The sequence below is a fragment of the Amblyomma maculatum genome, chromosome 2, assembly GCF_055883805.1.
Source record: "Amblyomma maculatum isolate TAMU_Amacu chromosome 2, ASM5588380v1, whole genome shotgun sequence".
NCBI classification, from domain to species: Eukaryota; Metazoa; Arthropoda; class Arachnida; order Ixodida; family Ixodidae; genus Amblyomma; species Amblyomma maculatum.
The window spans coordinates 50,901,343-50,963,573 of NC_139345.1; the positions used below are offsets into that span (position 1 = coordinate 50,901,343).

The window sequence follows — 62,231 nt, forward strand, 5'->3', positions numbered from 1 at the left end:
TAGATCGGGAAGCTAAGTCGTCCTGCTTCTGAGGTGTTGGCCTTGTTACAGTAGATAGACTTGAGTACCTCTTTTTGTAACCATTTCTTTATGCCATTACAACTGCATTCGAGCTTAGCATCGCCTAAACATATTCCTTTTATTTTTTAAGCGTTAAATGCTAGGCATAGGCGGGTAGTTTGCATCCGCATTGTCAGTTCCATCAACGATGCTCCGGTAGCAACATGAGCTGAGGCTGTTGTGGCCGTGGTTCCGACCGAGGTATGCGCAGACTCCATCGGCTTAAAATGGAGGCGTACCTAGCGGACGCCGGCGAGCGACCGCCGCCAAAAGCAGCGAGGCGGTGGCGACGGCGGCGGAGTGACCTTTGTTTCCGGCTGCAGCGACCTACCCTTCCCGCCTCACCTCCTTCGGGATAGAGACGAGTTGCCTTTCGGGCCTTAATCCCCTTGGCGCCACGGCGGCGACAACAGGGAATCTATCCTTGTGCTAAATGGGCAAGGGGCGCGTCGCCGAGCAGCATTGACCCCGCTCGCCGAATTCTCGAGGCAAGCGGGTGACCTCCTTGGAATTACGCGGGGGAAATGACCGCCGCGAGCGGGCGACTTCGCGGGATGTTTCGGCTTGGTGCAGAATCTCCACCACCAGCACAAGATCGTCATCGACATCGGAGAAGTTTGTCCTCGCCACCGAAAGATGCGAGAGGAGGTTCGAGCACTACCCTCGCAGTGGGCGACACTTCCAGTGATCTCTTGTGGCCCAGTGATTGGACTTCACCGACTGAACATTGTTTCCCCAGCTAGGGAAGTCGGGTATTTAAGCGGTGGAAATTGTCTCCACAGAGAGCTCCATTTTCCTCTCTTGACCTGTAAATATCCCATCATGTAAAAAGTTATATAAAACGCTCTTCTTCGCCTCTCCTCCCTGGCTGCTTCTGCTCCTTCATCCCGGCTCCTCATGGTTCGACTGCGGTGAAGCCTAGGCCCCAGACCCCAACCACATCAAGGCTTTATTTAGCCCTTCTAGATACGCTGGTTTACCGCTTGAGAATGTTAGTTGGAGATTAATTTGAACCTCCGAGGTGCGCGTCGTCTACTTGGGACTGAAGCTACAGACGTCAAGAGCTACTTAATTGTTTCAAGCCCATATGTACGTGGTAGAAGCCCCAAATATTATGGTGACGTCTTCAGAAGAGAACTTGAATAACACATTGCGGGCTAGTTGGTTTATCATCACAAGGTAAAACAGCGCAAAACCACACACAGGACGCAGAAAGGTGAGACGAACACAGGCACCCGTGTTCGTCTCACCTTTCTGCGTCCTGTGTGGTTTTGCGCTGTTTAACCTTGTGATCTCCGGAAGAGGCAGTTTGCGGAGTCATTTACATACTTTACAACAGATTACAAGTAATTCTGGGAACCCTGGCCCTGCGCATACGATTGGTGGGCAATTTTAAAGCGCAGTTCCTATCAGTGAAAACAGACCATTCGTGAAGTTGATGGCATGCTCACGTCCGTAGATAAATGGGAATTTAAATAAGCTAGTGTTGTGGAAAAGGGCTAATTATTAATTTGTCTGCCGCAGTTCTCCCGTAGATCTACGTCTGCGTTCTTGCTTTGAGGAGTGCTGCATATATAGACGCTAGCAGACAGCAGTGTGCACGACGTGTGTAGGCAGAAAGTTTTTGTTGCCAAAACTATGCACACAATAATTAAGGCTAGCATCAATATAATAGCTGGAAATCGCGAGGCAAATAAAGGATGGAAGGATAGATATCCGATATGTATTCGCTAAATAGTTACAAACTACACGTTGGTTTTCAGATTGGTTAATGATGGTTAAACGTTAGTACTTAGATTGGCACGGCATTATATAAAAGGTTGTTAATTTGATTAAGTTCTGAATCAACAGTGACTTCAGTAACGAATTGGCCTCAGTAGAGTGCAATTTTACAGCCATTGTTGGAATAAGCTGTAGACAGCCAATAAATGTTGGGCCAGCGAGGGTCAAATTTGCGCCTCAAACACCTGAACATTCCGACGAATCTTAGTGCATAGTTGTGTTGGCTACACGTAAGCCTCACGTTTTAATCCTATGTACAATTGCACCCCGAATGGAAAGTTTGTTTGAACAGCTTGATACGTCACCTTGTGGAAGAACCGTATATACACCAAATGAATGTCGGGTGGTGATGTGTCCAACTAGTCACGTGTAATATGTGTCAGTAATAAGGGAGTAGTTACTCATTGACATCCACCCAAGCACAGCCATACAGCTACAAAGGAAATCTATACAGCTTTCTTAGAAACTTAGTAGTCAAAGAAAAATTCGTCCTGGTCCGGGGACCAATGTCAATGAGTAATTACTCCCTTATATAAATCTACTCCCCCTTGGGGGATTCCCCTAAATATTTGACCAATATGTATCAGTTCTTCGATCAAATATGATCCCTGCCTACGAAACGACGCAAATACAAGGTGAGCAACATTTCGATGTCGATCCATCTCCGGGTCAGATTAGTGCGAGTACATGAGGAAAGACCACCGGAAATTCTTCGCACTTTTCATGTACGCCTTCTCAAAGGAACAAGCCCCTACCTAGCTATATAGCGACCGATATACTGCCACCGCTGCCTTTGTGTCAACCCGTTTCCAGGGGACGCATTATTAACGAGAGCTGCGGGCAACAACAAAGGCACCCGCACATTCTTCTCGGTTCACAAGCGGGTAATAACAACAATTTTCTATGGAGGACGCGGAAAACAGGAACACCGCGTAGCTTTGCGACTGAAGAGAATTATTCTGCGCTCAAAATCGCGCTCCCGGCTACCTGCGGGGCGCTACAGTGCTGCAGAAAGCGTATTACCTGGCGATCTTCTCGAGAGATTGCCACTGGGGCAAGGCAGGGCGCGCGACCCACCGCTCCCTTTGTGCGCCATCGTATCGGCGCGTCGAGGGGAGATATGGGCCACTGGGAAAACGGAACAACACCGCACTGAACACATAACGAAGAAAACACAAGTGCCTGGGGCACATATCGCTGGCCGGAAGATACGGGACGACGCATCGTGTCCCGTACAGTATACCTCTTCGAGTCGGTATAGAGAACTAGACGCACGCTGCACGCAACTTCGCGGTGAGGAGCTTCGACAAACAACACTCGGGGCGTTGTCGTCCCCCGTCGCCACCAACAGAGTCTCGTGAAAATCGAAGGATACGCGGAAACGCCCAATAGCCTCCTCTATTTTCTATCTGTCGCATTTTCGACGATGACGTAGGCAGCCGAATCTTCCCGTAAACGTCTGTCCCGCTTGGATGCTCGCTTCGTTTATGTAATTATTTTTTAAGAGGGAAAAGTCTCGAGCCGAGAGGTGACGGAAAGCAATTCGAGTATCGTGACAATCAGACCGTGCACTCTCTCAGCGGGGGGCGGGCGACCTGTAAAGACAAACAGATGTGGCAGTGTGAATAGCACGTACGCGAAAGGAAGACCCTCAGACGAGAGGAAGTGCTCGCCTCTATCGGAGGTCGGGGCATACCACACGAAAGTATGTGCACAGGGCTTCGCCGTGCGTGCATGCATCGGGTGAAACTATCCGTTCGTGCTCTAATTTTCGACGCACAAGGCAAAAAAAAAAAAAAAAAAAAAACCATATATACAAAACAAGAACAAGGTGAGGAGGAGTACGAACAAATGCGAACGAGAAAATGAGATGAAGTGAAAAGCCGCACGCCGCCGCTGCCCTAGCTTTTCACGCCGTTTCGGCGCGAATGGGTCGCAGGCGCGCTGCAGCGAGACGACCGACCGACGCCCACACGACACACGTACCACGGTGGCGGGGGATGACGGCGAGGACGACGTGCAACGGCGGCGCAGGAGGAGGAAGAGCGCGAAATCTAGGCCGATATCAAACGCGTGAAGCCCGCGAGAGGAAGCCATCCGCTGTCGGTGCTCGGTAGTGCTCCTCCTACCTTCTTCCCCAGCCCCGACGTTCTCACCCCTCGTTGTCGGTATATGTTCATCGGCGGTGCAGCACAGGCAGGTGATCCACAGGTGGGGGAAAGTCGGGCACCGATATGGTACCCACGCGTCTGTTCGTGCGTACGTGTATGTGAGTCTCGTACGCGTGACGGCTCATGTACCGTACACTTACGACGTCAGCCCCGTCAGCCGGCGCGCTGGATGCCGGGGCGGTGCCAACGGTGCGCGCGTGTGTCTGCTGTCTTTCGTACTTCCTTTTGTTCTTGTGTTTGCCTTCTCTTTTTTTCATTCGCTTCTACAACGCGTGTGTGCGTTCGTCTGTTCCTGCTCGTACAGCAGCCCCATCATTATTGGCATACGCTAGCGGCGACACGCTCCGAGCGGACAACAAAACGCTTCCCGATTGTTGTCCTGACAGCGCGGGCTTCGACGTGCCATCTGCGTACAAGGCATATGGCAGCGCTGCAGGCTGCTGAGCGGTGAATGTGGGTCGAGCCCGCGCGTAAAGAGAGGCAGAGGGGTTTTTAACCGTATATACGTATACTGTATTGTATTACGCGGCAGTTGAGGTCGTGGATCGACGGAGATACGATTATGGGATTACTGGCGCCGGCGGTACCAGTCTGCACGCCTTTTGTGGGGAAAGATGCAAGCGCTCACACTTAATAACCTTTCAGGACGTGCACTAGTTTTTATGTCCCGTTGCTTCGTTTGCGTTGTGCAGATAACATCGTCTTTCCTGGAGGGAGTCTGAGGCTTCTACGGTTAAGAGGTACATAAAAAAGGAAAGATTGCGCTGCATTTTCGTTCTTTCTTTCTTCAACAACAGAATCCGATCGCTAAAACAGATTGAAGTCATAGACAAGCAAAGGGCAACTTTCCAAAGACAAGGCAAACATTCAGTTTTACCAAGCCGGACATAGTGTAGGTTACGAAGATGAGGACTCAAGAGAAAGCAAGCAACATTTCCATACATTTTTTTTTTCAGTCGAAGGAATATTCGTTCTGACCCGGAGGTCGAACCCGGAACCACCGCTTGCTCTGGACACTCACTCTACTAATTAAGCTGACAAGCGCGTCTAGCAGTTGCCATTGTCAGAATTAGCAGTCCCTGGTTAGCTTAGTTAACGGAGCAAACACCCCGGACAGGCGATGGTTTCGAATTCGATCTCTGTACCAGGACCAATTTTAATGTAGGAATGCATATAATGACTACAATCTTACCTTCCTCTGTCCGGCCGTCTGCCCGTTCAAAATGACGTCAGTTGTACCGTATATATTAGGAGCAGGTAAAACACATTCGGATTGACGCCAAATTTTCTTAGCAAGGTTCTGCAATCAAAGGAAAGTAATTGAGCTGAAAAGAAAAGTGGGTTATATTCACTGGGGTGGAAATCGAGCTCAGGACCCGTTCGATAGCGGGACGGGCACATACTCATAAGCTTCGAAGGCGTTTTGTTGTTCATTGTTCATGGGCCACAAAGGCTCGTCGGTTCAAGCTTAATAAAAATTCTAGGAGGCCCTTTCGACCACTAATGTGCGATGAGGCGAAAGTCTTTAAAGCGCGGTGGTCTGTAGCCCTCCACTACGGCACCTCTTTCCCACTTTCTTCTTTCTTTTTATTGAATATTGTTTATTTCACACAGAACACGTGTGAACACAGAACAGAGCCCTTAGCCTCTATGGCTAGTGATGAATCCATTAAAAACATTATTATTCAACTTCAGGAGCAATGCTACAAACAATATGTATTTAGTTTAGTACGTGAACTTCGTTGCTAAGGTAGTACATTTTTAGTGAGGACTCAAATTCAGAGGTTTGTTTCAGGTTTGTTTCGAGATTTCCAACCTTCTTTTGCTCACGGTTCTGTTCAGGTGTCCGCGGAGAATTGCGACAGATACTGCGCCTTTTCTTTCCTGCAAACCAGTTTGAAACACCGCTGATGCCTGCTGTACTGCGTCTGCTTCTGTATGCTGTGTGGCGCGGCGCTAGAGAAAGCACCAAATGAACACGGGCGCCCAGATCGGACGCCCGGCGGGGTCAGCTTCGCATATGTAAATCGCCTAGTGATGTCATCGGTCATGACCAGACGTGACAGCACGACGGGACGTGACGTCATGATGACGTCCCAGTCTCGTGATATCCCGCAGAACCTCGCGAACGCACGCACGGACAGGCCCGCTGGTTAGTCATGAGCCATTAAAGGCTTTCGCCTTAAAAGTGGACTCAACGAATGCGCGATGCCAATGGGACCCGATAACGCAATCACGTTCGTACTCTTAAATGCGAGCTTCAAGCGGTCGTCAAGTCTCTATTCAATCTTTTCTTTCGCAACTAATTATTTCAACACCCTTCTTTGTGCACTCGCTAGCATCCTCTTTCCTGCGATCCACCTCGCCTACCTCACTTGGAACGTGTGCACGCAGCAACTCCTCATTCCCCTTCCCCAGTGCAGGGTAGCAAACCGGAAGCTTTCCTGGTTAACCTCTCTGCCTTCTCTCTCTCTCTCTCTCTCTCTCTCTCTCTCTCTCTCTCTCTCTCTCTCTCTCTCAGCACGAATGGAAATTAAATGCGGTCAAACATAAATACGTGAGCCGAAGCGCCGAGAAATTTTAAGTAGACATGTATACACGCTACATCATCTCTGCTGACACGAGGGTCCTTACAGGTTATGTAACGAAACGGGAGCACTAAGGTTTCTTGAGAATCTTCCTCTTGTTTTTTTTTTCTTTTTTCTTATATATGTTTACGGTAAAAACACTGAACAGCATGCAAATTCCCACAGTGAGGTAATGTAGGCGTGTAACACGGATTAGGCCACCTTTTTTTTTTTTTTAACAGCAAATTTTCTGTCAGAGCTCTGCAGCTTTATGATCGCACTGAGGGGGACGTTCATGAATAATTAAGTGCTCCCTAAATTGCAGGAGTCGCAAGCTTTCCAGATGTATTCAGTATACCTTGCTTACTCGGTCTGACAAGAAATTTTGAATTTCCTTCTACTTCTAAGAATTTTAGTATGTCCTTGAGAAAATGCGCCATAACACACCCCTGCGATATGATTTAATCTTGTTCGTCTTCTGTCACGAGCCGTATGCTACATGTCCTCCGCACAGCCGCCCTTGTGTCCTTGGCGTTCTTTATGAAACGCAAAAGCCACCTGGAAAACACGTTTTTGTGCAGCGTCCTTCCTGAAAGCAAACATTTGGATGGTTTCTATCGCGCAATGAGCGACTGCGCGTGCAGATAACAGGAAGTCGGCGGGCGGAAAGGGATGCTACAAGTCCTATGCGGGAGGCCTCGCACTCTGCGACTTCCAGGGTCAGTGCGACGCGCGCATCTTTTGTCCCTTCTATGCAGCTACATATTAAGGTGAGGCTAACGACGCTCCGGACGTTGTTTGAGTAACACCAACGCTGATCCCCGTACACGTGTACTACCCTCGCAGAGGCTGCGCGTAGCAGATGAGAATGAGGAAAAGCCTTTACTCCAGGCGCTCAAAGTGGTTTGTGGAAGAAGGTGTATATAGAGAAAACAAATTAAACGACAAAGCAAGATCGGCCCGAAGGAATGATCGATATGTCACTGACTTAAAGCATGGGCCGTTACATATATGCAACGAGCAACAGCAACGGGTGGCTTATGCTTTATGTAAGAACAATCCATAGTTCTCATTCTTGGAGACCTTGCAAGTTTTAAACTTGTGTTCAGTCTTCGAGGTCAGAATCCTCGGAGTGGAAACGCTTCCGTATGTCCGGGAAAGAAGAGGTCGCATATACAGAATTAAGACAGCATGGCATACCGAATTTCAACTTGAGTGAATCTAGACAATAATGATTTTTATCGCTCGTTATCGTTCGGCACATGCGAGGCGCGAGAAAATGTGTGCTCAAGGATAAGAAACGTGTAGTTTGCTTTCAGATTTTCGATTCGGCCACTTCCTGCTTTTTATTCATTTTCAGCGTGGAGTAAGAATCGCATCAAATGAGGTATCGTAAGATCGACATATGTCCGATCGCTCTTGACCTTTACAGCATGAGAGTTTATACAGGCCACTTATAGAAGCAGACGGAAGGCCGCTCAACGGGTCCCAAAAACGGTTCCCTTCAGACTCGCCAATTGTTCAGGTAACATTATGTTGAGGTCAACGACAGACAAACATATGGACGGACAAGCACGCATCGGCAGAAGGGTATGCATGCATGCATTTATACATGACCACATGACTGCCTGCATCGTCTAGTGAAAACATTGCCTGGTGTTGAAACCTCAACTTACGGATATGCGATCAATAGGCGCATCGCCACGATTGAAGGGCGCATCGAGCTGAAGCGAACGATTTGGAAGGCTTGTTAGCAAGAAAGGGCGCGCATGCGCAAGCATATAGGTCTTAACGCCATGCAAGTTTTCCACTATATGGCGCTAATCCGCCTTTTTCAACCGAAACCGCGTGGTTCATTTTAAGGCGAAAGCCTTTAAGGCTCAGGCTGTTGTGGACAAAATGTGTCCCGCTTTTGAGGCGGCTCTGATTGGCCGAGGCGGGATGACGTCCTAGAGGTCTCGACCAATCACAGAACACCACCACAGTATGCGCGAATGCGTGCCTTATATAGTCATATGTCAATCAGTGATCAGTCACTAATTAATTACTAATTGACGACTGTGATTCATTGATTAACTATCAACTATGGCAATCAATGATCAGTCACTAATTAATTAATTACTAATCGACGACTATGCGATTCGCTGATTAATTAATTAATTGTTAATTGACGACTATGTTATTCATTGATTAACAAATTAACGATTAATCGATTAATTAAAAAATTAGTTACCTACCTAATGACTAAATAATAATAACTAATGCCTATTTAATAAATTACTGATCAGTGCCAGTTGCGTAGCAGAATGCAGCACTCAGGCTTTCGCCTTTCACTACTTTAGCCGCTAAAGTCCCTCGTAATTTTTTATTCTGCCCGCGACTCACATACATACATACATACATACATACATACATACATACATACATACATACATACATACATACATACATACATACATACATACATACATACATACATACATACATACATACATACATACATACATACATGCAGAGAAACGAGCAAATGGCAGTGTGGGATGGCGGACGGACGGACATACAGACATTTGTTACATGCCGTAACCAAGGGCTACCTCGGCGAGACATAACATTTTCTATTCCAGGCACATCTTTCTCGTAGCAGCTTGATAACTCCGCGAATTTAAAAATAAAAAAGAATTTTGTGGTAAAATTGTCTTTTCTCCAAATTTTATCTTCCAAGCATGCGTACTGGGCACGCGTGCGTGAGAAGGCACCCAACATCCTGCTGCACGCCACGAAGTCTTTCATCCTGCAGGTGTGCGTGGCGTCACTAACGCCACGCTGTCGACATAGTGGCGCGCAAAAGCCCTGCTTGCACGCCACATCGGGGTTACGCAGCAGTTAGTAACTTCTGGAGGATGTTTTGGGCCACTTGGTCGAAGGCATCTGGGAATTTTCCGCTTCTCGTAAGTCAGCGCTGAGACACATGCCATTTGCGCTGTGCCACAGACGCAGTCGACGATGCCTTTTTCGCATCGGGGCTGCACTTCAGCTGTTGTTCAAGCAGCTCCACATTTCAGAAATTATTGTGGGACGAAAACGATGCGCTGAGTGCTGCGTGCACATGGAAGGGCACCGCTCATATAAGAGCCAATAACCCCAACTTGCCAATCGATAATTTAAAAACAATGAGTCAGAAAAGCGCATTTGTGTCTCACGTATGTATAACTTTTCTCCGGTGGTACGTTCCACGGGGAACTACCGGAAGGTTACAGCAGCATGCGACACAACGGTGCGACCATGCACGTCGAAGACGCGTCTTTCCGTTCAACTCCACCAAGAACATTTATCATACGAAGGATTCGGTATTACGCAGGGATACCTTCCCGCCGGTCATCGTACCCATGCGGACAGTCAATTCATTACTTTTATAATGAGTTCCCGCTATTTTATATATATATATGTATATTTTGTAAAAGGGCCGTAGCACAACTTGGGGCGCATGGGATCCCTCTGCAGCGGGTTCCTAAGACTGAGCGGAAAAGCACAGGGTCACGAAATTACATTATGATTTGGAAGCTGTTGACGCCTTTACACCCGAGTGCCCTATAGCTGTCTTAAAAATAAAAGTTAAATTGGTTCACAGGAAGGGAAAGGCGCAGTAACTGTCACACTTGCTCTGTGGACACCCGAACCGCGCCGTAAGGGAAGGGAGGAAGGTGGGAATGAAAGTGGAAAGAGAGAAAGAGGAGCCGTAGTGGAGGGCTACGGAGTAATTTCGACCACCTGGGAATCTTTAACGTGCGCTGACATCGCACAGCACACGGACGCCACTTCGTTTCGCCTCCATCGAAACGCAGCCGCCGAGGCCGGGATTCGATCCCGGGAACTCCGGCACAGTAGTCGGGCGTCTTACCACTGCACCACCCCGGCGGGGCCTATAGCTGTCTTCATGGCTGCGTTTTCGGACCCCCTGCATGTACGTCTGCACACAGTAAAAAATGTCTATGTCTTCGAGCCATCTAGCTGGCGTTTAGATGGTTACCCCGAAGGTGTATATCTATAGGTGGCGATACGGGCGCAATGAATGAAGATACGTCGAAACGCATTTGCGGTCTGGGGACGTCGCTGCCCTCCGGCTATTCGGAACACTTCCGCTCTTGTGAGGTCATTTTCCGCCAGCCAATCAGCGAATTTCTTTACAGACACCGCCGGACGTCGTATTTTTATTTTATTATTCTAATGCGAATTACTACGCACTTGCATCAAAACGCCTCTTTTGAGAAAGCTGCACCGCGTCAAAATCCGTGTCTGACCAAGGGCCCCGGTGGGGTTGATCCTCATATCAAAAGAGCTCCCCAAGTTGGCATCTCCTGCCTATCGGCAATGACATGTGGCCTCGTGACGTTACACAACTCGACCAATCAGTGCCCTCGGTCTGACAGACCGACCGACGGACAGACAGCTAGCTGTGCAGGCATCGGCAAAATCGATGACTGGGGCTCCGGTGCTACCGCACTAAAAGAGAGCGCAGCATTGGCACGAGAGCATAAGTTAAATACGTAATAAAAAGTAAAAGGAAACTTGTTGAGCAGCATATATCTTTACCCGCAGTAAAATGAGAGCAAAATGCACCCTGTCACCATCCCTAAATGACGTCTAGGTTCAGCCTGCTTCACCGTCCTTCCCTCATCATTATTCTCACATATCCTCACAGTCCCGTTAACCTCTTCACTCCATCCTGTTCACCTTGAATCATCACATCCTGTTCTTTCCGTCACAATACGCATCCTCATTCACAGGACAAGTACAAGAAGATTCACAACCTGCGTGTATGCTCACCACGCGCGGCAGTCGCCGACGCGTCCCAACGCATCCCACCCGCGCCACAATAGAGATGTGTCGCCGCTCCGCTCGACGCTGCTCTCGCTCTGGCCTGCGCTGCGCCCACTTCGGAACGTCCCGCAAACGAATGCGAATTTCTCTCGGAGTGAACGCAGAGAGAGAAGGGGGACTTCCCACTACCTCTGGAAGCAAAAGGCAAGGCGAAGAGAGAGAGACCGCACGGGCGGATTCCGCTGTTATCGCCGGCGCCTCGAAAGAAGGCGGCTAGGGCCCCCTTCCAACCGCCCTCTTCTTGTCTGCAAAGTCTTTTCCAGCTCTCTTCGCCGTACAGCGCAAGAGCGTGTTCGTAGAACGCCAGGGGAGCCGAGCGCATGCTGTTGCCGCTCGGTGTCCGTGGGAGGCGCCCAACGCTGAGACAACGCGAGGATGCGTTCGACCTGCAAGCAGGGGTATCACGCACGACCCCGTCTCCTGCTGCATGCATCATCGCCGGGGCGGTTGTCTTGGTGCTGCCCGCCTGCCTCCTGGCCTTCGCTGTGGTAAAGTGCGCACCCAATCAGACTAGCGGATCGTTTTCTGGATAGATGCACGGCTAAATCAGGTCAACTCCTGGATCCAGGGCCTCAAGGAATATCGTTCACTTAGTAGCGTCGTGCGTATGTCGATGCCATCAGCCCGCGGCTAAAATGGCAGGTGGCGGATGAGCGGGTATGGAGGCTTCGTGTAAACTTGCGGAGTCACCGAGGGCATTAGAAGGGTGACGTCATGGCTTCTCCGGAAAACAGTCTGTGAAATGGAATGAAGCCATTAACAAATCCGAGGCACTCCTAATTCATCTGAGGAGCTGAATAACCGGTTGCAAGCGCGAGCGGCCACAGACAATTAACTACGCATAAAGGAAATAAAAAAAAATGTTTTGTAATGGGAAACTACTGCTATAGTTCCATTAGGAGAAAAGCTAGAGACGTGTATGAAGGATGTACAAAAAAAAAAAAAAAAACACGATCATGCCTCTGGCATGTGGTATTTGGTCGGTGACATGGCAAGGCTCTGATTGGTCGGCAGTTTCTGTGACGTCACGAGACCGCGTGTCCTGTGCGAATTAGCAGGATCTGCTAATTTGGGCACCAAATTTGAGATGGGAATTGAACCCACCGGAACACTTAATTTGAAACGAGTAGAACACGCTACTGCTTTCAACTTGGGTAGCATACATCGTGGTCCTTCACAAGCATGAATCTGGCAGGTGACATGAGCTGGCACTGACTGGCGGCTTCCAAGTTCCATGACACGAAACTCGGATGAGGTCACCCCGCCAGTGCACGAGGCCACAACGTTTGTAAGAGGACATGTAGATACATCAAAGATGAAACGTGACGTACTATATAGTCATTGCACATGAAGCGCACACACTGTGCAGTAGCATTACTCTGCACTTTACTAGTAACATGTAAGGTGTATAGTATGTATACGGGCATTACACATGGTCATGACTCATATCATTATAAGGTTTTCGCATTCGCGCTCATAAGTAATCTGAAGTGTCCCTACCGCTTTTTGTTTTTATATTTGAAAAATATATGACACAAGCCAGACCAAATATCTAAATTTGAATCTAAACAGAAATGCACTCGCGTTCTATTTAAAATGTCCATGTTAGGTTCCCAGCGTGAGCAGAGGCAGTTCCTACACTGTGACACGCTGATGGCGTCATACCATATAGTTGTGAACGGCACCTGGCATATTTTCCTATTGAATATAACTGAAGATATACATGCAAAGTCGTAGCGGAAAAATTGATGCTCGAGGCGAAAGGCTCACGGACGCTGAAAGTATACATATTATAAGTTTCAGATGAGTGTTTGTAGGTTCTAGGGATGCTTTCTTCCTGTCCTTTTCGCCTATGATGTGCAATGTCAACGCATGTTAAATAATTCAAGGTGGTCTAAACTGCTTTGGACCATCTCATATATGGAGCCCCTTGTATGAGTAAAGTCTCTGTCTTTTCGAAGCGTTAAAACAAGCAATTTTCAGTTTACAGCGTCGCATTACGCAGGAATCTGAGGAGCGACCACTGACTCGCCGGCTCAGTTCGAACGCGGTCTGGGAACGAGTTAACTTCCAATTGCTACCTCGTAAAAATGGTGCTGATAGGCTTTAAAGCTCGCGCCCACTTTCGTTGTGCGCCTTCTCCTCCAGAGAAGCGATAAAAGGCCGTCTAGGCGGCGTGAGTGCCGTGCACGAAATGACTGTAAATGATCGCGTCACGAAGCTTGTTTCGCCAGCTTCGCGGACGGACGCATACTCACATCCATCCGCTGGAAAGTGTATTCTTCCAGCGCTTTGTTATACGCACCGAGTGCGAACAAAAGTGCTTAAGTACATTCCAAAAACCTCGCTGAAGTCCTCCGAGAGAGGAAAAAAAAAAAAAGAAAGCTTTGAAGAACGGACCGACTCTCAAACCTTATACTTTCTCTTTCTCAATATCATACAGTGCATTCTTCCGCAACGTGTGTTTTGCGTTTATCGTGGCCTACGAGGCTGTCGGGCATTGTATGACGTAGTCATTTAAATAAACAAGAATGAATGCAGGAGAACTACATAACGTTTCGCCTATATACTTCGCGCAGAGTCACAGGGTCGAATCCCAAGTGCCCGCTGCCGCTGTATTGATACAAGTGCGAGGAAGAGAAAAGAAAGAAGCACATTCGGCCAAGAACTCTTTGTCGCAGACAGAAGCGCAACAAAAAAAGAGTCCCCGCTGTTATCGGATAGTGTGCTTACTTACGTGATGTCTGTATACTTAAAGTTTTATTTGAAGAGTGAGGCTAATGATTACGTGGGTGCTGATTTAACCGAGTGTAGACCAACCTGACGGAAAACAAAGATTTAAACGGTCTCCACATCGAGAAACTGTGAAAAGCAAATTTTAAGCATGACAAGTAAACCCTGCCTTTTGTGGGTCAGCGCACTTCATACGTTCCCGTTGTGTCTTCTGTAAAGAAATGCTGCATTTACTGGTCCAATCATTCGTGGAAGACTGCGACACGTTGTCGGCGCCAGGCACAGGAATAGACATCGTAGCTCCGCTTGACCCCAAACAGTCCGCGCAATATGTGCGGCAAGATAAGATTTTTTTTCTCTCAACGTTTGCTGCGTCGGCCACTTTGCGTCTTCCCCCCCCCCCCCGATGTGTCAATCAAGGCTTCCTTTACATACATACGTACCGTCTTTGCTAAAAGTAACCAGGCTGCATGCTTCGCTTCTGTTTTATTCTAAAGCCAACATATTGATTTAAAGCCAACATTGATTCCCAAAGGATCACAACTTGTTAAGAAGTTCGTCTTTACTTGCACATCTTTACAGCTTCAGAAGTGGTACGAATTCTCTACTATCCGTCTGAGACGCGGAACACGCAGCCCGGTTTTACTTTCGGTAGTACGACATAATGCATATACTTAAGGTACCTACGTACGCAATCACACACACACACACACACACACACACACACACACACACACACACACACACACACACACACACACACACACACACACACACACACACACACACACACACACACACACACACACACACACACACACACACACACACACACACACACACACACACACACACACACACACACACACACCCATGTTCCCTGCGCAAAAGTGGAGAGAGACCACGCGAACCGCGGCAATTATTATAATTCTGTATAAAAAGATGCACCTGAATAATTTGCTTGGGCAAGATGGTAAGCATATATTAGTGAGGCTAACTTATGCCGTAAAAAGCATTAAAGGACTCTGCTTATGCATAGCTTACAAATAACCACTTCGCTAGAAAAAGCTGGCGTGCACTTTTGCGAAAACGCGTGGTTTCTCCACTTTTGCGCAAGGTTGTACGTATGTGGTAAACATAGGGGCACATAGAGTGGCGCTTAACAGGCTTTACCGATGTTTCTTGTGACCACTCTTCACGAGAGTGGTACGTGACGGTTCTAGACCGGTATTTATAGGGGTTGGAAACAGGCTGATTCTATATATCGGGCTGGAAAAAAAAAAAAAAGGAAAAAGTGGTGCAGCACGAAGCGTCGCATCTATCTCACATATGCACGAGAGAGCACACAGCTGCACAATCGTAGTCTCCGGTACAGTTCATTGTCCGTAACACACAGTGCCTTGATCGAAAAATGTTTCTTCCGTTGACAGAATATTCACTTGATTGAAAAAAGGACCTCCCACGCAGCACAAACAATCGGTGCGTGGGCAATGTAGCACTAATCCAATGTAGGGCATGCGCCCATGGTTCATACTGCTTGGGCTATTGGCAATATTTGCTGGATGTGAAAGCATCTTTCAAATCAAGAAATGTTTTTCTATGTCAAAATACCGGATCGGGAACTACCGAAAACTATAGAATCGATGTGCACGTGCCCACTCTCCCGTGCTTATGTGCGTTCTGAAGTTTTGTGGTGTTCCCCGAGTGCAACCACTTGGCATATCTTCTGGACTGTAACCGCGCGGCTCGAGCGCATGCGGGCCTGTGTGTGCCAATTTTACACCGGCATTTTTTCCTCTCTTTGGTTTTATCTCAAGTGCATTGTAGCAGTCTTTTCCAATCAAGTGCAGCAGCCAAAAGTAGCAGCCAAGCTTTACAAGAGTTAGTCTTGCACAATTCCTTGCTGCACCGATGAATACTGTTCACCAGTCAACACGCCAGCAAAACATTATTATTCTTTTTAAGATTTTGTACACTTACTTTTTAGTATACATCTTTTGGTTCGTGCACATTGCCCAGCATTCTAAACTACTACGTTAATAATGTACGTAACACATATCTCACTTTTTCCCTCCAGCCATTATTCTGACTGGACGGAGCTATACTACTCCGCGGTCTCATATATAGCGAAAAAAAAAAAAGAATATAGACTAACATTAATAGAGGCCAAAGAATGCCCGATATGAGTCAAAATTAGCCAGCCGCCTACGCGTCACTTTCTCCAACGATAAAAGGCCAGTCTACTTCAGGTACTTTTGCAGACTGCATGGAAATGTCAACTTTGTAATGGGTCTGCCCAAACTGATGGGCACAATAATTATTCCTTTGAAAACAAAACAAACCAGAGCATCATTTGGTTTGCTCGCGTTCAGCCTGTAAATCATTTTTCGCTTTTAGAAGCGAATAGTGCTGTCGCGTGACTCACAGGTGGCACGTCATAGGCAGTTGGTAAAGGCGCTGCGCGCGTGTTGTGACCGGCTCCGAAGCTCGAGCTCATTTAACATCTGCTCATTTCTTTATTTATTATTATTATTTTTCTTTTGCGCAAGCCGCGTTCCTCCCTTTCGTGTACACCTTTACGCCTGAAATAAAGCGTACCGTTAGCCGAGCGTCTGTGTCAGCATATTTTCATAGCTTGTCCGTTTGATACTCGGTGCCGGTCTGCGTCATTTATCAGCGGCTGATACATGATAGCGCAAAGAGCAGTACAAAACCCGTTGAACATAACAGCAACGTAACCGCAGTACAGATATGTAGCTAACGTTAGCTAACGTCACACAGCATAATGGCGCGTCATCAACCCTTGCATCTAAACTTAACCGCTCGATGCACCACGTACGGCAGAAAAACACGACCTTAAGTGCCTACCACGCTAGCGTGCATGCAGAACAGAGAAAGTCTAAACTATAGAAAGTTAACTCACTGTGTCTAATCGGCTAATCGCTGCCCGCTGTGGCCCGCACCTCTGAAGCTGCGCTGTGAACAACAAATTGGCGGCCTCTACGCCAAGTGACTTCTGCAGAGAAAGCAAGAGTTGCGACGTCACCACAACAGAGCTAAGGGTGCAAACACATAAGAACCGTTCGTCTGTAGCTCAGCGGCGACACAGTACACAGTAGGGTCGCCGATCGACAAGGAAGGAGTGACGGCAGCAGCGATGATCCGCTCCGGTGAACGCAGCTCCAAGGTGAAATGTAAACACACAGGCGGCCGCCTCCGTGTGTGTACAAAAGTGAGCGCTTCGTGTACGTGTACTCGCAAGCGTGTTCGCGCGCATATGTGTGCGTGTGCCAAACTCGGCGTCGATAACCGCCAACACAAGCATGTTTACGGGAAGACGATACACAGGAAAGCGTGCGCATTCTAGCTCGTTGACTGTTGAACCTGGAACATATTACGCATTTCATTTTGAAAATTTTATTTCGACACAGCCACACCTGCTGATTGCTGAAAAGTATATTGGAACATGCATGCTTCGTCAGATGGTAACATTACCACATGCCCGCATAAGTGGCGAGGCAGCTGCTAGTCTTTCTTTTTTTATGCTTTGGACTGCATATTTTTACCTGTTGGCTATTGGTTCTAAAGGGTAACGCCTCTGGATTACTGCAGAAGTCTGCGCTGCCGACCAACTCTCTTCGGTGACCCCCCGACGTCCTCAGTCAGTTTAACAACAACAAAACACCAACAGCACCAAACAAAAACAACAAAAAGAATGCTCACTATTGAGAGCAGCAATCATCCCATATTCTCCGGGCCGTAGTGCAGAGATTAAAGGAGTAAGGAATAGGTATTCACATGCAACCAAAACAGCATATATGTTCCCTACTTTTCTTCCAACCCCGGCGTCGTCCAACAGAGGCAATTTGCATGACAATATCCTCGCCCGAGGAAGACCCCTTAACGCCGTGACCTAGCTCTGCCTGCAAAGAAGACGGCAAGAACAAAAGAAACAAGGGAAGGCGATAATGAAGCGCCACCGTCGACCCCTGTCTGCACCTTGGAATGTGGACTCCGCTGCTACGGGAAATCGAAAAGAAGAGTTTCGCATGCTCATTATGAACAATGACGATCCTGCACCTGTGTACACACGCACACACGCTCGAAAAACGACTGTGAGAGGGTACAGCAACAGATGAAAAGAAATAAATACGAAACTAAAGGCTGTAGCGTAAATAAAACGGTAGCGGCCAGTTCCCACGAACAACCGAAGAAAGAAGAGAGACCAATGCAGAGAGAGAACGGGTGCTCAAACAGTGCTCTGCTCAATAGAGACTCTTTTGTGCCCTCTCCCCTTTCGCACACGAACTATACAGAGAGAGCTGCAGGGAAAATTATGTTGCGCAGGCGGAGCAGCAGGAGCCCGTCTTCGGACAACCACAACAATAGCAACGAGTAGAACTTCTGGGCGACCGCCGAAAGAAGCGGGGAAAGGGGGACGTACAGGCGGGGTAGGTCGGCTTCGGGGAAGGTGAGGAGGGGGGGCGACCTGCAGCGGGACAATAACAACACGTCGTGGTGTTGAGGAAGATGCGCGGAGGAGGAGGACGTCCGTTCAACGACGATCCTTTGCGAGTCGGTCCCGGCGTAACACAGAGCGCGTTTAAAGATTTCACACACGGTCCAGCCGCTGGATGCGGGCTTGTAGAAGCGTTTGAAAGTGCTCTCCTCGCACGGGACGTCCGATGATGCCACGCTCGCGTGCACAAGACGACGCCTAGCACCGTTATCGACGCACGCGGAGGCGGTTACTTCCGCGCTGGCCACTCTCCGCTAGACAATAGGCCGCAATGGGACGAGGAGAAAGAAAGAAAGAAAGAAAGAAAGAAAGAAAGAAAGAAAGAAAGAAAGAAAGAAAGAAAGAAAGAAAGAACATTTTGACGCATTCAGACGCCGCGTTGCAGGTGCCTTGGAGGAGGAGGAGGGAAGAAGGAGGCTAATACACAGCGGGCGTGGGTAAACGCGCTGTTTCTCCAGATAAGATTTCCCCCTACCTGTGTGGTGTCCTCGATAGCCGGCCGTTTGTTTGTGCTCGAGGTGCTCGAGGGTGTTCGGAAATCGCGGCCGCCAACGAGGAACAAGCGGGGACGTTCTCGACGACGTCCCGAGACGGCATGTAAAGATGCAGCAGCAGCAGCTCGAATGACGTGCGCGACCGGGCCAACGGGCCTGAGTAAGCATAAACCTAAGGGGTGGAGAGCCGTTTCTTTTATTGCTACGGTACACGTAGCAAGGTCGTTGCGGTTTGCGCAAACACACGAACGCATGCATGTTGCTGAGTTTGCGTGCTGGGCATCCGTTTGCGCCGCCTGCTCTATTTCTGCACCACCGCTATCATATTTCCTTTGTTCTCATTCAGCACTTTCGCGGCGGCGGGTATCAGCCAGTGACTAAGTGATCGTAACGACCCGGCCTCGTCTTTAACGTGGTTGCAATATAGCTCTTGAAACGTCCGGTCCTATGGAAACGTCTGTGAAAAACCGGCATCAGCTAAGCATTCTTGCAGACCCCCAGAACCGATTACGGGAAGAAATGTAGTGCGGCTCATTGATGCAGCTTGGTTCTCAGCCTGCAAGCAGCTCCTTGGACTAAATTATAATGCTCGAGGGAATACATTACCTTAAATCTAGACTTAACAAGAAATAAAGAAAGCACCACGCGTCAAGTCACCTTTTCCAAAGAGAGAAATGGCGAAAATACTGAAATTGCAAATACGCAACAAAGTGCGGCATTACGACAAGCAAAGCAATATGCGTTAGTTATGTAGCTTGACGTTGCACCTAACGGGCTATTTTGTCGCGTTTCTATTCTATTAGCCGGGTCTGTCTATTGCATGTCGACCTGTACGAGAGCCTTTTATGGCACTTCGGAATACGCGTAGTTGGATGCATGACCTCTTCGTGTACCGTATCGCTGTTGGCCGCTTCACTAAGTATATTTTGCAGCTCCTTTGTTATGGAGCGCGTGGCCGTCTACGAATGGTGGTCCCCTGCGATGATTCATCAGTGTACTTTACTCTAAATGGATTTGATTCTTGAAGGCGCCAGGCGCGCTGATTGAGTTGACACCCCACTGCGGATGTCGAGACAACCTTGAGATGGTACCTCGGCTCCTCGGCTTCGGGCGCGCTGGATAGTCTCGATAAATTTGTGCCAACATATTTTGCGCTAATCGTTTCGATCGGGCGGGTAGACAGGCAGGCAGCGACTTGCGTGCGCTGTTTGGAATCAGGAAGGTTGAGTGGTGAATTACATAAGACGGATGGATGTCATGAAGCACAAGCTTGTTGCGAGCAAAAGGGCTGTATACACAGACTCCTGCCATTAAAGTTTTCAACTGTGTTCCATGCGATATAAGACTCGAGACACGTAAATAATTATTCTAAACACTTCCACCCATTAAAATTTAATCAACCATTATAATCGTTTTATATGATACTATCTCCAGTTTTTCGCACTTTGACGCCCCACCAGGACGGGTGAGAAAGCGAGTTAGGATAGGTTAGTTAGGTTTTTCTTGCAGAGTCTGAAACAACTAAAATTAAGGAAAGCAAATTAGCCTGTATATGTAACAAGCGAGTTAGGATAGGTTAGTTACGTTTTTCTTCCAGAGTCTGAAACAACTAAAGTTAAGGAAAGCAAATTAGCCTGTATATGTGACAAATTATGGAGCTATTTTACCCCGATATTTATTACACGATTTCCGCAGACGTCTCCTCAAGAACGACTTTGACGCTATCGCCCACAAAATGTAACACATGCAGGTCACCAAGAAAAAAAAAAAGAAAGGAAACGGCACAACAGAGATTGCACTTATCAGCCCAGACAAATGCGTGTGAGGAAACGATCTTGTCTACCTGAGGGGCAAAATGTGAGGGCGCACAAGAAGGCGATAACGGGCCTTTGCGACAGACATGGAGATATTCGCGCTCCCAGAAGTGAACTGGTCCGCAAGCGTTAGAGCAGAGTACAAATAAAGCGAGTGAACTTATTTCTACCCACACCACTGCGCCACTCAATTTGAACTACATAATTTTAATTATGGTTAAAATCTTCTGAACCCAATTTAATATCAATGGTAGCACAGTTTGGACAACTTACCAGTGACTTGACTAGAACTGTAGGTGTAGATTATGGATACGCAAAGTCAACGAACACCGAAAAAGGGTTGAGGAGCCTCAGTCCGCTAGCCAACATCTCGACACTTGGACTTGCCTTCGCCTGGGAAGCATGGTCACCACTGGTTGTGTTTATATAGGCTTTGCAACCGGTATGCAAGCCCTGCCAGTGATGACCGCGCTGCCCAGATGACGGCAAGTCAGTGTCGAAACGGTGGCTAGCAGACTGAGGTTCCCTGCAACCCTTGTTCGGTTTCCTTCGACTTACTATGCACGGACTTGTCGCTTTATGTCTCGCTATTTTCACATGCTGGCGCAAGCAACATTACGAGCTTAGATATAGTCAGGAATCTCCGGGATAATTTCGATGACCTACACGGTCGAAACCCGAGTTAGTGCCATGGGTTTGCACCGATGCCTTAAATCGATGTTTATCTTTATTTGACCTGCATTCAAAGATAGCAGCCGCAGCCTGGCTCGAATGACTTCGGAGGCAAGAGAGAGCAAAGTGGTCACGAAGAAGTGCACATGAGACGGTTGTTTTGCCTCCACCACGGCGGCTGCGTTTCGATGGAGGCGAAACGAAGTGGCGTCCATGTGCTGTGCGATGTCGTTGTTGTTGTGGCTGTAGGAAGAAGGAAAAGAAAATCCACGGGCCTGCTACTGGCTCTGTAGCTGAGCCACCTCCGCTGCCTCGTGCAGACAGAAGAGAAAATAGAGAAGAAAGAAAAGGAAGCGGGAAAGAAAGACGCGCGCCGCAACAACAGCCTTCGTCCATCACCGAAGCGGTGGCGGGTGCAATGACGGCCTACAACAGATAAAAATTCGGTGGCAGACTAGCCCTCACCGCAAACAGCGGTGACCTACCTGCCCCAGGCCCATCAGGGGAGTGCGATGTCAGAGCACGTTAAAGATCCCCAGGTGGTCGAAATTACTCCGTAGCCCTCCACAACGGCTCCACTTTCTCCCTTTCCACTTTCACTCCCACCTTCCTCCCTTCCCTTAGTTCAGGCGTCCACAGAGCAAGTGTGACAGATACTGCGCCTTTCCCTTTCTATGAACCAACTATTTTATTAACTATACATATCTTGTAAGAGTAAGTGTAATAAAGCCTTCTCGTCTGCTAACTTCGAGCAGATGAGTTTTCTTCTGGTAAATTTTGCTTAATTTCACCCTTGTTTGCTTAGTTCGATTTGTCGGAAGATATTTGCGAAACGCATCACAAACGCAAGCTGCAGCTTATCATGTACGTACAGTGTACGACATGGCATGCAGCGTCATGTCACGATTTGTACCGGATGATATTTGTCTAATGATGCATAGAGCATTGTTCATTTTAGCGCCGTGCAAGACACAACAAAAGTACCTTCCTTTCAAGCCAAGACCGCTAGACGACATCCCTTGCCGCCTTTGTTTCGCGATGCACCTAAGAGCTTGCATCTTGACACGGATCGCTGCATCATGGGGCATCAGCTGTAAGATGGGAGAACAAGTGGAGGACGCAGACCGCACAAAATTCAAATGCAAACCGCGAGGGCAGTGAGAAGGGCATATAATAAACGTCTCGTTGCAGAGAGACGCGGTGTCCAGCGGCAGCGCGCCCGCCGCCCGCCTGACCATCGCGCGAACGGAAAGCAAACGTAGAGAAAAAGGAACGCTAACTCCATCAAATTCCGGTTTGCGCGGGCCCACGGCGCATGCGCCGCTTTTCCGTTGCCGCCGCCGAAAGCACGCGAAAAGCAAGCGAGCAAAGCTTGCAGCGACGCGGGGACGCAGGCAGGTTTGCTGCCGCCGGATTGCCGAAGCGCCGCAAGCGCCGTCTCCGGTGGAAAGCGGCAGCAGCGCGAGCAGCAGCAGCAGTCGCCGTCGCCTCCGTGGTGCCTTGGGGTGGAGTGTGCGCCTTGCGTGTGCGTTCGGTTCTTGATGGGGTCACGGTGTTGTGCTGCTTCCCGTGTCGTGGTCGCTGTGGTGGTTCCTTCGTTCGGATGATCAGCGCCGGGCCGACGTGCCGACGACGCCGGTTGTGATATGTGCGCGCTGGATGTGTGGTTAGGACGGCAAAGCATTGGATACCTGCGCGCGACATGTTCCGTTTTCTAAGCAAGCGCTGGAGTCGGCAAACAAGGGCCGACAAGGGGGGCGCACCGTCCCCGAAGAATGTCTTGCCCTGCAAAGTGGTCTTACTGGACGGCACTGACCTTAGCGTCGACGTTCCGGTGAGCTAGGCCTCGTTGCCTTTCTGTCTGCGCTTTTCGGTTTTTTTTTTTTCCTCCGCAAACATGCCCGTTCCTTGCCCCTGTCCGGATGCTTCCTGTTGGTTTATTTCTTTGCCGCACTTCGCCCCTCTGTCAACGGCAAGCGACGCTGGTGTCACTGCCGCATTCGCTGCTTCTTTTGCTAGTTGTCTCCTGCATTTTTGTTGCAAGGTGACCATCCGTTTTGCAGCGAGTCCCCGATGCGAGCGCGCGCGATGGCAGAAAAGCCCGAAGTTCTAGCCAAGTGATCGTGTGCGGGGAAAGCAGAAAATAAACAAGCAATCAAAAGACTCCCTCCGCATTCGAGGCTCCCACGCTCCCTCTCCCGAAGTCGCGCTTTTTAAAAACCGAACACCTGGCGAGGCAGGTGCGCTTGCGTTCGCCGTAATCCTCGCGTCATGCAAGCGATCGAACGGGTGTGCGGTGATCGGTAAAGCACCGGTTTGTAGATGTTTTGTTGTAGCTCTGGAGTGCTATTGGGTGTCCTGAAGTCATTAGATTATGGGTGTTAGATTATTGTTACTCATCTTGGCACCCGTGTTTTGCGCGTCAGAATACATCCTTTGCTTGGATTCGTACCGTAAGCATGTGCTTTGTGAAACACAGTTGCCACGTGACGCGGCCACATCGCTGTTGCCGCAACAGCTTGGCGAGACAGCCTCTACAGCAGCTGGGTCGGGTAGCAGTAGTGCTCGGCTAAACACACGCGTTCGCGCACTCTCCAGCGTTGCGCTACTCACCCGTCTCCCGCATATTTGCGCCGCTGCTTTTGCCGCTCGCATTGAAAAACAGAAGACCGCGCACATTGTTGCTTGTTTACTGAAGCGATCGCGGACCGGTGCCGGTTTTCAGTGGGGATATATCGAGAGGCCGGTTTTATTGTACGGAAATTTCTGTGTAGTACGTTAACCGCTGAGGGACATTTGGTCGTTTCTGCTAAACACTTGACATCGATGCTGGAAGCTTTTTTTTTTTTTTTTTTTTTTTTTTTTTTTTTTCACCGCTTCGTCTTCGTGCTTTGTGCAACCGATAAGCTTGCAGCGCGTGGGCGCGCCTCTCGCGCGCCGCAATACGATATCGATTTTCTTTTCTCAATGAGTGACTCATTTGCGCTATTTTGCGCGGAGCTGAAGATTCGCTGATGGCTATTGGCCACCTGGTTGAGCCATGGTGACGCATTAAATAAGCTGCAAAAAATTGTTTTGTGAAGTTATTCCAGTATATTTAAAGCTGTGCTTAGTTGGCAATGTTCTTCTTTAGGTAATTCTGAGACTTTTGGTTGGCTATTTGCTGCTCTTTCAGTATGCACCAGTTCCTTTATGATGCACGAAAGATGGTATAATATGAATTAACATTCTGTGTTTCAATTCTCTTTCAGAAAAAAGCCCTTGGCTCGGTACTCTTAGAGCAAGTGTTTTATCATATTGATTTGATTGAGAAGGACTATTTTGGCTTGCAGTTCACAGACCCTTTTCATGTCCAGGTACTGTATGCGTTCATTTTTTGTTTTCACTGCTGTTACCACAATCAAATTTCAATGTGATGTGTATGACGTTTGCTAGTATTCACATTTTATATTGTCATATTTCTAGCACTGGCTTGATGTCACTAAGCAAGTTCGGAAGCAGGTCAAGAGTAAGTTCTTTTGGTCTCTCACATAATCTCAAGCTTGCATGCTCCTAAGATGCATTGTACTTGAAGATTATGATGCCGAATGTAGCATATTAGTTCACTCTATCCCTTAGTAGAAGTGCAGTCAAAAGGCTCAAAAGTATGCTGTGTTTTGTTATATAGAACTGACATGAAAGGACCAAAGGGTGTCCTGAAAATCACTCATAGATTTGGCTGCGGTAGGGTCAATATAGGAGTACATTCTATACTTGCCAAAAAATAAGCAGAAATCCTTCATCAGATGTAGATGCTGCTTAAGAAACATGTATCATCAAGTGAGTGTTCTGATGTTTGCAACTCATTCAACATGCATGAAGACAGTGTATATTGCTTTCCCTGGAAGGAAAAGTGTCATTTCAGCCTCGAGAAAAAAAGAAAAGAAAAAATTCTTCAGTCTTTTGCTTGAAAATGGTTCAGTGCTCATAAGTTTGTATATTAAGCATGAATACATTGATTGAATACATCTCATCATTTTTATTCCAATTCGGAGAATGGTTTCAACTTCAAAAAGTTGAATGGGTCTTCGAGGCTGTGCAAAGCTAAATATGCTGCTGAACTCCTGACACCTTGCAAATGCTATTCATTTCTCTGCACTGCACTAGTGAACCACTATGTGTAATATGTGCAAGTTCTTTCTGTTGCAAATTAAGGGTAGCATTGGAACCTCGAGTAGCAGTGGGAAAATTTATTATTTCAGTTCAGTTGCTGTAGTTTCCTCACTTAGCTTTTGGCAAAATTAACTTATGTCCTTGTTTTTGGGTGGACTGGCCACTAGATTTCCTAATGACAAGTTATTTTTACATTAATTCAGTTATAGTCTGTTAACAATTAAGAACAAGAGGTGTGGATGCACATAGAAAGTGCGCTGCTTTTGAACACAAGTTCCACCTACTATAGCGTGTTGGCAGAAACCTTGAAGTGTCAGAGAAATTATTTGCATCAGAATTAAAGTGAAGCTATACGTTCAGCTGACTAGCTTTGCAGCCCTTAAACCAAATATCTTTGGCGCAGTTGCTTATTATTGCGCATTTATGACTCAGGGTCGTCTGGCCACAGACTATGCAGTTTATTATTTATTATTATTATTATTTTTACATACTGCTGCCTCAGTGAGGCTATTGCACGAGGGGGGGTACATTATAAAACAAAGAAACACAGAAAGTCAATATACAATATTATGAACAGGTTGCTAAATATTCCTCTAAAGATAATGAGTGAATGTTGCCTGGTAAAGCTTTAATTCCAAGCTTCAATGGTATGAGGAAAAAAATTACTTAAAAGCGTTAGTGCACGCAAAAAAGGGGGAAATGTTGAGGACGTTGTGGCTCCCTGTAGATGAAGGTTTGGAAAATGTGAGGTAATTATGCAGTGAAGAAAAGTGAGGAGAAAGGACTAAAGTGTACATGAATTTGAGACATTCAAGATGACAACGTGCAGCAAGTGTACTGAGGCCTAGTTGTGGAATAAAAGCAGAGGGGGAAAAATCCATATCGAATTTTCTGAAAACAATATGCACAGCCTTCTTCTGTACAGATTCTAGTTTGTTGATGTCACACTGTTTATATGGATTTCAAACTACACAAGCGTGTTCGAGGATGGGGTGAATGAGTGTTTTATATGTCAGGAGATTAGTTTCTTCTGGAGCAGCGCGAAAGATGTGATGTAAGTATCCTAGTCTTTTAAGGCCCTGATTACAGATGACATCAATGTGTTTTGACCAAGACATGTGTGTTAGTAGGAGACCGAGACACCTGTATTTGTACATTCTATGCAAGTTGACCGTATTATATAAATATGTGAAGAAGTAAGGGCACGGACGTCATAAAAATGACAGTCTTACAGTCTTAGCAAAGTTGATATTCATTTGCCATGTATTGGACCAGTTGAAATCGACAAATGAATTGTTAAGGCTAACATGATCAACTGGAGATTTAATGGTTCAGTATAAAACACAATTGTCGGCATAAAAGCGTAACTTTACTAAAACGTTAAGTGGCAGGTCATTAATGTATTAGAGGGACAGAAGAGTTTGCTTTAGGATTTGCAAACATTACAGTTGGCAGTGAAGTAAAGCAGTATGTGAAGAAATTTGCCATGTCAGTATTTATTCTTTTCTTCAGAGTGATGTGATACACATGTACTGACACAGCAGATTTTGTATGGAGGGCAACAATGTCTTTCATTTTTCATTGTGCAGTTCACTTTGGCTCACCCAGTTCCACCTTTATGTTTGACCAAATTGAAGCAGTCATTTCAATGTTTGAGTGATAAATGTTTGATACTTATGGTTTCTTCCATTGTCTTTAGCAAGAGGTATAACCTTAAGCACTTGTTCATCAGGCTAACCATTTGCTTATTTTCAGTTGGACCTCCTTACACGTTGCATTTGAAGGTGAAATTCTACTCTTCAGAGCCAAACACTTTGCGAGAAGAGTTAACAAGGTGGGTCGAAATGTTTTTCGGAGGTAATGCGTTGTTCTATGAACTTTGAAAAGCCAAACTTAAGCAGTGGTTTTACTAGTATTGATTAAGCTAGTGCTTCTGCTCATATGTTGGTTTATAAGCCTGCAAATGTAACACTTTCGAAAAGAAAACCAGAGTTGCACGATGCACTAGTCTCTCTGTTTTCTTCACTTACCTACAGTTTGCATTTCTTTTTGGGACACAGTGGCATAGTTCACATAAGCACACAGAGGAGGGGAGGAGACAGTCAATTGGAAACTAGTATAGGCAGGAAAGAAAGCTGTGTGTAGTATCACCAAGACCATATTAAGAATAAGTAGTATATGGGGCTACTTGCTTATCCCCAACTCTACTTTCCTTGCTGAATATGAGGCTATTCAGCACTATTGCAATATTAAATTGCACTGTATGATAGATATCCCTTGTGGGACAGAATTTAGCCAAGAGCCATCAGTTGTGTTTTTTGCATGTAATGTGTCATGTAATGTGCATGTAATGTGTTTTTTGCATGTAAATTATCAGGATGTACCAATAAGTAGAAAACTACTGGATGCTTGAGTCACCCTCAAACCTCTCAGTGAAATTGATTTTTATGCAGCAGTCTGAGTCACACGGTATTTGCCTCCGAATGTAGCATGCTTTTGGCATGACAGAATATGGGCTTGTAAAGAGAATTTATATTTGAAACTATTTTGTGTAAGTTTGTCAGGGCCTATGGACTCACTCAGGCCTTTGGATGGTTCTTCAAATTTGCAAGCACTTACTCAACTTGCTAAGGTTTGGAATTATATGGACAGAGATGCATTTCAACTATACATATAGGGATGCAGGCTCATGTAGGCACTTATGATTGCATTTGGTAAACCTCCTTGCCTTCCCTTTCTTCTGTCTCTCTCTCATGACTGTAATGGTACCTGCATTGATTTGCATGTTCTCAGACTCACTGGAATTAAATTTTTGGAACGTTTGGTGGAAATTGCCTCCTCCAAGAGACACTCATAAATCTGGCCCTGATGTGAGCCCACTGATGTGAGCCCAGTGACCTTTGTGTTGAAGGTTACATGCTGCTACTAGTGTAAAAGGAATTGAGCAGTTAGCCCCATTGGGGTGGACCCTTTAATAGGAGTCAGTCATAGGGCCCCCCTCGCCTTTATTCCCTCTCCCAATTGCAGGTCTTTCTACTCTCCACACAACAATTTCAATATGCGAAAGGAAACAGTATAGTACATAGCAGTAGCCATTGAATTCAACACTAGAAAGCACAGCTAGGCTTATGCTTTTGAAGAGACAGAGAATAGTACTATTTGATGAATAGCAGGTTGTCCTTTGCATGCATATCTGAAGATTGTTGCCAGAAAAGTTCCATTTATGAGCATATAAACCTAATATCATCAGGAAACATTTTTGCACCAGGCTTGTAAAGCGCAAAACTGCAGCAGTGTTTTTTTTTTTATTTTATATTTTTTTTTTTTGTAATGCACAGTGCTTGAAACAAGTGACCATGGATTTCTTACTGGTTATGATGTCTGGGGATGCCTTACATTTGTTTTGTGTTTTAAGGTTACCCTTAACTGATGACAGTTTGTCCAGTACATGGTAGAATAAACTTTGATGTGGACAGTGAGTAACTTGCTACAAAAAAAAAAAAAAGAAAAAGATCAAGGCTTGAAACATCGGAAAGTATGCGCACATATAGTTGTAATTTAGCAAATCTTGCATACACAACATAAACCTTGCTGAAAGAAGGAGAAAGGCCTACTTTAACAAGGGAGCAACATTTTTAAGCAGTTCTTGAGGGTAAAAGGCGATTATGTAATGCAGAAGGTCATGGCTAAATAGCTTCATCTTTTTTGCTGCATTTTTATGATTTTTTTTTTACTAGAGTTTCTTGATGAAAAGTTGAGCATTTTGCTGAACATGGCCAGTTTAAAAGTGCATTTGTTTTCAATATTTGCTCCTTTCATCAGTGCTTTCATTTGACTGTGAAATGTATAGCTAAGTGCAAAAGGTTACAGTTAGTAGCAATTGTAAATCAGTTTTGCTAAGTCATCGTATACTTGTTAGACATTAGTGTTGTACTTTTCTGAACTCGTATCATTAAATGCTTCTGTATATGAAGAATAGGAAGCACGCAGAATGGAAGCGAGAACAGAAGTAGGGTGCATATTCTGCTGTTCGACTTGGATGTATCCACTCATTTGTCGCATGACACTTACTTTTTTTTAGGATTGCAGCAGTATTGTTAACATTTAAAATGTGCGTAATATGACCGTGCAACATAGGTCAAGTGTGTCTAGGCTCACTGTTAATGGAATAATAGTCTTGCTGTTTGTTAGCATGCCCAGAAGGAAACTCAACATTGTTTAGGGAAGCCAAAGGCGCTTTCTGCGTAAAGGAAACCGCAGTGTTCTTTGTGAAAAGCAGCTTGTACTAATGGTCTCGGTGCAGTGAAGAGTGGAGAATGACACAAAGACAGAGGGGCAAGCAGGCAGCAGCTTGTCATTTGAATTCAAGGCACGCGAGGAACGGCATTGTCCCATCCTCGAGCACTCAGTCGAACGTGGCATTGTTCACTTTTCTTGTTTTTGTCCCAGGTATTTATTCTTCCTGCAGCTGAAGCAGGACATCCTCTCGGGAAGGCTGCCATGCAGCTACCAAACGGCTGTCGAACTTAGTGCCTATGCCCTGCAGTGTGAGTTATCTTTTGTCAAGCTCCAGTGGTCCCATTGAGGACTTTACCGGCATGTGAATGAAGTTTAAATTCATTGTCACCGTTCGCATGTCGAGTTGACTGCATTTTATCTAATTGTGGTGCTATGGTCTACTCTTTTCTGATCATGGATGTGTTAAGTGCTTTGTATATGGCATTATGGACACCCACGAATAGTGCCCTTTTCTTCTGTATTCGGCGCTGAGGCTGTTTTGATAATTGCACGTAATTGTTCTGTAACTGTAATTTGTCCTGATCGGTGCTTGCGTCAGCTTGATGATTCACCTTCTCTTCTCGATCGCAGTCTGTGCTAAATTTATTCAGTAATGCAGACTCCACAAATGGCACATCAGTAGCTTTTGGGATGATAGCACTTGTCTTGGTGCACATTGATTGCTCTGGCATAATCAGTAATGCCATCTTTCCTGCATGTTCAATGTGCTTGAGGGAAAGCAGTACTTAGGGCATGGGACACATGGTTGCATTCAAGTGTTGTATGTGCACGGGCAATTTTGTCAGTGCTGCTACTTAATCAATGGGTGAACATTCATGCGCTTCACTGTGGCATAAACTTGTTTGCAGCTGAATTGGGCGACTATGACCCTGACCAACACACTCCAGAGTTCGTCTCCGAGTTCAGGTTCACGGAAGACCAGACTGAAGAGATGGAACTTGACATCATCAATGCATTTAAGGAATTGAAGTATGTTACTATACATTAATTTGCGGACATAATAGGAGTGTTCATGCAGTACTTTGTTGCGAGATTGCTGGGTGTGTATAGTATTCAAACTGCATGTGTACTGAAATATAGTCAGAAACTTTTTGCATCTTGTTTCGATTTATACAGAAGTGCTTGTGTCATCTTAGATGTACACAATATTCCCGTAATTTTGTGCATCACTTTGCTAGGCAAGGGGAAACTAAAGTAACAGGGTTAATATGTCAAAGCAAGGGATCAAACTTTCAGCCTTGTCAGTTGACTGCTGTTTCTTTTAATGGCAACAGACGGTATCTTGCTTTGTGCATGGCCAACAAGGTTCTGCCAGTTATTACCATAATGCCAGTGTATATCTACTCTTCAGAATTAGAAAAAAAGCGTCTTACATTCTGCCCCTAGATTTACTGGTACAGCTTTTGTTCTGAGCATTAAAACCCTTAATATGTGACATGGAGTGACTTTAATCATAAATGCAAGTGATATTTTTCTTTTCTTTTGTTACAGAGGTCAGACACCTGCTCAGGCTGAGATGAACTACCTGAGCAAAGCCAAGTGGCTTGAAATGTATGGAGTCGACATGCACACTGTAATGGTAAGGGCAAAGGTATTTTTTCTTTTACTTATGGTGTGCACTGTTGTATAAGTTTATACATGCTAGCAAAGGTGCTACTGCGAATAGTACTCAATGTGAAATGTTGTTTTGCTGTGGCATACTTATCTTTTTTTCATCTTTCTTGCTATTACATAAGCTTCTTCAAGGGGCTTCATCTGCACTTGAGAAATATGTATTGTTATATGTTTGACATTGCCAATGCTTGCAGGTGTAGTGTTTAAATGAGATTCTTAGTATGCATGCAATAGCGTGCGTGCACGCGCGCACACACACACACACACACGCACACACACACACACACACACACACACACACACACACACACACACACACACACACACACACACACACACACACACACACACACACACACACACGAAGACAAGTCCACTTGTCGAAACGTTGGCTCATCTGCGAACTGAGGCGTACCCCAGGCACACATATTGTAACTCATAACTCAGGCACACATATTGTAACTCATAACTCAGGCACATAAACTAATGAAGTTTGTATTTCACAAGAACGCTGTTTTCTGTGGGCTGAATGCAGTCCAATGTCTTTGACTGCAGGAACACTGGATTCTTTTTCTTGTTTGATTAAGTATCGATGCTGTAGAGAAATCACTAAGCTCTCTTTAGCCAATGCTCCATGTCGTACCATTTGTGCATGTGCGCGCTATACTTCATCATTAATGTGTGCATTTTCTTTTTTTTTTTTGTTTTTTTGCATAGGGGAAAGATGGCCAAGAGTACTCGCTGGGCCTAACTCCAACTGGAATTCTAGTCTTTGAGAAGCAAACCAAGATTGGCCTTTTCTTCTGGCCCAAGATCACTCGGCTTGATTTTAAGAGCAAGAAATTGACACTTGTTGTGGTGGAGGATGATGACGAGGTAAGGCTCAATATTTAATCTGCTGTCTTACCCTTTTATGGGACTTATAATTAAAGCGAATTATAGTACAATAAGCCGAATTCTTCATATACAAACCCTTTTTCTCGCACAGTATAAAATTATAGTCGAACCCAGATATATCGAAACCGGGTATATCTAATTATGCTGATGCCAAATTGCCTGAATGTCGCCTTGGAAATCTCATGCAAAAGTGTACTAGTGCTGTTCGCGTGTATCAAACTCCGGCTAGCAGAACATTCAATATATCGAACTGTGCGCCGTGCCCCAGCAAAGGGCGCTTCTCCTAATGGCGATCCCGCGATAACTTTGCGCGTATGGCGCTGGGTTGGCTGAGCATTCTTGGGCACTTGCGGTAGCACCAGCGCTGTAAAACTGCGTGATGAAGTGAACGTCGAGTATGACTGAAAGTGGCTTTCGGTCTTGCATGCTTGTGCAGACCTAGCTGACTGAAGGCTTGCAGCAGCTCTCGCGTGGCCTGCTTCACTGCTGAAGGCAATGTAGAAACCAAGTCTACCCAGTTTTGATTGAGTTGTTATCGCGTTTATAGTGTACTACTAACAGTATTAGACCTCTTTTGACTGGGTGGCTTTTCCCAAATCACCATTTGTTTGCACTGCCGCGTGGTGCGAGATGAGAGAGGTCTGACGGTCCCGCCTGGCCGATGGAGCTGCACGTGAAAGGGGTTCCCTGGGTGCACCTTTTGTCGCCTGCCGTGAAGTGCTGCTCGGCCCACAGGTGCCTGCCAGTTCGCGCAAGTGTGCTTCGCTGGTTGCTGCACTCATAGGGAAAGTGCGGGCAGCACACCGCTGCGTGAAGCGTGCCCCTAGCATGCGTACGCCATATTCACGCTTCTTGATTACAGAGGAGCTCATCTATTGATTTATTGGCACATTCTATATATATATATATATATGTATATATGTATTGAATTATAGATATATCTATTTTGTGATCTCTTTTGTGTTCAATATATCCAGGTTCGACTGTATTAATGGAAGCACTTCGTTACTGTGGTAATGTAATTGAGTTATAGTAACCATAGGAAAATGCACTCGAAAGAAAGTAAACATAGTAAAAACATGTAAATCAGTAGGTTTACTTAAATATATGGGAAAAATACAAAAGCTGTTTGCAGGAGATAAGGCCAAACTTTAATGGATTGCTTTTTGTTCTGCAGCAGTCTTCATTATTAAATGCTGATGCTCTTGCATTTCACTATTCAGTGAAATGGGCACTGTGCAGTGTGTGCTAGTTGTGTGCTGCTTTAGGTTTTCACACGTCCACCATGGTTGTATCACTTGATGCTGAGAATGCGAGTGAATAACAAAATATTGTTGCTAATAACCATTCAAACTGACTGAACTTGCCTGCATGATTTTCACAGAGTTATTTGGGCTCGTTAAATTTGAAGCATTTTAGCCCTGTCAACATCAAGTGTATATTAAGCTATCACCTAATATTTTGAACCAACTTATTACAAACATGTCGGCTCCCTTTGAATTAATTGGAATTGTCAGTGTCAGCGGTACATGAGGGCTGTGACTGTTGTCCATTGCAAAGTCTCCTTTCAGCATGCGTTGTGGCAGGCTAACATGTATGTTAATGCATCACGTGGTTCGGCTTCTTTTTAGCTTATTCAATGCTCATGGTGCTGTAATTAGTGGTGTCTGTTGTAATGCTGTTGTTTGAGGCAGCTTAGCTGCTTCCCACCGAGAAATTTTGCCTTTGTCGTGCAGTGAAAAAGTACCTGTTTCTCTGCGTGACTGCAAATGCTGACAGAAAGTGCAATTGCTACTCATGCATCCGAATGTTCCCGTGCTCCTTGTGAAGTTAGGTTGTGCACTGCACTGATGCTTCTAGAATTTCATTCTCTTTGTTTTGTAAAATTTCACGGAATTTTACGTAATGAAGGGAATACCATCAGGGGTGCGCTTGATAACCTCCTTATAGTCTTTATGCATGGAGCCGCTCTTCAGAATGCTTATTATCCTTGCATGTATATTTTTTTACCATAATATTTGGCCATCACATGCTACATTGGCAAAATGTTTGTTGTGCTTTAGTGCACGTGAAAATGCCTCTTCGGCAATTAATTGGCGACTTTGTGCATGTCATGTGCTTAACCTACTGTCACTTGAGGCTTGTCTGGTTGTGTCTTTTGCCTTAACCTGACACCTGTTTATCCTGTAAATGCTCTCCTAGCATGGTGACTACCTTTTCTTGTTGCGCCACATGTGTAGTGTGATCTGGTATCCTCTGTGGTCCTATGTAGAAAACACATAGCACTCGAGTGTTCATCACAGTTGTGGCGAAGCATAAAGTAAAGGAAGAAACGGCAGCTAAAGACATGATTGCCAAACTACAGTGTTTCCTCTGAATGCATTTCACCTGTTTTGTTGATTAGACGTGCATATAGCCCACTTGACCTGCTCCACACAAGGATACCGTGAGTGCTTGTGTGAGAGCTGTTTAAGCGGCTGGACCACTCGTGCTACAAATGCTTATTTTATTTTTGTGTATGGTGCAGTTTTGTTTCAAATTAAATGCCTTCCATGCAGGGTCATGAGCAAGAGCACACGTTTGTGTTTCGGCTGTACAACCCCAAAGCAGCCAAGCACTTGTGGAAGTGCGCCGTGGAGCACCATGCCTTCTTTCGGCTCAAGGAGACAAATCGGGGACCCAACACCCGGCAGAACTTCTTCCGCATGGGCTCCCGTTTTCGATACAGGTGGGTCAACTTCGTACAGAAAACCAAGTTGTATTAGAACTGTTCTCATGATAATGGAGCATTGCCATGGTAAGTTTACAATTAGAGGGAACAGTTGTAAACAAGCCTGCATGTAGTGCGGCCCAGCCACACACGTAACATTTGTGAGCCTTTCCTTTGCAAAACCTAAAGTGTAATTATTGTGGTTGTAGGTCACCTGTCTTTCATGTTCTGCTGAAGGTTCTTTTTTTTTTTTTTTTTCTTGTTTTGTATAGTTACGCAGAGGCTACACTGTTTTGGTCAGTCATGCCTTTTTTTTCTCCTTTTTTTTTCTCTCACACATTTTGCGTGCTTTTCTTGTTCTGGTCTTCCATAAAATAGTCTCTTATCGCATAAATTACTGAATAGTATATGTTTTCTATTCTTTCATGACCTACGTTGGAATTCTGCCTTGTGGGAAGAGGGAGGGCAGGGTGTATTTTCAGGTGTTGCCTCCAGACACCCGTTTTGATTTTTCCTGCTGGCCTTCCCCCCGTCTCTCTGCACAGTGGTCGTACAGAGTTCCAGGCCACACAGAAGAACCGCACGAGACGAACTGTGCAGTTTGAGCGGCGCCCCAGCCAGAGGTACTCCCGGCGCACCACTAGAGAGGGACACCACAACCGTGCATCTCTGCCCAATTGTGTTGCTCTGAATGTCGTGGACCCCAGCCGCACTGCCAGCAATGCTGAAGCGGTGGCAGCACCTACAGTACCCCTCGATGTGTCAAGTGGTCCGCTGCTGATTGAGAGCGTGTAAGTCTGCATTGAGTCTCAACACCGGTGCTTCTCTTTCGTTTGCCCTTTGTCTGTTTGGCGCTGGTCCTCAAGAGTAACCACTTTCAACTTGGCCATTATAAGGTACTGTTAATTTTTATTGCCTGGTGACCTATGAGCCATTTAGAATGACAGACTGCTGGGTAGGTTGGCACATGTTAATGGGAATTGCATTAATGCCGGCGTTGTCTCCCATAGGTGCCCTTTTCTTTTTTACTTTTCATGCTAAGGATACATTGTTTGGTCGAGTCAAGCAGTTTTTCAAGTTCGATCGATTTTTGGTACATTTGGGCAGGATTGCAGACAAAGGACATAATCTGAAATTGAAAGGCAGGTATGGCATCATTCTCGTCTGCAGGTTCCTCTAGTAATGTTTTTGCACACAAAGTGCAGAGAGAGCATTTCAGGATGTTTTTTTTTTGTCTATTGGGAAAAAGAGGCTCACATTTAGTCAGAATACAACAGAAAAGGAACAAAGCTTTTTGATATTCTTTTGGTACCATCTTACTGAGTCTTACTGTGCTGACAATGGGATGCAGGTCAGTGGTGGTTAATTTCTTGCCTCGCCCATCCTACGTTTAAATTCACTATAGTGCCAGGTTTGTAATGGGCAGTGTAGGAAGCAGTACCGGCTGCTTGCGTTATGTTCTGAACTTTCGCCGACGTTGGAGGTGAGTGCTCTTGCTGTTTACGAGGCATAGTGGCACGTGCAGAGATATTTTATTTTTCATTATTTTTGCTAGTCTCAACATACCTTTTCTCCATGAGGCAGGTAATTATGCCCTGCAGTTCCTCGAACGTTTTCAGCAAAATACTGCTTTTTAGGAATGACAAAAGCGGTGAAGCACGAAATGAAGTTTCTACTTGCAGTTCTTCTGTGCGTGGCGCTCAAAAGGAAGACGTGTCAGTACGCCAGTAGAAATGATCAGTTCGGAATGATCAGTTCTTCAGATGCTACCATTTGGCAACATGCAAGATATTGATATCATTTGTTTTGTGTGCATAATTCCTGCAAATCCACCCAGGCATTAAATAGAGGAGGTGAAATCATGTTGTAACAGTAAAACTTTTGTATGCTAAATACCTAATTTACAGATTTGTAACAATTTTGTTCACCGAGCGAGGTATAATGCGATTGATTTAATGGTTACATGACATAGGAGCTTACTAAACGTGGTTAAGCTATGCCTAATGTGGATAGATATATCTTATCGTAGACTTGACATCAGCAGTGTCTTTATTGGAGACCAAGCCAAAGGGCAACACTGGCAAAAGTCATCGGGGTGGTTTGCAAAATGTACTCAAAATTGGCAAATTATTGAGCTGAAATCCTGGCAGTATCAACCCTTCCTTGGTCTCTGGAATGCAGTGCACGAGATGTGCAATTCCACTCCAGACACATTTTTCACGGTGGCATGTAGCCCACTTAAGCCTCGCTTGTTGGTTTTACCACACTGCGAGCTCTGTAATTGGTCTAAACATTCTTGCAAACTGAGTATGTGGAAAACAGTACCCTCATTTGTGGCTGGCATGGCCGTAATGCGCACAGTGCAGTAGGGCATGATGGCTTCCAGATTGATGCTTCCCTCATAAGTTTTTTTCCTGTTCCTTGTAGCCCAAAATAGGCAGTTTCCAGGTTTTGATATACAAAAATAAGAAAGATGGCAGTGGTCAGCAAGAAACAATTGTAGCAATGTGAGACACAGTTTCACCTATTGTGCTATGCTTCGCAAGCCCTGCTGCCATGCATGCCATGTCATTTATCATCACGATAGAAAACGAGAGGATCACTGGTATCATTTAGCATTTGTCGCCAGCATATCTGCTGCCAGGCATCAACTACAGCGTGACACAGTGCTGCGTTTTGTTTACCGACTTTCACTCTTGTGTTGGTCGTGTTGCCATGTCGTGATGGCTGTTGGTGGCTGTCAGCGCATTGGTCTTTTGCAAGACTTATTATTGCCATCTGCCTGCTGTATATCCTGTGAGGAAGTTGTGTCTGATGTGCAGCTTTTGTCCATAAAGTTCCAAAACTGAGTCTGTAAACCACCCAACATTGAAGTCATTTGTGCACTACTCTTTTGAGGTAGTTTTCCGTGGAGTCTGCACACAGCTCCGAACACTTCTTGAGGTGGAAGCAGTTACGAAAATATTATTCTGGTAGGGTTGTCAGCTCCTTTGTTGTGGCATCCTGAATGACCAACTCGTTCTCTATTCAGCATTCTATTTACAGAAGATTGTGTTGAAAGTACCATGTTTCGTCTTCAGCAGCGATGCTGTCGAAGAATGCAGCATTCTTAAATAGATTGCCTTGATGGGCGTGTAAAGTTGCTTTGAACGCATTTTCACGCCTTTCAGAGCGCAGCACTTATGCACCTGTTTGCGGGTTGAGTCATGTTACCGTTATCAGTGTGCCCGGATGAAAGATTACAGCTGCTCACTCGTAGATGGTGCCAGAGTCGTGCATGCTGCTCGCTGTTGTCCATCACCACCGCATGAGCAGAGATAGGTTGGCTAGAACAGCGGAGGTCTGCCTGCGACAACATGCGCATAGGTGGCGTAAGAATGGGTTGTCTCCCTACAGTCATGCTGCACTCTGCTCCTTTGTGGGCTGCTGCTGTGAAATGTCGCAGGCGATAGATTATATGCCTCGGCCATGCCACTCAGAACATTGCGTTTCCAAGTGTAAATCGCCTGTAAAAGTAAAGTAGCTTAAGATAGTTTCAGCCAGTTCTTTCATGAAGAATGAGCAATGCAACTGGTGAAAATACTTTGTCTGCCGTTTGAACCACCGAAGCTAGCACTCAAATTTTGCACTAGGGAATATCGGGAGCATACTTATAATTTTTTCAGAGCGTGTTTCATTTGTGGTTATTTTTTTGTCTGTGATCAATAATGCGACGGAAGCAGACAGCTCGAGGGCCCCTCTTTCAAGGTATCTTAGCCACTATCCCTTTTTCTGCATGCAGGCCATTAGACGGTGTGCCAGCAGCCAGCCCTGTTGTGGCGCCAGTGGTGGAAGCAGAAAGCAGGCTGGATACCCTGATTCGATCTCTTGCCAAGGAAACAAGTTCAGCCTCCGACACCAGGAATGATTTGACTGTCTACAAGAAGGCCGAAGTGCCTGTGGACGCAGAGCCTGGTGAGGGCAGTGTACCTCAATTTCTGTGGAGTGCATGCTGACTTCTAGGCACCCCTGCTTGTGCTGTGACCTTCATTCAGCAGAAATATTATATATTATACTCTAGTGCTACTTGTCTATTTTTCTTTGTGTGAAGGGTGCATGCTGTTGGATATGTTTGTTTATTGTCTGCTTCTTTATTGCTAGCTCCGAACTACAACGCTCTCAACAAATACTGATCTGGAATTGTTGTGGAGATATTTTCTTTTGTTATGCGTTCATGATGCCAGACTGGTTATTTTGATAACTATTTATGTTGCAAAAGCTTGATACAAATCAAGACAGCACGAAGTGGCATTTTCTCTGCTATTTCCTTGGTTTGTTCTAGTCTGTGGTAGCCTGTGAAAGGGACGATCTGTTGACTTCTATTGACTTTTCTCTTTCGGTCAGTAGAAATTTCTTTCCTAAATAAGCGAGAACCCGGTGTTGGAAAATCCCTGGCATCAAGGAACAATGTTAAGTTTTACCCCGCAATAATAGAACATTTGGTGCCATTCGAGTTTAATGGAATTAAATGCGCCAAATGTCACTTTGTTTTGTTCTGTGCTACAGAGTAACATATAATGTAGTTTATAAGTGGTGGCAATGATGATGAATGAAAAAATTAAGCTTAAGGTACATCAGTGTGCATAAAAGGTGTCTGAAATCACTGGGTAGCGTTAAAGCGAGTAACAACTTTTTTGTGTGATAGTATAGGCGGTAAATATTAATTCCTGCTGTGCTGCAGCATCAAAATTCAAGCAAAGTATAAAGTTACCCACAAATCTTATAAACAAAAGCAAACAATATGGCTGACATTGCAGAGCACGGATGTATAGTGTGGAAATGACGAAGATGTGAGGAGCGTCAAAATCGACAACCCAAAGACGAAGCGCTCATTTACATCTTCAAATATCGAAGATTAACATGTGCACAACCGACCATCAAGAAACATAACCCACAATGATTGAAGTCACAGGCAGGGAAGGGCTGTTGCTGAAACCTAGAGTGATAGCTTTCTACTGCAGTCTACGGTGCAAATAATTTCACACCAGAATGAATATTTTTTAAATTAAAACTCGAAAAGTGTGGTGCTCATATTTATTTATTCATTCAGCTTCTTTCTGCTGCTTATCTGGTGCCCAGAGTATACACACTGTTCGAGATGGAATATACGATTTCGTTCCTAAAACTAATTCAGCGAGAGTGTGATTTGAATCTAATGGATGTTCCCATGTAGTAGCCAATTACAGTTGAATCCCGCCACAACGAATACCGCCACAACGAAATTTCCGCGACAACGAATAATTTTTTATTCCCCGCGAGTATCCTATAAGAATTAATGGCCTAAATTTCTCTGCACAACGAACCATTTTTGCAGAGCGTTTCCGCTTCAACGAAATTTTCGCGTTCAAAATCGAAACCGAAACTAGTTTTATTGGCGAGAAGTCCAAGTCAAATCCAAAGCCACATTAAGCATGAAATCACGTGATTGCAGTTCCGCCATTTTGGCTTTGTGTCGTGGTCGCGTTGTTCACTCGCTGCCTTTCTCTTCGACAACGACGAGTTTTCATCCGCAGGACACGATGGCAACGCAAGTGAAAAAACGCAAAACTCTTTCCCTTGAGCAAAAAGCTCAAATAATCGCCCAAGCAGAAAGCGGAAGGAAGAAAGCGGCAATTGCTGAAGACTTCGGAATTCCTGCAAGTTCGCTGTCAACGATTCTAGGCAATAAGGACAGCGTGAGAATGGCACTTGCTTCAGGCACATCCTCGAAGCACAAAAAGGTGACGCGGCCCCTCCATGAAGAGTTGGACAAAGCAGTGCATGCGTGGTTTGTGGAAGCACGAGCCAGCAACGTCCCCCTGTCCGGAAGCATCGTCCAGCAGAAAGCCTTGAACTATGCATGCCTACTTGGCATTGATGATTTTAAAGCCAGCATTGGCTGGCTAAACCGTTTCAAGGCCCGCCATAACATCGTTGGAAAAGTGTTGTGCGGCGAGTCAATGTCAGCAGACGTGGACGGAGCAGCTGCTTGGAAGGCGAGTAACATGGCCGGAATTTTAAGCAACTTCGCGCCTGCAGACATTTACAACGCCGACGAGACCGGGCTATTCTACGAGATGTTGCCGGCTAGGACGCTCGACTTCAAGGGGCAGCGCTGTCACGGCGGCAAACACAGCAAAAAACGCATCACAGTGCTGCTTTGCACAAACATGGATGGCTCGGACAAGCGTCCGCCGTTAGTCATAGGCAAAAGTGCCAAGCCGCGCTGTTTTAAGGGAACTCGTAGCCTACCTGTGCAGTACAAGGCGAACAACAAGTCATGGATGACCCGCGCTATTTTCACCGAGTGGATGATGGCATTCGACCGCGACATGAAGCGGCAGGGCCGTAAAGTTTGCTTGCTTTTGGACAATTGTTCAGCGCATTACTCCGACGAAGTCAAGCTCACTAACACGGAGCTGAGGTTTTTCCCTCCCAATTGCACGTCTGTCTTACAGCCGCTCGATCAGGGCGTGATTCTTAGCCTGAAGCGCGCTTACCGCGGGAGGTTAATTCAGCGGCTGCTTTTTAACACTGAAACCGGCCGAGACACGAAGGTGGACTTGTACGTGGCACTACAGATTATGTCTGCTGCCTGGAGCACACTGGGGCGCTCAGTAATTGTGAACTGTTTCAGGCACGCCGGATTTGGCGAAGGTCGACCCGTATACTCTGCTGGCCTAACACCAGGCGTTACAGACGACGACGAAGAGGCGTCACCGGCTCCGGGGATCGCGGCCGCCTGGAAAACGCTGGGAGAAATAGGAACCGTGCCGCCTAATCTCGAGCTCGACGAATACATCGGCGCTGACGCTTGTGTTGTTGTTCACGAAGATGTGAGTGATGAGCAGATCATAAAAGCTGCCCGGAATGATAAGGACTCTTCCGATGAAGAAAACGACGACGTACAGGAAGCGCCGGCTGCGGCAACCGCCGTACAGGTGATGGACGCTTTTGATGTCATCAGGAATTTCGTTGCTGTCCGAGACGACGATGTTGCAATGGGTTTGCTGACCGAGTGCGAAAATCGCGTGACGGCGTTGCTCGCCGTGAAGCGTAAGCAAACCAAGCTTACAGATTTTTGGCATTAAACGCCTTTGCTGCTGCTTGGGCAATTCTTTCTGCGTTTCACGTCAAATTTTTGCGATAACGAAGTTCCGCGAGAACGAATTTTTTTTCGTGCACCGTGAATTTCGTTATAGCGGGATTCAACTGTAATGACATTAGATGCTAACGCCATTTGGTACGAATGACGTTTGATTTGCTAATGCGAGGGCTATTAGAATAGTAACTGGTACATGGAACCCCATGAACACAATCTTTGGTACACATTTGCAGCACGAAAAATTTTGAGCTGCAAATGTGTTTTAAGATGGATCGATACCAACTGGCCCAAACTTCTGTTTTGTTGTAGTCTATTAACATAACTACTCCCGTGCTATTTAACGTGTTATAATTTGCACGACCTACAGTTAAGATCAGTAAGGTTATTCTAAAAGATATTGTCGGCATAATGAAACTGGTATTTGCAGGGATGCCAGCCACCGGCAGTGCCACTGGCACCATGGTGGTTGTCTGGTTTTCTGGAAGCATTGAGAAGGGTTATGAGAGAGCACAGTTAAAGCAGTGTGAGAAATGATGACAGGTTGCTTGAGGAAAAGAATTCAGGCACCGGAGATTTCTGGTAGCAAAAATAGTGCTATGTGTTGCATTTTGTCCTAATTGTAAAGAATCATAGCTCCATTTCCTGGTAACGTAGCTCGTGTAGTTGTAGGCTCTGGCCTGACATTCTTTTCCCAAGTTAAAATATAACTTCCTCTATTTTTGTTCACACTATTTTTATCATAGGGAAAGATCTTTAAGAATATGCCAACTTATCTTATATATTTTCGTATGTAGTTCTCTCTGGCATTACACTGTCTTTTTAAATGTAGGTCTCTTTTTGAAGGACAGACACGAGCTAATTCAAAAAGGTGAAGGCTAAAGGAAAATCATATGTGGCCAGGCTAAACTGCAAATTGTTGTTTCGGAACTCTTTTCGTCTTTCATATATATGTGGAAAGATGATTTATATTAGAGAAAACTGCAAATCAAGCTCACAATTTTTATCCTCTGTTTCGAACCTGTCACGCAGTTCAGAGAAAGTATGTAATTTCATTGATGTATATCGGTCATCACCACTTTCGGTGACTTCAAGGTGCCCTAATTTAAATGTGAAAGCATGCTAGGAAATGATAATAAATTTACGACTACTACTGCGGTGTGTGTGAAACTGGGTAGCAAATTTAAAATTGAATGATGAATTGAACACTTTCTTTTTGTTGAAGTGATATGTGTTTGTAGCCTAACATGGGGGGAGATTAGTGGAATTGCGGTATAAGAAAATCAGCAAGGAATCTGTGCCAATCACAATCAGTGAAGGATACACATTGGTCACTGGGTGCATGTTCTGAAATTTGTTGCTGCTAGACTTGCACTTGTTATGCATATTTGGCTTTGTCCAGATATCAGTGCTTTGTCACTCACACAAGGTACAGGTGCGGACATAAGTAAATGGAGCATGGTTTTCGTTCAAATTTCTATCACACCTTCTGTATTAGAGATAAGAAAACATTATTTGTCCAAGTGGAAGTTGTTGGCGTCTACTACCGATTTGCACATACCGCAACTGCCAGTTCTAGTTATAGAACGCGTGAAAAACTTTAGAATGAAATAGGGTTCTCCGTTTACTTTTGTCCGCACCGGCACATACTTGTTGTCTCAAGGCACTAGCCCACGAACATTTAGTCTCTATACTACAGGGCAAATTTGCTTAATAAAAAAAATCTTTTTTGTTTAGTGCTTATTTATTAAGCTTTTAAGCTGAATGAGTGGCTTGCGAGCATCCTATCCTAGGGGGGGCCATTTACTTGCAAGTATGATTACTTGCATTGCGATTTGTTATGGAAGCTTGTAATGATAATTTGCTGATGAGAAAGTACTCCTTACACATCTTTAAAGGTTTTTCTGTTACTCAGGGGATTATTGATATTTGATCACTAATTTAAGGTGTCATAGTTGAACCCAGGTAGTATATTGAATTATTGCTTATACCAAAATGCCTGAATATCCCTTGGAGTATTGCAGTGTTATTCGTGTTTATCAAACTCCAGCCAACAGAATGTTCGATGCATCGAACTTTGTGCCGTGCCCCTGCAAAAGTTGCTTTTCCTAATGGCACTCCCGCAATAACTGCGTGCGTGGAAGCGGTCCAAGTGAGCGTCCTTTGGCATTTGCTGGAAGCGCTAACGCTGTAAAACCAGGTCACGCAATTAACTACTAGTCCACTTAGAAGTCACCTTTAGTTTAGCATGCTTGTCTGGAGTGCACCACTTCTGCTACACGGAGAAGCCAGCCTAGCTGACTGGAGGTCTGAGGCTTGTGGCGGCTCTTGTGCGGCCTATTTCACTGCTAAAAGCGACATCGAAATCAACTGTACCCAATTTTAATTGAGTTGTTTTTGTGTTTATAATAGTGTGCCAGTAAAAGAATTAAACCTCTTTTGACCGGTTGGGGATTTTCTCAATGCGCCGACTATTGCAGCTTTGATGCAAGCTGACCCTGCTGGGGTGGCTCAGTGGATGGGGTGCATGACTGTCGAACCCAAAATAATGCAGTTCAGTCTTGGCTGTGGCGGCCACTTATCGATGGAGGCAAAAAGCAAGATATTCGTGTACATTGTGATGTTAAAGAATAACAGATGGTTGAAATTTTTGGAGCCTTACACTACGACATTGTTCATATCATAAGTTATTTTAGAATGCTAAAACATACAGTCCATAAACCAAGCCTTTGATGCACAGCGTGAGATGTTAGCAGCACGAGCTCTGCTGCTCGAGTGTGGCCCTTGGATCAGCACACGAGGATGTGTACCTTTTCGATATCTGCCGTGAGGTGTTGCTAGGTGCGCTGGTCAACGCACTCGCGCCAAGCGGTGTGCTGTCAGTATGGTGACGGGCAGCACATCACTGCAGGAGGCATGCCTCTAGCATGGGTATATCGTATTCATGCTTCTGGTATACAGTACATAAATGGACAGAAAGACGCTCACTTGGTGTGTCCGAATGGTTGTAGTAGCTTTATTGTGCAGGCATTTTCAAGAGCCATTGAGGTCCTCAGTCACTGTTGAACTAAAAGATGCTGTGCCTCTGTTGCGTGGCAAACTTGATTGCTGTCGAGAGATTCCACTAACTGATGCCAAGGCGTGGTAGTGCCAACGTCGCAGCCAGTAATTTTGCAGGAATGCAAGCAATCAGCCTACAAGTTTAACCTGGAAAGCATGTTTATTCATTACCCTAACATTATCCACTTTCGAAATGAATTTTGTTGTTTCGGAGGACCTGTATAACATAAATGCACTTTTCGCTGGCAACGGTGGTACTGCTCTTGCTGCACCATTTTGAAGTCTGGGTAATCTTTTTTTCTGCAAAATAGGTTGCATATTCTGAAGTCTTATTTTTCAATGCTTCATTGCTCTGGTTTCATTCCCCAGCACGTTGCTGTGGATGCTCCGCACCTGAGAGGGCATGCTGCCTCTGCTTGAAGGCCTGCCTGCAAGGTCTCGACAGAGTTCCGCTCTGTGTAATTGACTCGATAGGTTACTGACTCAGTGACCATTGAAACTAACTGTGTAGCAGTGCTTTGTGACTTCCGAGCCGAGAGGCCTTTGAAAGGCCCATGTGGCCTTAGTAATTTGTAGCAATGTTGCCTTGTTCATCTGCACCGGCCTCTTTTGTGCCAGATGCTGAGGAGCTGAGTAGGAGGCTGAAGGCTCTGGACAGCAGCTGCAGCGGCAGCGGTACCAGCTGCAGCAGAAGCAACAGCAACCGGAGCAATAGCAACAGCACGGCGAGTGGTCCCAGTGGCGCAGGGGGCAAGGACTGCTGTGCCGCAGGAACCGTCACTGTTGTCTCGTGCGGTGTCAAGAACAACCAGGCCAAGGCCGGCAGTGGCATGCCCAAGCCCATACCACCCGACCAGATGAAGTGCAACATCCTGAAGGCCAAGGCAGAGGAAGACAAGCGCAGGAGTGAGTCAGTGGTTATCCCCTACAGTACCTGTCCATGGAAACAATAGCCAAATGTGGTGCGCATCATTGTTAGATGAGGTGCAGAAAGCCACAAAGTGCATCACACGTAGCTGTGACAGCAATTATTTAATTATTTTAAGGCACTAATTTTGCTGCATGGCATAGAAAGTGCTATAAAGGGCAGCGTTACGAAAATTCGTACAGTCCATTCGTGTACGAAATCTCATAAACTCGAGCATAAATATTTTTCATTAACCATAACTGCAAATGGGACTCATCAGTGGACGTATTGCGCTTTCGGGAATAGTATTGCGCACAAGATAAGTTCTTGGGCTTGTGCACAATAGATGGTGCACAGTGCGCCGCAAATGGGTGCTTCGCGGTGAGGGCCTTTGTCCAGAGCTGGTACCTACTTCACCACTGGCCACTCTGACTTGCAGCCTCCAAAGAGACCTCCTCCACCCGTGATAGATGGGGGGAAGGGGTTACATGCAAGTGGGTAGGTAGGGGGGGGTGCTCAGTTGTCTAGTCGGCAGGCATTTAGCATAAGGTGCGTGTCAGAAAAAAAGATCCACCATCACTTCCTTCGGCGGCCAGAGGCACATTATAGTCAGGTTGTTAACGACACATCTTTGCAAGCTTTGTCCAGAGGCTAGATAAGCCCGCACAGGCATGTACTGATACTCGCTGATATATATTTTATTACTATGACAGATCTCAGCATCGCCAAGCGACGCTGCTTGCACTGCAATGGAATTAGAGGGATGGTGGTAAATAAATCTGCAGTAGCCTGAGGTGCCTAGTGCGCAGTCACTGAGCTGTTGCACTTATCTTGAAGAAACTGATGTTACGTCATATTTGGAATGCAGGCTTAATGTGCACTCGGAAAGAGCGGTTTGGTTCAGAGAGTGTGTATTTCAGTGATGGAAAGGGGAAGGGTTGTGATCATTTGGAGCTGCTTTTACCTTTCTTGCAGCCAGTTCAGTGGAGTAAGAGAGAGGCCACACAGGAGTGGGTAGGAGTAGCGTAGGGGTGGGCACAGGAGTAAGCGAGGTTTGTGGGAGCTAAGGTTGATACATCCCTAGAGCTGAAGATTGCAACTTAAGTAATGATGGAACACCAGACGAATGAGTTACCAAAGTGCTTATGAGACCTCCTTGAGGTGGAACGTTGGGCAAAGCAGTAGAGGCGGTGCCACTGACAACGGTATGTGATCTTACCTTGTCATAGTTACCGTTCATATTCGTCAGCCAAGCAGAGGTAGGCCTGCGTGCCTCACGGAGTGAACGTCGGCATTGTAGAGGCAGCTTTGGAGGGGTTGCCTTGAGGTTCTCTGCAGTTCCTGGAATCTTCAGGCAGCGTGAAGAGCTGAAATTACGGACGGGAGGTGAACACAGCTTAAAAAAGCGCAAAAGTAGCCGATTGGTAGACAGGGCCACAGCCCAATTTCGTCTTCGTCTTCACTCCTGTGGTAGCAATTCACTGCCAGTTTATTTATAACTGACATTTGAGTAAATAAGTTCAGATAACAAGAGCCCACTGTATTAAGGTTTGCTGCAATTTCCTTGTTGTGCGATAAGCAAGTTATCATTTACCATGGAAGATATCTGGCTGGGGCACAGTCACCATTTCTATGCTGCCCGAGTACCACTCTGGCTTCAGGTATGCATTATGGCTTGAGAACTCTTGCTGCAGATGGCACACTTGTGATGGTATTCTTTTCTTTGCCTATGTTTCTTTGTAGTGCAGTGCTGACTGCCAGTTGACACCATGATGGCCCCCTTTTCCCTGTTGCTAATCCATTGCAGTGCCAAGTCTGGGTGTTGTCGGGGAGAAAGTGCCACTGCTTCTGTCAGATGACGAAGATGCGAGGCTGCCTGTTGCAGAGAAGTACAAGACTGTCATACACGTGAATGGGTGAGCAGATATTCCTAATTATTGAGGAATGCGTGAGCTGTGAAGGGCAGTAAATAACTGTGGCAAAGAATTTTTAGTGTACAGCCAACTTTTGTTCGTTCATTTGACACCGTCCCTGAATACTGCCATTGCGTTCAAAGATCTTGGGAGAGCTAGACCAATAGGGTATGTCAGTGGAAGAAAAATGCAGAATGTGTGCCAACAAAATCAAATTTTTGTACGGATCACACGCAACACCTGCTATAATTGATGACTAAAGGACCCGGAATCATTGTTATGTCCTGTGTCCTAGGCTGCAGCAGCCGGCCAGCGTGCTGGTCATGTCCTGTCAGTCATACTCCTGAGTGCAAGCGGGTTCGTGAACTCTTTGCCTCGTCAATTGACACTAGCTCTGGCCCACGCAGTGTGGCGCTATTTTCGAAAGGCGGCCACAGCAAATAAATTAAGGCCGGATACAACAAAGCTTTACTCTGGCTAGAGTCGCTCTTATGGGAAAGTCAGAACAACTCTACTGAATTAGTAAAAGTTGATTTTTTGGATCTTTGTGTCTACGTTGACTGACGTATGTCTGGCCGCAAAAGGCGCTTCTGGCTGAGAAAATTGAACTTTACAAATCTTTGTGTTTCTCGATTCGAACTCGTGATATCTACGCGAGGAGGAAAAAATTAAGGCAACACTTAAGTTCCGCCATTAAGGGCTAGGCACGATAGCATTTCACTCTCACTAAAGTAGTTTTCTCAGTTTTTATCTTTATTACGTCACTGCTTAAAACTTGACGTGTCCCAATGCGCGCTCAGCGGAACGTGCTGTTTGTGTTCGATGCAATGCTGGGAGGACTCCACCAGTTGATTACGCAATAGCGTTCACACACACGGAGGATGTTTCTCACTTTTTTTCTTTCATTCATTGTGGATTTTCAAACTACAACAGACAACAACGCCGACGCCAGCTTTTCCTTACACATGTAATACAGTCAAACCTCATTACGGCGAAATAAAAAAGAAAGCTAAATAAAATAAATCCGATATAGCTGAGACGTAAAATTTGGTAAAAAAATGTGAGCATAAGCAGCATGTTATGGTCGGTGAATGACAACTTGAACAATGCTTACTAAAGAAAATAAAACTGGCAAACATGTCGCATAGTTCGAGTTCCGTTTCGAGTGTGCTTGCGGCGATTTGGGAGGTTGCAAAAAAATGAGTGCCGGTTAGGTTGGCTTTCCTGCGCAGCACTGCTGGGACACAATGGCAGCGGTCTATGCACCAGTGTTCAGTGTTCATGCAGTTACTTGCACTAACAGTGTGGCATAATGTTTTAGGCTCATTTTCCATGTTCAATGTTCATGCAGTTACTTGCACTGGCAGTGTGCCTTAATGTCTGAGGTTCATTTCCCATGTTCAATGTTCATGCAGTTATTTGCAAAATTGGCTAGTAATTTGCAACACCTGTGCACTTGGACATTCGCTGCAAAAAAAATCCTGGGACATGTGAAAACTTTCACTGATGCAGAAATGTCGTGGTCGTGAACACGGACCAAACATTGACAAACTGGACTTTATTGTTCATAAAGAGTGTGATTTTCATGGTATTCCAAAAATCTTGAACATAAAAGGTTGCATGCATGAAATAAGTGAGCCCCTTACACAGGCCATCAGGATCCTTTTTTTTCCTGCATGCAGCATAAAATTGCCTGTTTTGCCCCGCAAGGGTTTGTAGAGACCAGGCTGCCTGGAGGCATTTCAGCATCGACAAGGCGTGTGTGTGCTCGTGTCACTCTTGCATTGAATAGGGGTTGCATGCATTTCAGAATCATTGCTTGGGATGATGCGACTGAAGTGTGCCTGCTTTGATTTTTCTAAGTGTTTCGTAACAAGCGGTACCAAATATTGCATTTGACATTTATTTAGATGGTTCAGTTGTCAGATGATGCTAATACTGGAAGGTTCTATCAAAGCCATTTGTGCATTGAGAGAATGCCGATACATTACATTCTTCCTTCCTTTTTTTCACTTCTTCTTTATTTGCCCCGTTTGTCATTTGCATGTACTACTTGTAAATGCATTCAAGTCGAATGACATGATTTTGTTCAAACTAGGGGTGTGCGAATATTCTATGTTTTGTATACAACTGAGGCACCTTTCTTATTTAGTTCATATTCAATTCGATAAATGTATATAGAGGATTTTCCAGTATCCAGAACTGACCAAAACTGCTGCCTTTCATAAATCCGTCCACGGAGAATTCGCATTATGTGGGTAAATTATCTGAAGATTGAGCTTAAACTGTAACGAAACAATACAAAGATGTCCCCTTAGCATTGTGAGGGTTCGACCTAGTGGGAATCATAGTGCAACCAACACACAGAGAGAAGTTATTGTGCGGAATGGAAACTGTGAGACTTGGACAGCATGCAAAATTACGCAAGTGGGCTTTCCCACATACCACATTGGAGGAATAAAAAATGGCTGGCTGGCTGCTTAAAACTGTCACATCATAAAGGCACATAGTATATTTTTTTGTTCGATTTTCCTGTAATGTGTTATGCACCTAATGCTTTGAACCAATGCATGTCACCTAATGCCTGCACATTTCTTTTAGCGCGACCTTTGCCATTTTGTTTTGTTAAACCATGATGTGCGGGAAAGCCAGCTCGAGGAATTTCGTGGGGCTGTCTCAGAGGGCCAGGCAGAAGGACGCTTTACCCCTGTTTAATGGTGTTAATGATAGATGTCATTTCGATAAACAGGAAGCTTGCTGATGTGGTCACTGAACAAACTCGAGTTACTGACGTTCTAGTTGTAATAAAGAACAGGCAGGGGCAGGGTATGTAATGCAAAGGCAAGATAATTGATGGCATGCTAATGGTAGCTGGGTGGATTCTGACAGAAGGCAAATGTAGCGTGAGGTGGCAGAAAATTAGGTTGGCAAATGAGATTAGGAAGCTTGCAGGGATCAAATGGATGCAGCTTGGACACAAGACTGCAGGGTAATTGGAGGGACATGGGAGAGGCCTTTCTTATGCAGTGGGTGTAGTCAGGCTGTTGATAATGTTTAATGGTGCATTGTGATCCACGCACATCTCATCTGATGTGCATGTAACAGAAGGCATGACAGAAGGCCTCTAGCAACATGGGCCATGTTGCTAGAGGCGAAAAGAAAAAAAACAACCTAACTCCTTTCACTTAGTTTCATTGTCCGAGCTTCACTGCCAAACTTCATTTTTTTGCGATATTTCATGATGACATTACAAGTTGCATACTTCAGTGCTGTGTGATCAAGCAGTAGCTACTTGTGTGCATGTCCTATCTTTATGTATGGGGCCGAACCCACCTAGTTTTGTTTCAGTACTTTATTTATTTTACACCCAGGGCTTACAAAAGCGTTGTAGAGGAGAGGGGCAGGCATAGAAATGGTGGGCTACAGTTTGACTGAAGAAGAGAAAAAGGAGGCAACAACAATAACAAAAACTGCACCTGTCCTAAACGCGTGTATGTTGCAAGATGTGCAGTATTAACGAAACTGAATAAATAATGATGCAATGTTTGCCTGTTTATCTTTTTCTGAAGTTTTTTTTCACACTGAGGAGATATTCGATATTCCAAGGCATTTATCGTAGAAAATTTCATTATTTGCTCACTCATACTTAATACTGATTCCAAAAAAACATGCCGTGCTGTGAAAAAGAGTGTGCAGTACGTTTTGCATGGTTTGTTCGGTAACTGGAAAAGCAATGCATACCGTACACTGGGGTGTGGTAGGCTGATTTGTCAGCTGTGCTGTTTTAGTTACGAAGGGTAAATCTTTCAACCATTTCCTGCTGTTGAGGCAGAATTCAGAGCCACCAACTCTGGATCCTGTGCATGACATAGAGCCTGTTGCTAATACACAGTGTTATTAATGGTATGTTTACAATCTCAACAAGCTGATACGAAGTCATTGAGAAGCCTGATTCAGCTTGGCTAGTAATAGACATGTCTTGTCAGTCTAGATGTGTTCGGTTCAATTTGCTTTGCTTTGAGGACGCTTCTTGTGCAGCCTGTAACCTTTGGAGATCATTATTTTTTCTTTATATTTTTGGCTGATTTTGTAATGATAGATGACCTTGAAATTTCAGTTTAAATGCTCTTTTTTTCCCTTCTCTTTCCCTTTGCTTGGCAGTGAATCAGGTGATTGCCCTGGAGCCAAAGCAGCTGTGAATAGAGAGAAATTAAGACACTGGTAAGTTCTGCACTTTAGTTGCGGACAGCACAGTAAGTTGTGGGATGTAAAGGGACAGCATTGAAATAAAAAAAGAGGCAGTGTGGATCACCTTGTGGCAGATATCTATTTGTCACTTGCTAATGTTTGCTGCAAGTTGCTTCAGCACCAGCTGAACTGGTGTGCACTGCTTGGTTAGGCTCAAGCGAAAATGTTATTGGAGTGAATAGCTTATACAGCAGTCAAGGTATGAGAATGAGCCCAAGCCTGCAGGGTTGTATCCTACCTCATTGCCATCACTGACTATTTATGCCTTACATGTCATGCAAGACACAGTGTGCCTGTGAAGGCAAGTGTGCTGCAAAAGAAGTGGAGCACACCAAACGTGTGGGTAAAGGGCACTAGTAGTACAGCATAAACTGTCATGTGTAAGTTGTTCATAGGGTTAGCCAGCTGCATTGTGGCGTTGGGGAAAGGTGGTTCCCCATCAAGGTTAGCTTATCCTGTTTCACTGTATCCTTCATCAAAAGCCTCAAACGTATGCTGTGCTTTCTGTGTGGGGAATAACTTGCGACATGCCTTAATAGTAGTGGTTTAACTATTGCAGGATCCTTTCATTGCTTTTAATGATGTGGCTGCTTGATTTCAGTGATACGCACACTACGAAGGATCTCTTGGCCGATAGTACTGCTACCCTCAGCAATGGACACGCAGGTGACCTAGTGGCAGCATTGGTGAGTTGGAATATTTGCACTGTTCTCTGTGCGGAGAATGGTACACATTGTCTGGCTTGTTTATGCTTAGTGCCAGGATTACAATGGTCAAACAGTGCCATTTCAACCCCCTTGTTAAATCGAAATCTGGATAATGTGGAGTGCTTGCTCAGTCCCAGCCTCTGTTCATGCTCTGTAACATTGGGCACTCACTAATTCAAACAGTTCAGGTTTCGCAGCCAGCAGTTTGTTCATATGTGCACTTAAGGGGAGGTCACGTCGAGTGTGACCAACACTGCAAGTGGTTGTACACACAGCTTTCCTCAAACCTGAATTGCTCTGTGCATTGTCACATTTGTCATTCACATTGAAGTGCACTGTCTGTTGCTACTCCTCGTAGGACAAAAGTGCATGAGTTGAATGACTGTCATGACCTCTTCGGACAGTGCCTCATCTCTGGGTCTAGGACCACTGTCCGTTAGTGGATGGGTACACTTGCTGTGCTCCCTTGTTCACAGAAGTAGTATAACTATACTAGTGCTAGTTACTGCATTAACTTTGCTGTGCTGCTGTTTGAGCCTCATGAAACTACGACTGGAATCTCTCATTTTGCACCACTCATACCCCACTGATTTGTATATATAGCACACACAGCCTAATGTGCAGGTGTGTAAGGGTGCACATACAAGTGCATATTCATAGTTCATAACTATACTTGGGATAAACACTGGTACACCTTTTGTGAGAAGTTTGCACCCTAAGAGGTTTGCTTACTAGCCATGTGGTGGGGCTGCTGCAGCATTTGGGGAAGCCCTGCCTGTAAAAAAAGGGAAAGACAAGAAACATTGTTACCCTCAGGAGATTCAAAACACTGGAGATGCATTGCGAGCCACACGGTTTGGCCCAGAAGCAAACCCCTTGCACTCCAAACTTTTGACAAAGGTTGTACATGCATAGCGCAGATTCATTGTGATGTGAGCCTGTACTCGGGGACCACTTTCTATGGCTCTGCAGCCAAGGAAATGGGACTTGAGCTTTTCCTACTACCACACCATGTAGTTCAGGACTATCTGGCCTCATTTAATCGTTTCGTTTCTGTCTTGACCTTGAAGTAATAGTATTTGAGCAGCCATATATATGCAGAAGTGTGTTCCTTTGCAACTGAAGGCTAATATAGCTGTAAAATCATGACTAATCAATAGTGCACATGACACACGCTGTCAAAACAAGCACATTTGCGAAAGTGCACCAGAACCGACGGGGAGACGTGGCAGATGCAGCCTGCCTATGCTTCATGGGATTGTCGATAGGCGTCGCAGCCGTCGCACACCCACGGCATGTTATGCCCACACTGTACCGGCGAGTACTATAGTATAATCTTGATCTAATAGTAATATTAATGATTCCGTAATGATATAATATTTCCAAAGACAAGATCTGCGAAATTTCTGGAGGGACTACTATATTCTGCTGAGGAGTGTGCTGATGCATTTTGGCTCTGTCGCTTTTGTCGTGTAGCCGCAGAAAGTTGTCTCCTATGTAGGCTCCAATGAGCAGACAGCACATGGGCTGCCTGTCTCCTAGCAGCTTGAAGTAATGTAGAGGTTGTCAAGTGCATGCCTAGTGCCACTGTGCCAGCAGAGTACTGCTACAACGACCATGTAGAGAATGTCCACAGTGATATTCCCTCCCCCTGTGTGTCTCCGTGCTTCCCTCCTCCCCTCCTCCTCCTCCACCACACAGCCACCTGGGTCGTCTGCCGGCAGTGGGGCCGCCAGCGCCATGGGCGGCTGTAGCCCGCTGCCGGCACACCTGTCGCGCCAGCAGGCCAGCAGCCCCGATTCCTCGCAGCTACTCATTCAGTTTGATAGCGAAGACGAGGAAACAGTGCCGCCTACTCCACCAGCAAGCTGCAGGGCTGATGCACTACTACCCCTTAACAACAGTAGCAGCACCACTACCACCACCACCCCACTCCTGGCTCTTAGAAAACCTGTCAGTGCACCAGCACCTGCTGAGCTTGCCCTTCCTCGCCCTCCCCCTACCCCTCCCACTGTTGCCACTGCCCTCGAGCCACCACTGCCACCACCACCACCATCTCCCCCGTCTCTCCCCAAAAAGAGCTTGGATGGTGTAGTGCTCACTGTAAGTCTCGCTGCTGCTGCTGCACAGTCTTATTATGTATGTACACCTGTGGAGGAATATGAATGGAACATGCTGGACTGGTGGGCTTTGTTGCACTCTATGCAAAAGGAGGGCACACTTTGCACAGGTGCTTTGTGTGTACCCTCCTCCTCGTCTTTGCAATGTTCGTTTTGTGCTGCAACCTGCAGTTCTATAATTCTAACATGCCCAAATGTTTGCCCTCATAAACAGATCTCCAGAGCATGATTCATTTGCTGTTGTCCACAGGTGTGCTTTTTTATTTTATTTTTGCCATAATAAATAAGCGCGGCCTGGAGCGGTCTTGGTGCCCTGCTGTGAGATTGCGGTCGCTCTCCTGGTGTTTCCGTTGCTGTAGTGATGTGGGAAATTCGATCTGCTCGTTGTGGCTTTGAAGTGGTAGAATTTTCACAGCAGCCTCACAGCAAGGTCTGATGACCAGCTTTCCTAAAATGCAAAGTTACCTGCACTTTTTGCACTTTTGACAATCTGTTTTTTGTCTTGCTTTACCATCTCTCCTTTCCTTCTTTTTATTTGCTCTGAGGAGCTTAGCGGTCTTTGAAGAAAGCAACAGGGTGCACAGCTGTTTTTGGGCGCCATCCTTTAACACTGTAAACTGCCTTCATTCCCCAGAGAAGTTGACTGCGTGAATGCGTGTTTAACCCTGTAAGTTTTGCTTGGTGGATTACTCGTAACTTTAACCCAGGGTTGTAGAAGAATGCCAGTAGTAAATATTCGCTCTACACATGCATTTGGAAAGTGGCTACCATAGTGTTCCCTGAAAGCCAATAACTGCAAAGCATATGCATGGCTGCCTTGCTAACTGTTAATGGCATCCCATTACATATACATACTACACTGGTTCATCTGTTTTTAAGGAGGTGACGAAACAGTTCAATAATTTTCAGATGTTTACCAGATTAGAAGCCTGTTTGCTTCTTATTTTATTATAGTAGGCCTTTGAGCAAGTTCCATGCTTGCCATAATTAAATATGTTTCTGGCACTGGGAACTGTCTTAAAAAAAAAGCTTGGATCAGTTTTTGTTTGCAAATCTCAAAACCCATGAGCTGGACTTGTTTGGATTTATTTTTCTCTGCCTCAAGTTGCTGTGTAGATTTAGTATATTGAGCTCGAGATCGCGGTATTGAATATCTGGCTGTAATGCAAAAACTCATGCAGTGTTTGAAATCGGTGCACATTAAAGAACTCCAGGAGGTTTAAGTTAATCTCAAGCTGCGTGGTCCTGGAAGTATTTCTCTTTTCTTCTACCCATTTCCTTTATTCCTTTCCACATAGCAGTGTCTACCTGGAGTCAGACAGTGCATGTTTCCTGTCTTCATGACCATTGCTATTCTCAGTTTCTAAAGCTTTTTTTTTTCTTTTTCTCTCAGTATGTTGTTTGCATCTTTCCCGGTACCAGTTACTGTTGTTTTCTCATGGGAATTGCATGGTGCAGTTATTCTTTGTTGGCTTGTTGTTTTTTATGCCTGTCCATATATTACTTTTTATTGTCCCTCACCAGACATGAAACAAGAACTAGCATATTTGGAAAGGAATTTAAGGATACTTGTGCTGTTGAAAAAGCCCTTATTCTCAAGCCTGCACTCTGTTAGCTTTCTCAGTGATTGCCGTATGCGTGGAAATTTCCACCAAAACTGGGCAGCTTGTAATTATATCACTAGTATTAACTGCTTCTAATGATTTCTCGTTAATTGGCTCTGCTAGCGTCAAAGGCCTGTGCATTTTCCTTACTGATGCTCCTTTTATTGGTGCAGAAGTTTTACGGCACACTTGTACAAAGAAAGAATTTAAATCTCCGTGCGTATATCTGGTTCTTGAAAGAAATGACTCATCAGCATCCCTCAAGCTGACTTTTACCATGCACGTTGCAGGAGACATCATTTGCGGGGGCCAACCCTGTGACACGCTCCCTCTCCTCTGCGAGCCACCCACGCATCAGCAATGGAGTGGTCGCTGCTCCGGTGGTGGTCAAGCGCACACTGTCCAACTGTGCCAGCAGCCAGTTGTCGCCGTGGCACGTGGGCTCGACCGATGCCACCCCAGCTCCCAAGCGTCAGGTGGAGAGGCGCACTGTCATGACCACGGAGCTTTGACAAATCACGGGGACAGAGAAGGAGGGGCTGTGCCCCCTTTTACCGCTCTTTTTTATTGTAGTTTCACCTTAACACAGTGCAGACTGCCATCATGCTGCAGACTGCGTATGCTTGGACAAGGGAATTGTGCATCATTAGACTGTGGAACTGGAATCACTGTGTGACGAGCAAGCCAGCGACTGCCATGTTTTGAAAACGCGTGCAGAACTGTTGCACAAAGAATTTCTGGTGCTACTTTGCAGTTGAAAAAACAAAAACATTGGTGGTGTTCTGGGGACTACATGTTGGCATGCTACTCGTTAAGTTGGTCTGCGGTGAAGCGTTGCTGCCCCCCCTCCCCCCCTTCAAAAAAAAAAAAAAAAAAAGATGGCAAAAAATGTTTAGGGAATTGTGCTCCTTTCTACATTTATGCAGCAGCACCTTTACACATCTGAATAATTTCTGAGAGCCAAAACTTGCAGCTGGTGCTTCATTTCCCAAATGGATTGAAAAGCATGCTGTCATCTTACATTTTAAAGAAGCGTTGGGTATCGTTTGTACCCCTTACGTGCGCATTTTACTCTGCATTCATGAAGCTCTGTTGGAACACTCATGCATGCGTCACTGCCTGCCTATGATTTGAAATTGAGCAGCTGGCCATCGTCATAATCTGTGGTTAGATAAGGTATTAACAGTAGTAGTGGGTGGAATCAAGTAGGACTCTGCTTATAATTTATCTATCTGCAGGTGACAAGGTGTTATTTGCAAGCAGGGTGCTCTTATGAATGGACAGTATCGTGACTAAAATTAGTGCCAGCATGCCTCTTTGACCAAGCCTGCCTTGATGCCCTGTTTCCAGTGGGGGGGTGCAGCTGTGCATCATTGCAATTGTCACTGACATAATGAACGTTTCCTGATAGGTCTAACTCAAGAGTTGTGCAGGTTGGCTAATATGGCTGATTTCTTTTTGTAATGCTGGCCTGTCAGTTGAAGTGCCTTGTGTTTAAGAGTTTTGCACCCTTAATTCTGTGTGACCTCGGTTCTGGGTGCTGTGAAATATGATTACCACATATGGTTAGTTGGCGCAGATTGATGGCTGCATTGTACTTTTTGTACTTTAATAACTGTTTCGATGAATGAGCGACTTAAATTTGGCATTGTCTTAGGGTAACAGCAGGGACTGTCAGAATTGTTCAGCCAGGGGAAGGTGGCCAACTCTTGGAAACATGCCCTCAAGACACACAAAGAAATTTGGATGTGTTGGTCTATTTCAAGCAGTTTAGTTTCTATGGCTGTTTAATGCCACTACAGCTACTATTTTATTTGTTCTTACGTAGCGTGTTGCACTCTTGTTTTTAATGTTGAAGCCAGAAGCTGATGAGAAGGTGGTTGTGAATTATTTTATTTTTCCATTGTCTGTTTTTATTCTTACTGCTGACGTTTCCTGCAACATTTTGCATTTGTATAGTGCCACTAGTGTTTTTATTCCTGTACCATTTTTTTTTTTTACTCTGTTGTCGATGTTTCTGGAAGGGAGATTTTTATGAAATAGACTTCTTCTAGCAATGTTTGATGTGCTGCAAGATATGCGAGGTGCATTTGATATTTGAGAGCTGTATATGAATTAATGGTGCACTTTTTTTATCTAGTGATGTTATTGCATCAGGAGATGTTTTGTGCAAGGGTGTTATTTGAATACACAGCAGATTTGTCCAGAAATATGATGCTGTTCCTTGGGTACCAAGCTCTCATATGCTTCTTTATAGTGAAAGATAATGCTGCTCATTTAATTGACAGCTCAGTGTATGGTGAAGTTGAGTGAACTTACTGCTTCATGTTTTTTGTGGACACCCGCAGCCATGATAGCAGCCTCAGAGTTTTCTGTTGTGGCCATTTTTGGCTTATGCAAACATTGGCGCAGTGTCTTTAAATGCACCAGTTTTTAATCATCTGAATCGCCTAGCACTGTCAAAGTAATCGAACTGCACCAAATTATTATAAACGAATACATGAATAATGGCTCTCGGGGTATGAACATTGAAAGCAGTTTAACAACCATTTGAAGCAGACTTACTTAATATGTTAAAGTGAAAGCTTTTTTTTTATTTCTCTTGATAATCTGTTCAGTGATGTTCATTATTTTACATACTGTCATGTCGAGCTTTGCAAAGATAAAGCTTGGAGCTGCACCTTTGTATACATCGCTGGTTTTGGGCAGCCTGCATTCTTTGTGCTGGTCCTGCGACCAAGGCTGTATAAAAATAGCATTTCTGCTTTTGGTTGTAATTTTGACAGGTGTTGAGAATGTGCTGTAGTACTACTATTCATAACGTCTGCCACCATTTCACAGTAGCACCTCTGAGATGTTTCCCTCCTGGTATCAGATTTGCGAGCTTGTAACTGAGGAACAGCATTAGTCATGTGAGCTCTTCCTGAAGAGGTACAATTATATTTTTTTTTGCAATAACTATTGTCCTATTTTTGACTGGCCTTTTTTCAATCAGGACGTGTGGCATCATAATAATCAAGGGTGGTGATAATTCTCAGTGATGGGACCTAAGTGCCTCTTGTACACGTGTTTCTTTCTGTACTTGCACGTCTTTTTTAGATGTTTGAACTCTTTAGTGTGCATTCACGATTTAGAGTATGCAGCTTGCTTATCATGGAAAAGAAAGATGGCAAAGCAAGTAAACATTCCATCCACTTTTTGTGTCTGCGCTAACAAGTGTTTGACCTCGTGCCAGAGAGCTTGCTCTCTGTAAGAAAAAGTGCCGTCCAAATATTTTTAGCGATTCCTGCCTGTGGGCTCGGGTGTGAACTATTTTTGCAGCTTTTTTTTTATATTCTAAAACTCATTCCATAAGTGCCATTTTTCGGGAATTCAGTACTTCTTGTTCCTTTAAGGTTTACAAAAGCTGCTAGTTTCATGTGCGTGTATGCATGTTTGTGACAATAAAGCAAGGAGATAGATATTGCACACTGTTGGCAGACTTCTATTTTCAGTTCTTGCCATGTGCTTGTAGAATAGGTTGGCACAGAGATGGTAGTCATGTCCACCGACACTGGAACTGCAAATAAAGCTGGTTTTCACCTAATGCCTGCCTTGTAATACTGTTAGCAAGGTATTAAAGCATAAAAGAATTGCAGCAACTGAATGCCATTTCATTACATTTGTGTCTTGACACATTACGACAGGCTAGATATTTAAACTCTAAAGGAATCGCGAAATAGTTTGATATACTGATATAATCTGAAATATCCTATGAACAACCTAAGGCAGGAATGCATTGCACTTGTGTTACTTACAGGGTTCTTGCATCAACGTGCTACCTGCTGTTAGCCAACCACTCACTAGCCATAGTGTGCTTTGCATAGAAACCATAGTAGGTGGTGCTTAAAACTAGCCACAGCTTGTCAGTGTTGAATCCTGTCACCGGTACACTATAAAATTTTTCCCCCATATTTGCTACTTGAGTGAATATTCATACAAAACGACCAATTGTGCAAAACATAGACGCCGTAGCAGTGGAGTTCTGTATTAACTTTATGGCTGTCAAATTATATGCACAGAAAAATGACCTTTTCCTACTGATGACAAGAGAGAACTGGCTAGAGTGATTTGAACAGTGCATGTTGCAAATAGGGACAGCGACTGCTACATGAGCTTTGGTCTCAGAGATAGGGTGTCAAGACAATGCTTGCTGAACTTGCCCGAGCCCTACTACTGCATCATCAAGGGGGCTTTAAAGATGAACTCCACCACATGAATGGACCACAATGTAACATTCAGCTGTTCATCACGCGTATATTAATTGTGGCAGGATGGTATGCAGTGTCTGTGCAGCTCTGTTTTTGGAACAGTTGTCAAAGAATGCAGCCGGCCTTATTTGCCCTCTTGCCAGTTATTGTAGACCACAATCAATTTGTTTTAAATAATTTGGTGCATATAATACATTTGTCTCAAATAATTTGGTATATATAATACATTCAGTAGTCACAAATAATTGAACAGGTGAATATTTGATTCGCTATTCAGACACTATTGCTAAAAATAGAGTGGTGCATTTGGTTTCCACAAAGCCTTCAGCAGCGAAGCACAGCAGGCGAGGGCTGCCGTTAAGCTTCAGTTAGGTTGGCTTGACTGTACGACAGAAATACAGCGTGGAAAACGAGTACAAGAGATTGAAAGTCACTCGAGCACATCCCGATGCCAGCAGGTGCCCAATGTTGTGCAACTGACCCATGTCCGTGCTCTGAAAGTGGTCGAATAACTTTGCAGGAGATGCTCCGTTCCATTATTGAATGCACCACTGAATGCAATTTCGCTAAAGGTGAACATTGTTTTGCATGGAAATTTGAAGGGAAATATTTTGATCATTAGATTGAACAATACCGTAGTTCGATATACTCAGGCTTGACCGTGTGATATGTGTTAGTAAAGTGACTAGAATTATGTGCAATTTTTCTCGGTATGAACCATTTCGGTGTACTTGCTAATTAGAATGGAAACCTCCTCTCCGGGCAGTGGACACGGTGAAAATACACCATGCCTATTAGGGCTCAAGTTCGTCACGTTAGTAGCATAAGAGCTACGATGGGAACAAGACCCCTCTTATCCCAACTGGATGAAAAATGTGGAAGTGCTTTAGCGATGGCTTTTACTGTTGCTCTCTCATGCTTTATAGTGCCAAGTGCCTGG

At 45.3% G+C, this 62,231-nt stretch overlaps 1 protein-coding gene across 2 annotated transcripts; it reads left to right on the top strand.

The window, feature by feature from the left end:
- The first annotated feature begins 23,059 nt into the window (after positions 1 to 23,059).
- yrt (erythrocyte membrane protein band 4.1-like yurt) lies at positions 23,060 to 60,509 on the top strand. Of its 2 annotated transcripts, XM_084594105.1 has the most exons (17): positions 23,060 to 23,524; positions 24,942 to 25,046; positions 25,156 to 25,198; positions 27,598 to 27,676; positions 30,292 to 30,389; positions 30,990 to 31,110; positions 31,633 to 31,720; positions 32,473 to 32,631; positions 35,211 to 35,380; positions 35,908 to 36,153; positions 39,144 to 39,316; positions 46,161 to 46,448; positions 48,257 to 48,365; positions 52,524 to 52,583; positions 53,212 to 53,296; positions 55,019 to 55,420; positions 57,332 to 60,509. In XM_084594105.1, the coding sequence occupies exons 1-17, from the start codon at positions 23,393 to 23,395 to the stop codon at positions 57,551 to 57,553; spliced, it is 2,580 nt and encodes an 859-aa protein (XP_084450231.1). In that variant the 5' UTR covers positions 23,060 to 23,392; the 3' UTR covers positions 57,554 to 60,509. The 2 variants fall into 2 exon arrangements, with proteins under 2 accessions (XP_084450231.1, XP_084450232.1); XM_084594106.1 differs by lacking the exon at positions 55,019 to 55,420 and having other exon boundaries at positions 23,062 to 23,524.
- The last annotated feature ends 1,722 nt before the right edge of the window (positions 60,510 to 62,231 follow it).

Bases quoted from the DNA above. Each gene is read 5' to 3' on its own strand.
- yrt (XM_084594105.1), top strand. From the start codon at position 23,393: ATGTTCCGTTTTCTAAGCAAGCGCTGGAGTCGGCAAACAAGGGCCGAC. The intron at 27,677-30,291 runs GTGGGTCGAAAT...TTTTTGTCCCAG, and splicing joins TTGCGAGAAGAGTTAACAAG to GTATTTATTCTTCCTGCAGC. The intron at 35,381-35,907 runs GTGGGTCAACTT...CTCTCTGCACAG, and splicing joins GGCTCCCGTTTTCGATACAG to TGGTCGTACAGAGTTCCAGG.